The 72,089-nt window shown below is 33.8% G+C and overlaps 1 protein-coding gene and 1 pseudogene across 1 annotated transcript; one reads left to right on the forward strand and one right to left on the reverse strand.

Annotated features, from left to right (window-relative positions):
* Positions 1–6,886: 6,886 nt before the first annotated feature.
* Positions 6,887–57,665, reverse strand: LOC124371534 (annotated as a pseudogene).
* A 5,200-nt stretch (positions 57,666–62,865) lies between these two features.
* On the forward strand, positions 62,866–66,761 carry LOC124371535. The gene is made up of 3 exons (XM_046829887.1): positions 62,866–63,778; positions 63,956–64,131; positions 66,447–66,761. Exons 1-3 carry the CDS (start codon positions 63,058–63,060, stop codon positions 66,759–66,761), a joined length of 1,212 nt encoding a protein of 403 aa, XP_046685843.1. The 5' UTR covers positions 62,866–63,057.
* The last annotated feature ends 5,328 nt before the right edge of the window (positions 66,762–72,089 follow it).

Genomic DNA, 72,089 nt, shown 5'->3' on the forward strand with positions numbered 1-72,089 from the left:
CCAACTTTCTTCAACCACTCACTTGTTTGAATTCAAAAGCATTTTGTAAAGCTTCAGTCACTATAATGATGCTAAATTTATGTACAACTAGCGGGGCCCGGCGCGCTTTGCTGCGCATTTCAATAATTTTTTGCAAAAGTTGCCCGCGGCTGTCGCACGCAATTTCCCGTTGAAAAACAGTACACTATATTCACTTATTCTTTTTCTATCACATTCTAAACATTGCTGAGATAATTGATAGTCGTTCCATCGTGAGCCTCTTGGGCGTATTATGAAGGTATGTACCATTATTCCTGCCTCTATCTAGCTGTTACCCACGGCTTCGCACGCAAATCTTAAGAACCGAAGTCCTTATATTACTTAGTAAATTTTTTTTTTTACTATAATTAAATTTTAGATTAAATTAGTTATATCTCCGATGCCACGATTGAGCTTGCTTTGTTGTCTCGATCGAGAGAATATGTACACACGGAGTTTTGAGAACCATACTTTCTGTCAATAAAAACAACTAAGGTTGATTTTATAACATTCTTTATATTTGTAGCCAACGTAAGATAGTAATTATGATATCTGCATTACTCCTTCTGATCAAGCATGAGCATGGTTTATATTAAATAAATATTGCAGTTAAAGGTGAATTTTTACGTCAAATTTGAATTGTATTATCTGGATAGTAAAGTCTATGTTTAAACAGTGATTGCAAAAACAGTTTAAACAAAAATTTGTCGTTTCTCTTAAGCTTACTCTATGCTTTAAAACTATAAGTGTAATATATGTTTACAAAGAACAGCTGATTAAAAATTTGAAAAGACGTTAACATATGTTTGCTGCAATGCATTTCTTATGGGTATTTCTGTAACCAGTGGGGCGGAATCCTGAATCGGGAAAGGGATGGGCATAGCTTATAAACCTTCTCCGTGGAAAAATACATATACGTACAAATTTTCATCATGATCGGTCCAATAGTTCACGATTCCATAAAGGACAAACATACAAACATTCATTTTTATATATATAGATATTCTAATAATGGGTGACTCGATACAACATGTAAACGAGCCAACAAGAGTTAGTAAACAGGATTTTTTCCGCCATCTTGTTTCTTTCTGCCATTTGCTATTGGCCTCGTAGGTGGTTGGTAGACGAATGCAGACGTATTGTGACCTGTATTCTGTAGTTCAGTTTTTAATGAATGTTGTGTATAGTTTTTTATCAAGAGCATGTTTTAGAGTTAGTGAAGTTGACATACAATATGGTGGTTGTGATTCCTGACAGACGCGCCACAATGCTTTGGTATGATTTTGTTTACTTTAACCTAGTTTGTAATTATGTGTTAGGTTAGTTATTTACCTGAAGAAGAGATCAGATTGCAGATCTCAAAAACGTAGTGTTACTGACTTTTTGTTTCACTGAACGATGGCAAATGTCCGGAAAAATCCTGTTTCCTTCATAATCCTTGCATCGTCAAAAACAAACTTCAAACAAAGAGTTAGTAACCATTCATCTAGACTTACCAACATGTTGTCAGTTGAGAGGCATCAGCTGTTTTGACATGTTTGTTCCTCCCGCCTTACGCAAGCAAACCTTTAAAGTGGCCGTGCTCGCTTATGCATTGACGGATGCAATATTTGAATGTCTGGCATTACAGAACAAATGCTCAAGGTTCTTAGGCATGCGGAACAGGGTTGAAACAGGTAAGCATTGTTCAGAAGAGCTCATGGTTTTGTAAAGGCTTTGGATTTGACACAGTTTAAACCTGGAAGAGGATGCACAATAAGCCGGATGGCTGAGAGGCAACTACCAGGCCCAGGAAACCTGGCTCTCTGTTGAAAAAAAAAAAGGGGAATGAAAACAGCAAACGTTTTGGTACAACGCAGAAATAAAAAATTTTTCAGATTATAAAAATTACATCTGGAAGCAATTAAAAAGAGATATCTATAATTTAAGGCTAAAGAAAATATATTGCAGTGCAAGAAACAGACTAACTTTTAAAATTAAAGAGGCAAAGCAAAAATACTATTTTAAAATTTTTGCTGATAATTGTAGAAACAAAAGAGAAACTTGGAAAATAATCAATCTCTTTTAAAAAAATCAAGTAGTTAGATAATATAAAAAAGAATGTTCAAATTAAAGAGGATAATGAAGTACAAGCCATAGCAGAAGATTTCAAAGAGTTTTAAAATAGCAGTAGAAGATATGTAAATAGATGGTAGGGGAATCGTTTGATTTAACAGAAAACATACAAACCGGGAATTATTTAATAGGAAAAACCAATGAGTATGAAATTATTTTAATGTAATGATATTTTGATTTATAGGTCAGTAAGTAAACTTAATGGTAACTCATCGGCAGGTGCGGATAATTAGGCATAAGAATGTAAAACATGATATATTTTACCTAAAGAATGTGCTGGTTCACTTAGTTAATAGAATTGTAGAATCTGGTAACATACCAAAAAATATTTGTGAGCAATTTCAAACCTATCTTGCTAAACATAACACAATTAATCCAGCTCAATTCGGATTTATAAGTAAGAAACCAACAATTGATTTGCTGGAAACTCTAAACAAATAAACATATGAATAAAGCTTTGCATAAGAAAAGATTGGTTATGGCAGTGGCAACAGATCTGTCAAAGACTTTTGACCTTGTTACTTATAAAACTATGATACAGAAGTTGAAGGATATTGGAATAAGAAATAAATTCGTAAGGTTATTTTCAAATTACTTTGAAGATAGAAAACTAGCAGTAGTCATAGGACAGTACATAAGTAGTAGTTATACTCAAAATTGTGGTCTTATATATTGGTCTAATATCACCAAAATTATTTAACATCTATGTAAATGATCTAGCTAGTATGAAATTTAACAGCTCAATCATGCAATATGCAGATGATAGTATTCTGTATATGACTCATAAAGATTTATCGATATGCAATAGATGTATGCAGGCAAATTTAAATTTAGTTGTTAAATACTTTTTTAATAATAGTATAAAAATTAATCGGGAAAAAAACTAAAACAATCATATTTAGAAACCCAAGGGTTGTAAACAATGTTAATATTCGTAGAGAACTATTATCATATTGTCATAAAATCAAATTTTTAATAGGTAACAGCCATTGTCAATGTGAAAAACTTGTTTTTAATGACAGTCTGAAACATCTTGGTTTAAATTTGGACCAATGAAGTTTAGTAAACATATTGATGCACTCACTAATAAACTGAGATATATTTTATTTATACATCATAAAATACGGTCAGATTTTCCAGTTTCAACAAAAATATTATTTACTTTTATTATGGAATCAATTTGTACTATTTAGCTCATGAATACATAATAAGCCCTTTGTATGTACATTACAATTTAAGATACAGAAACTTTTTGGTTCAACGTAATAAAAGCAACTATGGCAAATTATTACCCCAATTCAGAATACCGAGCCTAATAAATTTGTTACCGAGAGAACTGCAACACTTTCAAAAACAAAAATCAGATAGAAAAATGGTTGAAAAACTATTTTATTTCTCTATAGATAAAGGATGAGTTTATCAGTTTAGTATCACAATTTTTTAAAACAATAGTAAAAAGAAAGAATCATACCATTCAGCAATCCATAAATTCAGAGTAACGCACTCATAAAGCAACTTTATTCAGCGCTCACACAAAATAGTACCTCACTCCACCACCCGCCCTGAGGAACTGAAGCCACTTCTCTTTTCCTGTTCATTTCACAATACAAATATTCAAGAAAAAACAATATACAAGACATGATAATATCTTCCAACTCAGGTTTATGACCCATCACATTAGCTTCCCATTCTTTTCAACATATCATTACAGTTAAACAACCCAGCACTGATAACCCCATAGGCAACTTTCTCTTTCAAAGTACAGGCAGGCAAAGGTTACTTGCAATAGTTTTTGAGAACGAATTTCCACTCTATTAAATATAAAATGTTCAATTACATTTCTAATAATTGTATAGTTTTTTTTTAATATTCAATCAACATCTCCAATTTTTTCTTCATTTTCAAACAAAAAGAATTAATATATTTTTTGTTGCTAGAAGAAATATATTTTATCTCTATAAATTATTTTAACTTGTTTATTATTATAAGAATTATTTATTGCTGAATAAATGTAATTAAAATTAATGTAGATGTATTTATGTAAAACAATATGCATATAAAGTATGTTTAATATAATCAAAAATTTTTTTTCATTAAATTTTCTCCCTTGATTAGCAATGCTAGAGGGTTAGATATAGTTATATACATATACTGCAATGTAAATGTTTTTCTGAAAATAATGAATTTGAAATTAATGCTGACCTTGAGAGCATCTCAGAATGGTCAGTAATTAATGGCTTAAAACTTGTAAACGCAGATAGATGCACTGTTTTACACGCCATAAAACCTAGTGGAGACTCTTAAAAATAGTGGAGTGAGCATCTTACTTGACGGTGGGGGTCTGCCTTTGAGTGACAAGGCTAAGAAGGTTTAGCAGTATGAGGGCGTTTGCATCTGATACCATTCATACTGTACATTGTACTTTTACCAAATAAAGTTTTTGATTGATTGATCTAGGGAATAGGCTGACTAAGTTTGGCTGATACCCAATGAACTGGAAAGGTACCTCCCCGGAGTGACACTGCCTCTAGTGTCACTCAAGACCAATGGTGGGCTCAAATAAACGCTTGTTAAGCATCCTGCTTTTGGTCTTGCTTTTGCGAAACTCCAGGATCTAGGCTACTGCTCTGAAAGTGTACTCTGTGACGGTATTGCTCTAGGCACCTTGTAGTTGTGGTCTCAGTTCAGGCATGGTTTGACCGGGTCCATTTGGAATCGTACCACACATATGCGTTTGTATACACTGGGTACCTCCATCTCATGGTGTGAAGGGACCCATGACTAAGTGATGCATGACGCACGGCTTTTGCATTGCAAAAAAAGCCCTTGGGAATTAGGCACCTCTCTAGCATAAATAGCCTTACCTGGTTATGTGGGGTTCTGACTAGGTGGACCTATTTCCTTGGAACTTGTGGGTCTTTTTATGGAGTCTGAAAGCAACAACAGATCTAGATTTGGAACATCTACAGTAGACAGTTGCATCCAGCAATCTGGCTTTGGATGTCTCTGCCTGCTCATCACACTTAATCACCACCGACAAAGACTCAGCAGTTGTTGGTGCTAAAGTATAATGCGAGTCCATGTACTCAGAATCTGAAGTATGTGAACTGGATTACAACCTCCAGCTCCCTTTCAAATTACACAAGCAAATGGTGAAGTACCTGGCTTTAGGACAGGCTGAAGGGCAAGAAGTCTGTTAATGCAAGGAAAAGATTTAAGAAGCAGAGAAAGTCAGCACCGGGTGAGGTTGCAGGAGCTGAATCTAATCCAATGGGAAGAAAGGACGCCCAACTGTGTTTCAGGAGCAGGCAGGTAGTCAAACTTCTCCCCCACCAGAAGGGAATGTGAGGGACATCTTTGAAGGGATACAAACCTTCCCTTGAGGAAGACTTGATGGGATAAAAGATTGCTTTGTTCCCTTAGAACTATCTTAAACGGCGCTTCTCAGAGGAGGCCTATGAGCTGCGTAGGTGCTCCTTGATGAGGTGTGCTTGTCATGCTGTGTGGCAATAATGAGACTAAAGATTGGATACAGAGTCTGGCTCTGGGGCAGAGGGTTGAGGACACTGAGGGGATGGGTGTGGTCTTTGGGGACTATTGGGATTTCATAAGATATAACAAGGTCTTCCTCAGGCTCGATGCTTTGGTGGCCGAGAGGCACTCTGCGATATTCCTTGGAGCCATTCCCAGCAAAATGGTTAAATTTTCGTGGCGGATTCTGTGTGGATGTCCACACAGAAAGTTCCAGAATAATGGTAATGTTGGTAGATGAACCGTCTGCAGCCACTCTTAATGTGCTGAACTGGAGGGTGTTCAATGGTGTAGAGCAGATACAGGTGAAGATGCAGGGTGTGGCGGCTCATCATTGGGATCCAGGTCCTTCAGGGCAATATGCATCACAGTAGAGCAGCTTCAACTGTGTTCTGTAGATGCTTTTTGGCGGAAGAATTTCACGAAGCTCTGATACAGAAACTCTGGATTTGTGAGGGTAAGGTATCAGGGCTTTAACTTGTTAGCTCCCATGTTCACAACGCTAGAGCATGTACTGTTTGTAAGCAATAAGGTGGACAGCATTCCTGTTCTGGAATTTTGTTCCAGGGATCTTTCCACCGTCAGATCAATTGGGACTGGCACTTTTATCATCATATCTTCCATATGATGATATGGTTCTACATCCTCCAGACAGGCGGCCAGAGAGGGTGGATCATGCCGGGAGGAGTGGCATGGAATTAGTGATTGGATATGATGCTAACTCGCATAGTGGGGCATGAGGCAAATCAACACGAATTGCAGAAGTCACTTCTGGAACATATAATATCCCTTAGTCTTGTGATTGCAAACATGGGTAAATGATCCTCTATATTACACGCGGACGTGAAGGGATGTAATAGACATAACCATGATGACGATTACGATACAAAACACGATAAAAAGCACAGAACAAGTGTGAGAATTTCTGTCTTGAAAAACATTTACCATCTCAGCATTAAAACTATGAATGGATACTCCATGTAATGTATGCCACAAACCTACCCTATGTACTCTCTGTTTTAATAAGTACATAACTTGGCCTAATCCTAACCTTCCTCCCCCAAAAATCCCTTGGCACACAAGTATTCTTACCATTAACCATGTCTCCTTCTTATTATGTATAAAAATGTTACTGATGATGGCACATAATCATTATAAATCTATTCATATCAATCTTTATGTTCAAAGGTATACATAAAATAATGAGGAATAAAATACAGAATTGAATTTAGAAATATTAAGTTTTAATTTGAAACAATAGCTGCACTACAAAATAAATAAGGCATCATATGACACCCTTTCTTCATTCTATGAATCTCAATTCTGCCGCTTAGCAATGACTAGACAGACAGCCATTGAATAGATATTGCTATACATTATTAAGGAACTAAAACCACTCAAAGACTACATCACACACAAATTAATTAATTACTAAACTTACTTATTAGTGAGAAAACAACTAATGATAATAACAACAATCATATCTTACTAAAGGAATTGAATTAATACAATCCTGAAAGGACAAATAATAATCAAAGCTACAATCAAATTGACTAACAAACCTATACTGATCAAATGTTTAGTTACACAAACATTTAATATATATGAATACAAAAAACATAATTTTACTTTATTCCTAATTTCAGACAGTAGAGAACACTGCATCCTGTACTAAGAGTTTTTAAAATACTACATTAAAAATTACTATTTAATTTATAAGTAAATATTTTTTATTAAACTTGATTTGTCTAATAAAATGTCTTGTCAAACTTTTATATATTTGCCCCATTAAAATTGTTTATTGGATGGCGGTACTAAAGGGTTACTAATTTAATTTAAACTATGCCAATAAGTCAAACAAATTATAAGTTAGTAGGACATGATTTTATCAAATAATTTCTCAAGCACTCAATACTGAGCTAGCTAAACAAAATTTGGTAACTTTAACGATTACAAAATCTCAACTTGGTGAGGATTAAGACTAGTAGAATGTTTCATCATTATTGCTAAACATACAATAGAAAGTCTTACAATTAAATGCTCTTTTAATTAACCATGGATTATATTTAATTATTAATAGTTTAGAAAACTACAGTTTCACAACTAATAATATATTTTAAATTAAAGCAACATAAAAATGTGTTGTATATATTATGTGTTGTTTGAGTTTTTATTAAGTTGTAACAGATATAAACACAACCATGTCTCTAAATAAGAGAAAACTAGTTGTGTTTTTGATAAAATATGACAATAGATTACAGTATTGTTTATGTTTGACAATGGAATAATAGTATAATACTTAGCAACAACAGTTTCTACATGCAAATGCAAAAAAAAACCTTTAGTAAACCAAGAAACTCATTAGAATGAAATATATTACAAAAAGTGGATACATTTTTAACGCTATCCCTTGTTAAAGCTGTTTTATTAAAGTAACATTACATTATAATTTGACATATTATATAAAAAAAATATTTCTTAAACTAAAAAGTAGAGATTTATTCACAGAAAATTGAAACAGAACATAATTGAGAATTTGTATAATGTCAATTTATAGTTTTTCATGGTAACAAATTCTAAATGCTGTAAGTCCTACAGAAAAGAAATGATTCTATACAACTAAGGGGAGTGTGAATAGTGAAATATGAATTAAAATAAAATACAAGTAAAATGTAAGCAATTGAATATGAGATAGTTTAGGTTGTAAATATATTTAAAAAATTGTAATACATATTTAAAAACAAAGATAAATGATAAAGTTATATATTGGATGAATTTGAAAATATATAAGTCTTAATTAAGAAAGTATATAAAAATGACTAGAAATGTAATCTAGTCAAACAAAAATAACAACCACCATGAGGGTTAAACATTAGATTCATATTAGCAATGATCCTAAATAATGGATCCAATTAATTTTTAACTCCCGTTTAATGTGGAACAGTGTTAAAAATACTAAAATTATGTGATTAATTTTTAATTTTATTATTTTGATGTGTATTGTTTAATTACATGAAAAGTGTTTAAACTAAATTTAGACTCGCTCTAAGATTGAGGGTACTTCTACTCTTGAAACTTGAAAAATCAAAACTAAGTAGAGGCAATTTTAAAAATTTAAATTAAGAAGTAAAGTGTTAGAATTTTAAAAGTATTTAATCATGTTGAATTTAATAATATATATATTTTTTCTAATGTTACATCATTTAAACCCTCTTGATCTGATGAGTACCTATGTAAAATTATGTATTAGTTAACAATTAAAGTATGTTCAGTATACATAAAAATGTTTAAGTTGATGTTTAATGTCACAGGACAAAGCACATTTTTTTTAATTTGAAAAATATTGAATGACTAAACGTCTTACAATATGCCATGTTTCAAAATTACAAAGGCTAAAAACATATTCCTTTCTTCGCAGATGGTAATTTATTCAGTTATCTGATAATCTAAGAGCACTTGTAAGTTTGGTAATTATACCTTGGTAACTAGATAAGAGTTCTCCGGGGTAGCCGTATGAATTGTATAAAGTGGAAAGAACAGGCTCCTGAAGGAGCTGTACAGGATCAGGTCGTTGATTCACCTATCCACATGAGGGAGGTGAAGGTGGAAAGACAACCATCACAGCTACAGGAGCTGTAGCAGGATCAGGTAGTTCGTCCACATATCCCATATATGGGAGGTGAAGGTGGAAATACAACCATCAGAGCTGAAGGAGCTGTGCAGGATCAGGTTGTTCATTCACCTATCCACATGAGGGAGGTGAAGGCGAAAAGACACTCTCACAGCTACAGGAGCTGTGCAGGATCAAGTAGTTTGTCCACATATCACCTATGCAGGAATTAAGGTGGAAAGACAACCATCAGAGCTGCAGGAGCTGTGCAGGATCAAGTAGTTTGTCCCACATATCACCTATGCAGGAATTAAGGTGGAAAGACAACCATCACAGCTACAGGAGCTGTGCAGGATCAAGTAGTTTGTCCCACATATCACCTATGCAGGAATTAAGGTGGAAAGACAACCATCAGAGCTGCAGGAGCTGTGCAGGATGAGGTAGTTCATCCACCTATCCGGTATACCATCAAGCATCAAGTTCTCTCTCTATTATTATCAATCCATTTTACTCTGTTCATTTACATTTATATAGTGTTAGCAATATATTAAAAGCACTGAGAAAAACCTTTTTGTTATAATAGTTTTTGTTTTTAAGTTGAACTGTAGTATTACATTGAATACGTCACAGTTAGGGAGAAACTAGTGACTTTGTTACACGCATATTTCTTTCCAGTATAAATCGTATTGGTGGATTTAATTTTTTTTTACTTTCATTTTCATTTCAGATTTTAATAAAATAAATAAAACCACTTCAATATACAACATTTTTCAATCATAATTTTTATCATGAATTAATTCATATTTCAAATATTTACACACCCCTATAAAACAATAAAAAAGGAAAAGAAAGTTCTAGTTCAGCTGTATTCTTTAACTTCTAATAATTGAAAACTGACAAATGCTGGCAAATCCTCCACATCAACTTTGAACTATGATCATTGTGATGTACTCAGCTGTGTTTAATACAAACACAATGAATATCAAAGCATTATGTTATGAGCGGTGGTGAACTAGTTGACTTGCTTAGGCCACACTTGGTAGAAACACCCAGTCCTCGAGGAATGATGGTATGAAAGCTCTGTCTGTGGTGAACTGAAACAGGTATTTTCAAGTTGTTCAGCTGATCCTCATACATGGCTAGAGAAGCTGGACTGGAAGCTCCATTACCCTGAAAATGATATATAGATTAACCCTTTTAGCGCCAAGAACCTATAAGTCAACCTTTTAGGCTCAACCTGTTAAGTCATGAAACGCCGAGAGCCTTTATTTAGGCTCAAGCTAGGTTGGTGGTGAAACACCAAGAGCCTATATAGGCTTGGACAAGTTTGGACGTTAAGCACCAAGGGCTTTTATTTAGGCTCTCAACATTTTCATGTAGTACTCAACCATTTACTGACTAATATCAATAAAATTAGTACTGATTAATGCATTTTATGTAAAATGTACTATAGCAAGTAGCACTGCATAGACATTAATATAATATTCAAACAAAATAACAATACATATTAAAATGTTTTATCAAACAACACAGCGTTTCTATGGTTAAAAGTCAGTTTTGTACTTTGTTTACTAATAAATACATAAATTGTTAGTATTATTTTACCAAATTTTCACAAGTATTTCTGAATTAAATATATTATACTATAATACAAAGGTTTTTTAGTAAATATTTGTTCAGGCATTTATTGAGCTCTTAATATAACCACCAAAAAATGGAAAAAATATCCAACTTTTAAAGGTGTACAATTTTAACAGATCAACATTTCATAAATTTAAATTACGTCATTGTTCTGCAATTAATAACAAAAAAAATGAAGTCAAAATCATTAGTTTATCGTAAAATTTAGCGAAATGAAAACAATTTATATCTACGTGTGTCATAATTCGTTTAAAACTGCCCTGGCGCGACTGCGACATACCCTGCGGCTATTATGCGGCGCCCAACAGGACAAACCCAATCAATCAATCAATCAATAATATCTTTATTCAAGACATACATAAAATGTACATGAATGCGTCATTCTTAATAAATAAATATTTAAGGTGATGTTATATTAGTTGTACATACATACAATCCTTTTAATGTCAATTATTTTAAAAATCTTAACATAGTTAAAAATAGGTTTAATATTATTTAAATTAATTTTATTACCAAATTATAATTAATTCCACTAGACTTCAGAAATCAAAATCAAAATACAAGGCTCTGGGAGTAAAACTCTTCAAAGTTATAACATGACAAATCAATTAAAAACTGTTTTAATTTATTTCTGAATCTAACACTATTGTTTTCATTCCTGATGCTACCTGGCAGGTTCCCCATAAACTTGATTCCCATATAAGTTGGGCTTTGCTTAAATTTTTCTTTATTATGTTGTTTTATTACAAAGTTATTTTTGTTCCTAGTATTATAATCATGAACATGTAGTTGTCGTGGTAATTTAGTCTCATTATTTTTTTACATATAATACTGTTCTATATATATAGAGGCTGTATACAGTCATAAACTCGAGCTCTTTAAAATGTAACTTACATGACTCATCTTTTTTGAGTTTTAGAATCACCCTAATTGCCTCCTTTTGTAGACGTAAAATTTTATTCAGGTTTACAGCACTTGTTCCCCCATACACTTCAATCCCCGTATGCGATATGTGAATGAACCATGGCATAGTACACTGATTTCAAGGTTTGTTTATTACAAAAAGGTGCTAGCCTTCTTAGTGCAAAAATTCCTGAACCTAATTTCTTACATATTTTTTGTACATGAATGTTCCAATTAAGTGTACTATCTAAATGTAGCCCTAAAAATTTAGTTTCTTTATCCAGGTTTTTCATATTAATTTTGTTTGATTCAACATTTTTGCAAGTAAACTGTATAAAAGTAGTTTTATTATCATTGAGTAAAAAGATTTCTGTTATTTAAATCAACAGTAAAAATTATAGTGCTCCACAAAATTAAATGTATTGTACATAAATTAGTTTTCATACCACAGTTTAAAGTGCCGCGGGAAAAAGGTTTAGTGCACAGGACTTCCGGGCGTAGTAAACGAAAGCTGAAATGACGTGAGTTTTCCGGTGTCTAGAAATAGAAAGTGACTCATATTTCTCTAAGACCCTTTTGATAACAGATTGGAGCAGGGTCACGCTCACCGAAACCTGGTTTGCGCATGCGCACTACGAATTCAGGTTGGTTAACACCGGCACCAAGTTTCCCTGCCCGCAGGCTTATTCCCGTAGCAAGCTGTCCAGCCATCGGTACTCTGAATTAGTGAAACCCCTGCATTTTGCTGGACGCAACCTTGACCTTTTTTGTGTACTGCAAATTTAGCGTATCGGCGAATTGAAGGAGTTTATACTTGGACTAATTCCAAACAATGTCCTTTACGCTAGAAAACAATAAAAATGGAAAAAGATTTTATTATTATTGACATCTACAAATACAGAGAGCAGAGAACGTATGCCAACGGAGATATTAATTGGCGCTGTTTAGGCCGCTCTTGTAACGCGTCAATGAGAACCGACGCAAGCAAATCCAAAATTATTTCAGTCTTAAACGACAAACATTCAGGAGACCATCCAACTACCATGCGATCGCTGAGTAAAGCAGCAGGAAGCTCCCTCCCCATCCGCAGTTGGTCGCGCCTCTCCCGCGGCCGCCGCGTCCGCTGCCGCCAGCGCATCTCTATGTGCCTCACCTCTTCTATCACAGAGTATTCTCGCAAAGAAAACCTACGATATAGCATGTCAGACTGAAGACATTCATTTAAAAAGCAAAGATGAATTAGTTGCTCAGAGTGAAAGAAACTAACCATTCTCCAATCAAATTTAGTAGATAAAATTCAAGATCTCACCCGTCAGTTAGAGGAAACTAAAAAAACAGAAAAATACGAAACAAAAAAAGGAATGTGCGGAAACTCAAACAAACATCGAGGTAACTCACATAAAATCAACTCAAACAGAAGATGCATGTACTCAACAATCTACATGTAAAAAAATGTGAAATACTACAGGATGAAACAAAAAAGTTGATTTCTACAATACGTACGATGGAAGATGACCAGATCAGAAATTCTGGTTTTCCAATTTATCCTGATAACCTCAGCTTAAGAAATAGTTATTCTGTCCTTGAGGAGGAGGGCTGTGGAGGGGTGGAAGTGACGTGTGGGAGAGATATTGGCACAGTGAATCGAAAAGTTGTCAAACGAAGAAACAAACTAAGAGGCAATAAAAAGAAGACAGACGAGAAGAAACTCAATCATCGGAATTTCCTGACATCCGGAACAACAAGCAATACCCGATTCAACATTAACATCTTCGGTGACAGCCATGCTAAAGGCCTGTCGTCGATTATCCAGAAAAAAATAAAAGACGGTGACTCAGTTTTTGCTTGTGCAAATTCAGGAGCGCGTATGGACTATGTGCTTTAAAAATAGCGCAGATATGACAAAAAAATGTCGAGGGAAATGATCCGATTGTAATCATTGCTGGAAATAATGACATGGGGATCGTTGATGAAAAGAACAACTTATTGAACTCTGATTTGGCAGACAAGATTGAAAAACACGTCACATCACACAAAAATCAATCTTACATTGTGGTTAATTTGTTTCACACCGACACGACTTACCTTATAACTGCCGCATCAATAAGGAAATAAAACAAATTAACAATAAACTGCTAAAACTTGAAAAAGAAGGTGTGTGTGTTGTAGATGTCACCAGATTTTTTCGGCGTCTTTTCACCAGACACGGCCAGCATCTCAACGGGCAAGGCAAGGCAGCTCTTTGTTATAAACTACTGTCGGCGATCGAGAACTTGAGACGAGAACAGTGCGAGTCTTCCAGCAACGCTGCAACGGCGAACCAGCAGTTAACTCAGCTGAATGGAGTTCCACACAATAACTTCGGAAGAGAGATGCCACTACCGGTTGAGCGGCCAGAGCCAGAACCTGTCACACTTCCATTTGACACCTACGCGGACGCGGTGAAAAGCTACAACTTGAGGCGGACGATGACCAGCGAGAGACATCAGCCTGAATCCTCGCCACCAGCGGCGGCCAGGGACGTGGGAAGCGGCGATCCGGACTCTGTGATCGGCGACCGGCGGATGTCCACCGAGAGCGTAAACGAGTTTCCAACCGACCATAGACATTTTTTAGCAGTAAGCCAAGTTTTAGAAAAAAACATTGTACAGTAGGGCGTAGACTTTCGACTTCGGCGCCCCCCTGCCAAAACAAAAACAATGCAACAAAGTGCAACAAATTCAAAATTCAAAATTTTGCACCAAAACTCTCAGGCCGCTACAAATAAAATTGACTGTTTAAATTTGATGGCAGACGAAGTCATGCCCGAAGTGATGGTTATTACTGAGCATCACTTCAATGAATGCAACATACACCAGTTTCGACTGGAAAAAACTATTACCTGAGTAATTACTTTGCACGAAGTAATTTTAAAGGTGGGGGTATTGCTTTGTTTGTCAAAAAGGGAATTCAGTATGAAAGTGGATGTAATGTGAATTGTTCTGAAAAGGACTTTGAAGCGGCATCCATTTCACTTTTAATGCAAAAAAACAAAATTTTTTTGATCGGCCTTTACAGATCCCCTGATGGTAATTTCGATGTTTTCATGGACCAAATGAGTTTTCTTTTGCAAATTCTTTTTCAGAAAAATAGATCGTTCATAATAATTGGGGACTTTAATGTTGATGTACTCAATGTAAGAGACATGAAAACCAGGAAGTTGGGGGATCTCTTGAAAACATTTGATCTGCATTGGTCCGTAAACTCGCCGACTAGGGTGACAGCTACCACTGCCACCCCGCAATTGACAACGTCATCACCAATATGCCATCTGTGGCGGTGTCCCTGATTGTCACAGCCATCTCGGATCATGATGCGCAGCTGGTCACTTTGACGGATTTTGCGCCTGCTACTCTCCCGCCACAGACAGTCGTCTCCCGAGCTACTCGACCTGAGAATATTGCTGCTTTCTGTAAGCTATTAGAAAAAGAATCTTGGGACTGTCTTGATGGTTGTTCTGGAGCTGACGACATGTTTATATCGTTTAATAGGGTATTAAACTATTATCTAGATGTTGCATGTCCCCAGAAAAAAAACTGTTCAAAAACATAAAAATTGTCAAAGTAGTTGGATTACTACCGGAATATTAGTCTCCAGGGCAAATTTAAAAGAATATTACCAAATTTCAAGAAGAACAACAGATGAGCATTTCCAAACATTCTTTAAAAATTATAAAAAAATCTACAAAAAAGTAATAAAGGCAGCTAAGGCATATGATGTAAACAAAAAACTGAGACATTCTAATAATATATCAAAAACCGCTTGGTATATAATTAACAAACAAAGTAAATACAGAAAACCCAGTCTCTCCTTCAGAGCTGATATTTGAAGGAAATGCCATTAGAGACCCCTTCTTGATTGCGGACATGTTAAACAAATTTTTTGTAGATGTGGCGGTGAAGAGTGGCAATGTGCCATTGTCAAGTTCTGACAGCAGCAGGGGTCATGCAGCCCAGCAGCGTCGATGATGTTAACACCTGTTACAGAGGGTGAGGTGGCTGCGGTGATCCGGGACTTAAAGGCCAAGCATTCTAGGGATGTTTATGGGTTGTCGGGGTGGCTTCTTAAACAGTGTTTCCACACAATCTTGAAACCATTGGCCAGAATGATTAATTTTTCTTTCCAAACTGGACAATTTCCAAACGGCCTAAAAAATGCAAAAATCATTCCACTCTTCAAAAAAGGCGATTCAAAATCTCCAAGCAATTACAGGCCCATTGCCATTCTTCCAACAATCAGCAAAATATTTGAGAAGTTATTTCTCATTAGAATGCTTTCCTTTCTGGACGTGCATGATATTCTCTGTAAGGAACAGTTTGGTTTCCGGAAGGGAATATCGACAATTGATGCAGTCACTAAACTGATCGACATTGTTGTGAGGGGCTTGGACAGGCAAATACCTACGCTTAGCGTATTTCTTGACCTGTCTAAGGCGTTTGACTGTGTGGACCACCAGACTCTCATTTCAAAACTACATGACTGTGGGATACGAGGTACACCACTCTCATGGCTTGAGTCGTACCTGAGTTCCCGCCTGCAAAAAGTCCATATAAATGGCGTTTCATCAAACAACGCCCTCGTAAAATATGGGGTCCCACAGGGATCAATTCTCGGCCCAGCTCTTTTTTTTAATTTATGTTAATGACCTCAGGTCATCCATATCAACTGGCCAAATGATTCAGTACGCAGATGACACAACTCTCTGTTTTCAGAGTAAATGCAGGGCCTCATTGGAAGTGGAATGTTTTGTAAGTGCAAATTCTTGTCTGCAGTTCTTATCTAAGGTAAATCTGCAGACAAATGATTCAAAATCCAATTTCATCTATTTCTCAGGGCGAAGAGTGTCCCATGATTGTGGCCCATCAGTTGTGCTAAATGACACAGTCATTGAAGAACTAAACAGCATTAAATTCTTAGGAATCCACATTGACAAAAGTCTAACGTGGGACAATCATGTAGACGCAGTCTGCGCCAAAATGTCCTCGGGCATCTTTGCTCTGAGAAAGTTAGCAGAATTTTGTGCAATTTCTATTCTAAAAATGGCCTATTATGGCCTTGTGTACCCACACATGTCTTATGGCATAACGTTGTGGGGAGGATGCGCAAACACCCACTTCCAAAGGTGCTTTGTCCTGCAGAAGAAAGCAATCCGAATCATCTCTAAAATAGGAATGAGAGAATCCTGCAGGGAGCACTTCAAAAGTCTCGATTTGTTAACGCTCCCATCCCTCTACATGTACGAGACTGTCCTGTACTGTCGTTACAAATGTGAAGTGACGCGGGGCAGAGACATCCATGACTACAACACTAGAGGGAGGGATGCATTAAGACCAGCGCAGCACAGGCTCCGGGCTTTCGAAGCCCTGCCATCTGAGGTCGGGGCCAAACTTATCAACAAGTTGCCTCTTGACCTACAGGCTGAAAATGGGCAACCACTGTTTAAGAGGAAGCTAAGGAACCTATTGGTGCAAGGGGCCTTTTACTCCGTCGGCGAGTTCGTGGACCGGGGAGGTTAGTTGGTACAACCGTTGAGTGGGGGGTGCCAGGCTTTAGGCCTACATGATAAGCCATAATGTTCTCTCTATTTAAGTTTTGTTTTATTTGAGAATTAAAATTTTAAGTGCTTTCTTTAATTTGCTTAGTTTTACATATAACTTTGTAAACACTACAATATTATTTTATTTAAATATCTACATGACTTGACGCGTGCCATGCAATGTTGTAAAAATTGTTATTACGGCAATAAAGAAATTTATTATTATTATTATTTATTATTATTATTATTATTATTAAATAACTTTTTTAACAATGAAACTGATTCGTTACATTTCTTTTTAGTTGTACCTAATTCCATATCGGCAATGCACAAGCTTATATCATCCGCATACAAAACAAATTTTTACTATTATCAATTATATCATACAGATAATTAGGTAAACCCCCCAAGTAGCACAAAAACAGGAAAGGGCCTAATATTGACCCCTGTGGGACAGAGTAGGTCACATTTTTTGTATGAGACCTAACATCATGCTGATTATTTTTATTTAAATACTTAACATTAACAAACTGTTGACGGCCTTCCAAGTACGACTTAATCCAGCTAAGTTCTTTACCAATGATACCATAGCTTTTTAATTTTTCTAGTAATATTTTATGATCAACACTGTCAAATGCTTTGGTCAAATCTAGGAAGGCGCCAACAATGTTGTATCCCTCATCTAAGTTCTCTAAAATGTGTTCAATATAATTTCTTAATGCTGTTAATGTGGATCTATTTTTCCTGTATCCATGTTTGATCACACCAGTAAACTCTGGCGTTATGTGACGCGATCTACCCAATATGCTTGGCTCTAAAAGGGTTAATTATTAAACCTCTCAAAAGACAACAAATTAAAAACACTCGAGAAGAAATATACAGGGTGTAAAAAAAGTCCGCACCAGCTTGATAATTCCTGAACGATTACAGGTAAAGCAATAAAACTTGATAAATCATTACTGCATCTATAAATCTACTTTTTTAAATAACTGCCATTTCTTTTGCGATATCAGGAGGATGGCCTGCAAGGAGTCAAAAGGAAATTTTAAATTTGAGCATGGGTCAAGTAGTACATCAAATTACTGTTAAACTTAATTGAGGTATTTTGTTGGAACATTGTTTTATATGTTTAAAAAAAACATTGTCTACAAGTTCTATTTGAACACTTTTCCTCTACTAATAATTATAATGTTACATAGCAATATTTCTAAATTTTAAGTCTAAAAACTAATATTTAGACTTTAATAATTTATTATGTATATAACATAAGTTGTATACAAAAACTTATAAGAAACTATTTGTAGTAAAACTAATTGGTGACAAAATAAAAATTATTTTGTTACATATTTCACATAGGTTAGCAGGTATGTGCGTTTTTTTAAATACTTGCAAAATTGTAATAAAAGAATGGTGAGGGGGAAAAGCTCAAGGAGGAAAACCAGGGATTTTTTAAAAATACATGTCTAAAAGTCTACCATCTGTAAAAAATTCAGCTTGTAGCGAATAATTTTTGACATTTGGCGATATTTTATCTTCGTTGCATGGACTATTAACAGAGATGGAGACATTGAAAATCTAAATGTATTATGAACCAGTTACCAACTAAAAACGTGTATTAATATGATGCTGCCACTGAAAAACATGTTTTGGCAGAACATTCATTACATCCAATCTTTAGGCAGGATAAAACGTCATAATAATATTTGATTTACTGCTGAGTCACTTACGTGGGTCATATACTTTCCGGTAGGTTTGAGGACTTGCATGGCTTTGTTGAGAATGAGCCGGATGAAATCCCACACTTCTCCCTGAGGTGAAGTTGACACAGGAATATCTGTCAGATCTCCGAAAACGTACGTAGTCCACTGTCTTGCCTTCCGCAATCATTGCGTCCAAAGATTTCACACAGTCGTCCACAACAATCTGGCAACCAATATAGGATATTGAATTAATGACTTGCAGAATTTAGCTTTACAAGTGATTAGGAAGGGTTAGGTCGAAACTTTGGATCACTGGATTCATTAAGTCTTCCTATATTCAGGTCAAATCATAAAATCAATTAAATAAATTTGGAATAAACAAGTAATTATTGATTACACAAGAATCAATTGCCATACATTAAAAATCATATGGTTGTAGGTCAGAAAACAAGATGGTTCAGTAACAACCAATCCTTCCCAGGGATTGATCTTTGACTTGACATTATACATCCTGAAAAAATAACCATTTCTCATTTTTAGCAGTAACACAAATAGCTATAAGACCAGAAATAGAAATAATGTTGCAATAGAGCATTGTAAGCTTAGCTAGCAAAATACAAGACAGTGACCTGCTAACTTCTCAGAAATGTACGACAAATTAAAAATTTTAATTCATAAATATCAAACAAAAACTTGTTACAATTAAACTGCATTACTGGTTGCTTAAAAATCCATTTTATGATCTTTCAGAATTTGTCAGTATTCCAAATATAAATTTCTAGAGTACTTGATTTTGTACTTTATATATTGCCTTAGTTAATCTTCTGTTTTGTAAAACAGTGCATTTTACATTGGAGTGTGTTGTAACCTTTTAATATTATAAAACATTGTATCAGAACGTTGTTTTTACTGTCTTTTTTTATGTATACATGACTTTGTAAATGTTTCCTATAAAATAGCAATAAATTATTATTATTTAAAGTAAACTTCTGCAGTCTCTCGGAACAATTCATTTTATTAATGTTAGTTCTACAAAATTCTGCCAAAATGCGTGAGAGTTTCTTTGGTGTATTGGTGTGAAAAAAGTGCAGTGTGACACATCTAACATCTGGCTGCATTCACAACTCAAGTTTTTGTTTGTTTTGTCAGTCCCGGCTTACTCTCAGAGGTCCAGTTGTTGCTCTTAGCGGAAATACTCTCTCATGACAATCAGTTACTGTTTGTTCGCTAACTGATAATCCACTATTCCTGACGTTATCTACTTTGAAATCGAACTTCACTCGTAGAGTTATATAATTTATTGCTATTTAATTTTACTATGTAACCAAGGTGATCTTGTTATATCTTTTTATCTTGTATCAGTATTTCATAACTGTTTAACTAATACAACATTACTATCATACCTGTATCTTTGTGTAATAATACTTAAATCTTCAGTCCAGCTCTGTCAGCCGAGCCGATAAGAGCTCTGTTATCAGTTCAAGGTTGGTCAGGCTACCTAGTCCAACTGTGCGTGTTTCGCTTGTTTTATCAAGTCTGAAAATTTATTTTTATTAAGTATTATTAAAATGGCAGTCTGTGGCGTCTGTAAAAAATGTGTCAAATGAAGACAGTGATGTGAAGTGCTCAGGACATTGTGGTTTTGTTTTTCATGCGGATTGCATTAAAGGCGAGTATGAGAAGAAAACACGTTCGTCCAAAGAGTTTAAGTGTAAGGACTGCAAGGCGAATTCTTCGCAAGGTAGTACAAAATCATTAACAGTACTACCTTCAAATGTTTTGACTAAGGACTTTCTTCTGTCAGTAATGGAAAGTTTTAAAAAGGAAGTTTTTGCTGAAATGGAAGGTTTAAAGAAAGAGGTATTTGGCGAAATTGTGTCCTTTAGAACTAATGTAAATGAACTAACAACATCTTTACAATTTTTTTCTGATAAGATCGATTCTTCCTGTAAATTGATGGAACAGTTAAACACTCAGTTTGCCCAGCTTAAGAAAGAAAATGAAGAGATAAAAAGTAAAACTGTTGTTCTATCCAGTGAGGTTCGTGAGCTTCGTGAACGACTAAGAAACCTGGAGCAGTACTCTCGAGTTAATAATGTAGAAATTAACGGTCTGCCAACTACAAAAGAAGAATGTGTAAAGGATCTGCTCAAGGACTTGGCCGCAACTATCGGAGTGGAGGTGCAAGACAGCGACATCTCCGCAGCGCACCGTGTCCCATCCTTCAGGAGGGACCGAGACCCTGCCCTCATTGTACAGTTCACCAGCAGGACGAAGAAGGAAGAGTGGATCAGCAAGTACCGTACGAAGAGGCCAGCGCTGACAGCTCAGCAGGTAAATCAGCGGTTCCCGGCTCAGCGCGTCTATATCAACGATCATCTGTCACCCGAAAACAAACAACTCCTCTCCCAACTTAAGAAAAAATGCCGTGAGATCGGCTACACCTTCGCCTGGTGCAGGGACGCCAAGTTCTTCGCCAGGAAAGATGAGGGAGGGCCTGTAAAAAGGATCACCAGTTTCGAAGATATTGAAAAGCTAAAGTGAAGCTAAGTCAGAGTTTGTTGTTATCATGCTAAAGTGGTTTTTTGTTTTCCTCTTATAGTTTTAGTTTTCTTTTTTAATTTAAAATTAAATTATTGTATTTTCCTAGCTAACACAAATATTTTTAATGCCGGAATATTTATTTTCACTGAGTAGTTTTTTTGTTGACGAGGAGGGTCATGACTTAGTTTATGCAAATATTAGAAGTTTGAGGAAAAATTTTAATAAATTTTTGTTGGAATTAAGTCGACTAAAAACAAAAATCAGTATAATAGTTCTTTGTGAGACCTGGATAAGTAGTGATGAAGTGGGGTTATACCAAATTCAAGGGTACAATACATATCATTGTTGTAATAATACATATAGAGCAGGTGGAGTGATTTGCTACGTTGATATTCAATTACGGGTTACCATTTTAGACGTTAAATTTATAACTGCAGACGTGTTAGCATTAAAAATTCAGATGCATAAAACCTTTTTAAATTTATTATGTATGTATAGGCTACATAGTTTTCCAGAAAACAATTTTACGCAGGAATTGCAAACAAAAATAAGTACTTTAGCTAATAATACCATTTTAATCGGAGACGGGAATATAGACCTACTAGGGGATTCTTTAGCAAGCCAAAATTATATTACTATGCTAAATGGTTTGGGATTTTCACAAATCGTAAATTGTCCTACTAGAATAACTTCCCAATCAGGGACTTGCCTTGATCACATTTTTATAAGACATAAAAATTTAGAACTTTTTCGTAGTGCAGTTTTTGATATCGCATTGACTGATCATTGTTTACTTGGTCTAAAAATCATGAACACAAAATATGATGAAGAGAAAATGGATAACAATGTTCCATTTTCAGACAGTAAATTTGTTATTGACTACAACTTAGTAAAAATTAAACTGCAAAAAGTAACGTTTGCGGAAGTTTACAAAGAAAATGATGTAAATATAGGTTTTAATATTTTCCATGATATGTTGTGTAATGTGATAAGTAGTTGTAAAAAATCTGTAAATAGAGTAACCAAGTTACAAAGAGCTAAAGCCATAACTCCATGGATAAATAACACACTTTTTGTCAAAACTAAATAGGAAAAAGCAGCTGTACAAAATTTTTAAACGAATGCCGTATAACAGAACTTTTAAGGAATACTTTTATCGTTTTAGTCAAAATCTTAGGAATGAAGTAGATGAAGTAAAAAAAGCGTACTATGCAAAAAAAATTTTAGATTGTAAAGGCGACTCAGCACTTCAATGGAAAATTATTAATGATTTGACAGGAGTTAGCAAGACCAAAAGTATTGATCGAATTGAGTTAGATAATGGAGAAACCGTAACAGACCCGTGCCTTGTTGCTCATGAAATAAACAAACATTTTATTTCGGTGCAAGTAGGCCTAGACTGTACTCAGACCGAGAGTACTCAGACAGGCCATATTAATTTGAGAAACAGATTAGCATCTTTTTTTATAGAACCAACTACATTATTTGAAGTGTTGGCAATTATAAAAGGCTTAAAAAATAAGAAATCCTCCGGATTTGATAATATCAATACGAGTCTTATCAAAAGTATAGCAGAAATAATATCTCCTGTTTTAGTTTACATTATCAATCAAAGTTTTAGCTGTGGGATTTTCCCAGATAAATTAAAGGCTTGTGTTGTAATTCCAATATTTAAGAAAGGAACTTCAATAAAACTGGACAACCTGCGTCCCATCAGCCTTTTATCGGTTTTCTCTAAAATTTTTGAAAAAATAATGAAATTAAGGCTTGTAAAGTATCTTAATGATTTCAGTTTTTTTAACCCAAATCAATACGGTTTCAGAAAAGGTAAATCGACGGAAGACGCCCTTGTTAATGTAACGGATTTAATTTATAATAGTTTAAATTGTAGTAATAAATCGACCGGTTTATTTATTGATTTTAGGAAAGCTTTTGATTTGGTAAATCATGAAATCTTATTAACCAAAATGGAGGCCGCGGGTGTGAGGGGAGTGGCTCTCAGCTGGTTCCGTTGTTTTCTCACGGGCCGAGAGCAGCGAGTCCGAGTGGGCGAGTGTCTCAGTGAGCCTCTACCCGTCACAGCCGGGGTTCCCCAAGGATCTGTAATTTCTGCTACATTGTTTTTAATTTTTATAAATGACATGCTAGAAATAAATTTTAAGGGAAATCCCAGTGCTTTTGCAGACGACGTGGCTCTTTTCTATTCAAATAAAAATATCGAAACCCTATCTAATGACATGACTGAAGATTTGAGGTCACTTAGAAAATGGTGTTCAATAAATAAAATGTTCATTAATGTTAATAAGACAAAGTATGTCAATTTCGCCTTTAAGGGATTTGACTTGGTAACAGATTTAAAATATCATGATATGGATTGTTTAATGGTAAATTGTTGTTGCGATGACATCACTAAAGTGCCGACTTTCAAATATCTAGGAGTAACATTAGACGAAAAACTAAATTGGGAGTCACATATTAAAGAAATTTTGTCAAAATTAAAATCATCCATTAGGAAATTCTACTTTTTGAAAAATTTTTGCTCCACAGACCTATTAAGATCTTTATATTTTGCTTTAATTGATTCTAGAATGCAATATGGATTAGTTTGTTGGGGAGGGACATATAATTATTTAATAGGCAAATTAAGGGTTGTTCAAAATCACTTTCTACGAATAATACTAGGTAAGAAAAAGAGGGACAGTTCTTTTCCATTGTATGTAGATTTGAAAATACTGCCTATTCAACATCTTTACGTATTTAAGGTTCTAAGGTTATTTTATTTACGGAGTGGGAATACCGGAACGACTGATCTTTTATATGCAACTAGAAGTATAAATAGAAGAAATTTCAGAATGCATAAAGTAAATAAATCATTTTTTAAACATTCTTTTATATATAGTGGACCATCATTTTTTAATAGATTACCTCAACATATTAAAGAAACTAATAATATAAAGTATTTTAGTCTGAAAGTAAAACTTTGGTTGTTTAGTCATCACGATATTGCGTTTTTAAAAACAGATGTTGGCCTAAATGCTTAACTATTTATTTTTATTCTTTTTAATGTAAATAATATTTTAAGAACTTGTTTGTTTTAGTATAATTAGCTGTCCTTTCATATTTTGTAATCTGAGTAATGCATAATTTGTATACTGTAGTTTTAGTTAGTTTTGTATAAGTCTTAACTTATGGAATAGAGTCAGCTAAGTCTGACAGACGCCACAGAGTGCGGCTTAACTGGCAGCAACATGAACACCTGGACTCAAGAAGTAACTTTGTTTTTATATTTTTGTTTTAACTGACCACGTTACTTGTAAAAGTGGTCAGTCATTCCAGAGTTTTTTAAGTTGTGTTAACCATGTGTATTCTATTATTGGAATAAATCATTATTTTCATTATTTTCATTATTTTCATTTTAATTCTCAATAAACTTATTTGAAATTTATTAGAATATGAATACACAACAGTAACACAAAGTGACACGACTTCACGCAAAATATCAAATCCAGTGAAGATATGGAATAAAATACACAGATTGCGTTGTGTCATGCCCTGTGTACTTTATTCCATATGTTAACATTTATTTGATAGTTTCACATTGTGTTGCATCGCTGTATGTGTATTTGGACCCTTTATACTTCAAGTCAAATTTAGTGTGTATTTCGCCTTTCTTTCTTTCTTTAACCTTGCTATCTTTTACTTGTATTTCACGCTTTTTAACTGGCATGAAATAATTATTATGCCAACTATAATAAATGTAACTTTGTGTAGTAATAATTACGTAGTAAAAACTTAAGTTTGATTTATTTCAATTACTGTGACTAACAATATCTTAGCTAGTCAAAGTTATTTTTAACATGTTAAGTCCCATGTGATTCTACTCAGCCCAGAGACTTTAACAAGTACATTACTCATATCCCAGAGTTGCACAGCTTACATTAATTACATTTTTGCCTTTATGCTAGTGCATTTGATTTAGGATTGGTTGTTGAATGGTTGTTTTGAGGGGGGGAAATAGGTATCACTAAATACCCAAGGGCAGATGATAATATCATTCTCCAAGGCCCATGGGCATTCACTGATGATACCCATATTCACAGCCGATTTACACTTGAAACTCACATGTTCTATGTCCTCCAACTGTTACAAACGAGCAGGAAGCAGCAGGTGAACAGTGTGAGCCATAACATATCTCTTGCTTTTTGCCTATACTTATTTTACTGTTGGTATAAATTGTCACAAACTTTAACCCATTGAGGAAGCAATTAACCTAGCCTCTCTAGGACTGAATTTTTGAATTGATTTTGGCAAAAATGCATAGGTCTACTAAAATATTAATATAACGAGTTTGGATACAGATACATTTTCAAAACATTTTAGTCTATTTGGTTGCTCTACAATAGTGTTTGTTGCTTTCGCCAAATAATTTTTTATTTAATTTTATGTTTAGTATATAGGCTATTTAAAAATTGTTTAGTAAGAAAAGCAAAAAGATCAAAAGCAACTATTAATATCCTATTACATACTTTTTTGTTTATCTCAATAATTTTTTATGTAAAACAGCACAATGTGTTTTACATGGATAACTAGTTTTAATTGGATTACTTAATAACAAAGCATAATAACAAAAGAATTAAAATTAAATATTTTTTTTTACTTCTTGATGGTTTTATGACAAGCTCCTGAATTAGTTGGCTCGGAGATGAGATAAAACTGTTTGTTTCATTCAATTTTTATTATTGAAACGATAATTAAAATAAACTATTTACATTACATACAATGGCCATTCATTTACATTTTATAATTCAATTTTGTGACAGTCTTTGAGTATCTTTGATATCCCAATATCACTGTCCAAATATCGGTCTACTTCTGAAGTCTGCAAATTGTCTTGTTCAATGAGGTAGTGGAAGAAATAAAAACTCATTCAAGAACTATAAAAAGGTAAACACTAAATATTTATAAAACAATACATAGAATGTAAGCAGAACATTGAAGTGATGAAAATTGGGCATATCGCAATATGTAAACAATAACAAAACAAGCTATTAGTTGTAGCTCCAGTGTACAAACATAATAAATCGAAACGGAATAATTGCTTATAGGGATGCACAAGGGCACAAAACTGCGATCTAGCAGGAAAAAAACAAATACGTGATCTTTAGTGTCTAAAAAGAGCACGAGTGTCACTCGGGCAAGATTATTCAGTCCCGCTCGGCTGCAATGAGTGACACTCGGGTAAGTTCCCCAAGGGTTAAGAGTCACAGGGTAGCCCACTTGGGTACAACATAAGAACATGCTGCAAGATCATAAATTTTCTTCTTATTTATTCTACAGACATCACCTCTGTGACCATAACCTGGAATGAGAATGGTGGAGCATGATAGTGAACTCAGTCTATCTACTGTATGGATCCAAGAATATTCCCCCATATATGGTCTGAACATATTCTAAATTCATAGGGAACTGGTACATTACTCAAGAGGCCTTTCTCTTAGATCATAAGTACATTTGTTTTGATCTGCAATGCAATCTTGATACCAAAACCCTACGCTAACAGACTGAGCATCCTATAGTAGGAATCTTGACATTATGATAGGAACAATGGGTGGGGTAATAACTAGCATTATGGATATGAATCACACTGCATCTAAATTTGCAGTTGTCAGTTGTTACCATTAGAATTGTCCATTGTATCAAAGGAAGGTTCCGACCTGCACTAGACTGTAAAAAGGCACATATCAGGGGGTTGATTTAATATTGTAAGATGAGCCGTAACTCGGACCCATATTATCAAACTCTCACATATTACAGCTTAGGAATTAAAAACCAAAACAAAAATCTTTCAGACGGAAATATGCACTATTCTAGCTTGTGCAAATATAGGATTGGCTAGGAATTACGTTGATCAACGGATATTGATACTATTTGACAGCCAGACCATCTTAACTCGTCAGAATTAACTGCAAGGCTGGTATGGGCATGCTTCAAGACATTATCTATTCTAGCTAGTCCTAATTCAGTTGGGTTCCTGGACGGACTCGTTTTGAGGGCAATGAACTCATCGACATTAGCAAGAAATGGCTTTGGATATAGGTAATTTCCCTTATTCTCCTTTTCTTCTAAGGAGTGACCTTTCCACCATTCAATTAAGTCTCAAGGACCTATTCTGCACCCAAAGTGTACCAAGGCCAACCAGTTTTCGGTTTCAACAGTTCTAAAAACCACTGAAAAAGACCGATCAGGTCATTCTGGGGAAATTCACCAACCTTGCCCAGAATAACAAAGATGGCGTAACACTTTCTTGCTATTGCAGGACAGACTAAGAGCAGGTGTTCCGCAGTTTCATCCTGCCCATTACACATTCTACAGAGCGGATCCTCCCGGAGAATACCAACTCTGTGAAGATGCTTTCTCATGTGAACATGTCCCGTAACCAGACCCATAATCTGAGAAGACACCAGTCTACTTAAGGAGAGGTCAGACGCCACTCTGGAGAAAGGCAACTGTAGGACCATTCATTTCCTTTATTACTGGACACAGTCAATCCAGGAAACACTTGCACACCTTAGGACTCACTACCGAAGACTATGTAATCAGCCAGAGGAGTTTAAAAACATTATTTTGGATTGTGAGAGGCTTGAGAATAGGAGAAGAATCCTTTATGGAACCTCACAGCCAGATGATGAATTCAATGTCAGCATTGGGCAGAAGCTCTTGGATTTTGTTGAAGGAGTAGGCAGGTCCTACTAGTGGAACTTGGGGTGAGCAAAAACCTTCTGTTGAAGCACTGGTAATTAAGTCCTTTATAACCTCCTCTTTTATCTAACATAATCTTCTTTACTACAAAAACTTGTCAGTATCAAGTGACTTTAAAAGGATTTTTTTTATAATTACAAAGATTACCATAGTTGATAGCCACGGCCTGGATCACCACCAGCAATGACTCCTTGGATCACCAGTGATACCAACGGGACTGAACGACAAACATGTAAAGTACACCCAAAGGGCTCAACGTGGCATTCTAACAGTGCCCAATACAATAACCTAATCTATTTTTATGGTCTCTAAAATTTTTCCAGACAACAAATGACCCACTGTTGAAAACAGAAATTATTAAAAATATCTTAACACGTTCAAATTATTATTAAGATTGCTAACAATGCCCCATGTCTTGCCTGACAAGGCACACTACATTAGACTACAAGTAACAAGTAATGAATGTTTACCTTGTAATTTGGACCTTCCAGTTGATCTAGACAATCTCCACAACAACCTCGTAAGTGCTCTCTACACGCTCTTAACACAACCTCATCCAACTGTGAACAGAATCATCTAGTTGTAACAAACTGTCAGGTGTCACAAATTGAGGTAATAATTGTTATAGCATTTTATTTCTGAAAACCAGTGATTAGCAGGAAAACTGTACCTCAAGCATGGTAACAAACTTAGGTTTCTCCTTGAGCAGCTCATACAGCAAAGCTCCATCTCCTCCCCCGAGAATGACAATCTCCTTGTCCGAGTAGTCCTCTTTCCCTCTCTGCATCAGAGTCTCTGTGTAGATCAGATCTCGCTCTGACAGATCTAGCGAACAGAAACAATGTATTACTCTCGAGTATGGGAAGACAATGATTCTATTGCTGAAAAACTTATACAGGAGAGTTCCAACCACTCATAATATATACCACATTTTGCTCTGGGCAGATATGAACAGCAAAACCAGTACATTATCCAAGAAACTAGAATGTTCTTAATGCAATTTTTATACCAGAGTTATAATTCTATTACTGGAGAAGTTATCCTTTTTCAAGCAGTATTCCTATCTCTATTGATCAGGTCTTACTCCAACACATCAGAACATAATAAGGATTCCTAATTCTGGTAATATGGAAGCAATGTCCAATTTCAAATTCTCAAAGGAAGCAAAATATTAAAGTAATCTTTTATATACTATTATCACTGGTCAACTTTACAAAGATCCAATTTAAGATATACATGTAAATAGCTTTGTAAAGATAGTTTGAGGCCAAACTAAATTTTAACCCTGAAACTGGCAAAAGTCATAATTTTCTACGCATTTTTTCTTGCTGTGAGTATGGAGTTTTGCATTTTACAATTTGGGTGTTATTGTGGTATAAATGGATTTTTAACTTTTAAAAGCTATTATTAGTCATTATTTAATAAGTTATTTTTAAACACTAATAATTCAGAGTAATGATAAAACAAAAGCTGGTGAACTCTATAACCATGTGTTTAATATTCAGTTGAACAAAATCAATTTATTTGAAAGTGGAATGCGAATACAAAATTAAAAACAAACCATGTGGCACACAAACAATCACACATAGATAGCACAGAGAAAGTGAGTCAATAACGTGTGGTTACCAACATACATCACGACAACACCGATCTTACACAAGTAGCACAATTAGCAAGGGGCAAAACCGATCTTACAAGTGGCTGCATCAACGTGAGATCTAATTACCGATCTTACACAACTTACTATTACTGTTATTAAAAGCTGGTATTTATCGTGGAATTATACGATGAATTGAGTTGGTGGAGCACACATTTTAGGTATGTGTCTGTCCAAGATGGCAAATTTGGTTTCACTACAACACTCTGGATATATGGGATATGACTTCTCTATTCCATTACGTTCTCACTAAGATAGTGTAAAGAAGAGAAAGACATTATCACCCAAAGAGTTAATAACAACTATTTCCAATATTGCTGTGTATAAAAATTCAGTGCATCCATAAAAGGACTAATAATAATAAGATATATTTAACATGCAGTATTTTGTACTATTAAATAAACTTGAATAAATATGATACTTAAATATTTTTTTACAATTACTTAAACTCTTTAAATAGCAGAGAAATAACAAAGAACCCAGGATTGATCCCTGAAGAACTCCGTACTCTATCTTTTGGAGTGAGATATTTTCGAATGTAATTGTTTCTGAAGTTCATAACACATCAAATAATTACTTACTCTGTAGTTCATCCAGAACTAGAAGGTTGCCTAGACTCTTGGAGTGTACAATCTGCACTTTCTGGTATGGTGACTGCTCCTCAAAAAGTACAGCATCAATATCATATTCCAGGATCCTTTCATCTGTTTTAAACACAACAAATTAAACATATATGCATATAAATTGTTATAATTGTAACAATTTGCCTTTCAGCAAAATCTTAGTGCTTTGATTTCTTATTATAACAGTAATTAATATGACGAGAAATGATGAATCCTCCAAACAGTTAAAATTGAAGACGTGTATGTTTGGTTTTACTTAATGAAAATCAAGTTTACATCCAACTCAAGGTCAGAATAAACTGTAACATTTTATTAATTAATCACTTGGTTTAAAGGATTATTAGCAAAATACTTCACTACATTGAACAAAATTTAAAACATGACCACACTTAATGTTTTTAATTTTTACTTAACAATGAAAAATAAAACATAAAATAATTCATTATAATAAGGTAATATAAAGACGCAACTGATAAAAGTAAAGCTTATAATCTTGATAATAAAATAGTAAAATTTAATAAATACACTCATCATTATTTAATATCAGTGTAAAATTATTTTCAATATGCAGGGGTATTCAAAAAGAATGGGGCAAAAATAAGGATAGCCCTAATGAATTTATACACGAAGAGTCACAAAATCATAATAACTGCATAAAACAATTTGTAAACACATTCGATGTGGCCTACTGTACGGAAAGTAGCATATCCCTCACCAAACCTGGTGGGGGACTGTCTGGACAGCTACACTACCAATATTTCAGCACTCAGTTATTTCAGCTTTCAGCTCTAACTGCAATCTAGCTGCAGATCTCTGAAACTTGTACAATATGATGTATACTTTATGTTACCTCCGCTTGGCCTGCAAAAGCGTGCCTATTGTCTGGAGAGTATCAGTGAAATACATACTCATATGGACCCATACAATGTCCGTTTTAAATGAATGCGTTTTATTTTATACACTACAATTATTCAAATAATATTAGCCACTGTCTGGAAAGTCCCATAGATTACTTACTAGTAAAAACGTGATAAAATTCAATACAATGACAATGATTTTATAGCATAATGAACCAAAATAGCTCCAACCGCACGAAAACAATGAATTTGAATTTTGCCGCATATCAAGAACATAACTGCGCCTTTTGCCTCAGCGAACGTGTTAAATTAACAGGCTTTAATGTCCATAACAAAATTTGAATATGCAGTACAAATTCTCTAAATGAGTGCTATTAGTTACTCTGCAAGTAACAGGTGATAACTCCGCCACCACGCTCTGCAACATTCTTGTGTTATGAATTGTACTGCTTCTATAATGAGCTGTTTTAAACCTTCAGGACAGGAAAAAAACGCAATGAGACAAGTTATGTGATCATGGTAGCCAGTGCAACAGAAACTTTCATTTCCAGAGTGACCAGTCCAACCAACGGTCAGCAGAGTAATGGAGGTCATATTGAGCATTTATAATGCAAATTCAAATTTATGTAATGTACATAAAACTTCTTAATAAAAATTATTGTATGTAATTTTTATGATTTTATGAATCCATTTGAAAATAAATTAAATTTATTTTTGCACCATTCTTTTTATTGACACTGTACTGGTAGGAAAATGAATTAAATAAGGATTAATTGAAATCAAGTAAATAAATGCTCAGTCTATGTAATAGCATAGTATTTAGTTGTAAATTATAATGAATTCGACACATTCAACTGGAAACAAATAAAAAATGAACTTGCCTGAAGAAAGAAAATATCTATCAGCCTTGCCTCCACGTTTCAGGGCAGGGTATTTGTGACTTTTCATGCTACCAGTGAGCTTTGTCAAAGTAGATTCCAGTTGCCGGACAGTCTGTCAAACCCAAGCATACAATAACACAAATTGGTCAGGTGGCGATCCATGCAAAATAAACAGTGAAGTCAACATAACAGATGTGTGAAATATAATCTGAACGGCAGGAAAACAAGTAAACTTAATCTGCATGAAAACCAAATAAAATAGTGCCTACTTACTGATTGTAACACAATGGGCAACAACACTACCAACTGTAATAAGGCATACACAATAAATAAGCCAAACTAAATTGGAATGAATTGTGAGCAGATGGGTGCTATTCTTCTTTCTATTCCCAATATTGCAAAATACTTCACAAATCATATTAAATGACAAAGAAGAATTTAAACAATTTTCAAAAACATTTCCCATACTCTAAGCTCATAAATTATTTGATAACCAGCATCACATATTGTTTCTCCAAAAGTACTATTCAGCCTTAACATGTTACAAAGCAGAGAAATTAATAATTTTTAAATATTTATTCTATACACTTATTTGGACAGTTAAGTATTTAAAATTTAACCTGCATTTAAAGTAAAATGTTTTAAATATAATTTTGTAAGTTTATGGATTTACTTGGTCAATATAAAACTACTATACTTTACTGAACTATTATTTTATAGTTTTGTTGTATTAAAAATTGTAAAAGATTTTTACGGTAACATTTTAACACTGAGCCACCGGTTCCGATCTCTAATTTTTAAAGACATCAGTAAGACGTTTCAGTACACTGCCCATAAAACAAACAGTCGATTATCAACATTTTACTTCGAAAAATGTCAACAATATTAATAAAAAAGCTCTGCAGGAATGGTATTTTTAGACCTATTAATTTCCTTTTTAATTAAATCATAACAGACAGCCAACCAGCGATTTTATTTTTCGTTATAGGTACCCATTGGATGATCCACTTTGAAAAGACAGAACCATTGTCTAATGATACCGTCAATCTTAATGGTCTATCCATAAAAAGCTTACAGTCCGTGGTAGCTTTCTAAAGCTTTTTACTTTTTAGGCTTTTTAGTAATACAGCTATATCACTACTAGCCTATTGAAAAATGTATGGCTGCCAGAAAAGCTGGTTCACATGTCACGTCATTAGCCATCACAAGATTTATTCAATATATAATATTATATGATGTTTGTTGTTATCATTATCAATATGTTGTTATTAAAACTATTATATAGATATTGTTGTGTTATGAATGTTGTTTATTAACATAGAAATTACATAACAGGATTACAATTACCTTTAAATTATTGTTGACGCTATTTTACAGTGTCATTCTGTCTGTCAATAAAGAATTTATCAATTCTGAATTTTAGTAAATTGCTTTCTTAACTAAATAAATTTGTTTTAATAGAAATTATTTAGAAGATTGTATATTAAAAAGTAGAACAAAACTGGCTAGGTTACAGACTATCAATGGAGGAAAAAACGAATATTCCCCAACAGGATCAATATTCAAATTTGCATTGATTTACTCCTTCCTTTGCCCATCGTCAAAACTATCAATAACTATATAGTAATTTTGTATGGCAAATACAAACAAATACAAATTTGGATATATTGTGTTATTACACAGCCATTTAGAAAAATAGTACCACTGAATAAATTAGCTGAATGACCCTCTCAAATGTTCTACTGGATGTGCATTAAGACTAAGCCATGCCACAAAATATATTTCTGGAAAGCTATCCACAATAATCTTCCTGTTAACAGGTTGTCTATCTAATAATAAGAATATTTTTTTTATATTTACAATTTATCTTAAGATATGGTTTAATTATGTTAAGTAACTATAGCATGATTCCAAATATTATGAATATTCTAAAAAAAAGCATCTTATTAATTATACTAGAACAGAAACTCAAACCATAATAAATACACATATGAATTAAAAACTTACATCTTTGAAATCCCGTATTGTTTTAAATAAAATCTTATAACCCACTTAATATTTACAATATTACACAAAAAAAGATAAACAAAGTTGATCAAAACAGATCACAACGTAACAGAAACTTTGAACATAATACAGCAATTTTTGTCTGACTGAACTATGGTCTGCCAACATTAAAAAATAAGACATTGGTTTAGCACAAGTACTAGTTTACTCAGATTTAAGATTCTTTTAAAATTGACAATATTAAATTTGAACTTTTGGTAATCTATGCCACCATCTATACCTTTTACAGAATATGGATTCCTTCGTAAAGATTCCTTCACAAGAGATGGATTAATTTATTGGTATAAATTTGCCAAAAACGCTTTTAATATAAAATATTAATAAGTCTTTATCTCAACTCAAAGCGTTTTAATTTTCAAGAACAAAATTAATTTCCCACGTTCAATGTACAGAATTTTAAGATTATACTGTTGATAGAATCTATCTCAATCGTTAATTTTGTTATTTTACAAGATACATACTAGAAACACATTCCTACAGAATGACAAAGTGACAAGCAATTTTTTTAGTTGTCTGATCCATATTTCCAGTTTTAAATATTTAAATGTTAAAGGCCACTTCATTAACAATGTTTCTTATTCATAATCTTGTTTTAATAAACAAATTCATGTTATTTTAATATATTTTTTGAACTTTAAATTAATTTCTTATGATCTTATATCTAACTTAATTAACTAAATAGTTCAATTAAAACCATAATTTTTAAGATGCCTATAATTCATTAAGCATGCTAAACATTGAGGTTTCATTAAATTGAATTCACTCTATTTGTCCTATTTTTACCTGCTGGTAATTTAATTCCTTTAGCAACTTCTACATCATCTATTTAGGTATAATGTAAAAGTTCATGATTTATGATATAAACTCCACAGATCTTCAAGAAACATATCAAATATTGATTTCTAGAAACTATGTATACTGAGATACAAATAATTCAGATTGGCAGGTTCAATAGAAACCTAAAAATTGTGTTTTTTTTATTTACTTAAGTGAAATGTTTGAAGAAGTTTGCCTTGCTATCGAAAGGCCTTAAACAAAAAAAGTTTAAAATATTGGTTCTTGTTTATTTTCTAGATAGTGAAGTGGTTATTTGATTATTGACCCCTATTATACACCATCATGAAGTTTATTATTTTAACTTAAAGATTGTCTGGTTAAATTTCTTTTAACGAAAATTTTTTATTGTAAGTCAATTTTTTATTCATGAGAATGAAAGAGTAATGTATATATATATTGCATTTGTTAGACACTCATCAAGATTTGTATCTTTAAAGTTATGGTTTAGTTCACCAGACTTGAAGTAGTAACATAAGATTCCTTTACATATTATCTTCACTATTCCTATTCAATCTTGGACTGTGATGAATGACAAAATTCCTTATTCCTTATTGAAATGTTGTATATTTTATAAAATAAAATGCTGAAATAACTGTGTTTATGTTTGTTATCATTAATATACCCAGGCATACAGTGAGTGAAAACAGTTTAAATTATCTTTTACAGCAACGTTAAACTATTCATTTAACATTTGTATCTATAGTGGAACCTCGATATATTGATCCTCCAGGGGAAATACAAAACTTTGATATATAGAGAATTTCGATATAATGAGGTTCGATATATCAATACAGACTTTGACATATCGAAGCCTTTAATGTCTAAATCAAATTGAGGGCAATTTACCACTCCGGCAACAAAAAAACCAAGGAGTGTTAATGATTGGAGTTTCAAGTCTCGACATAAAAATGTGGTAATGTACTTCATTTTTTGCACCGATAAACTGAAATTTTTATACACATATATATATGTCAATGACAAAACTTCGATTTATCAAGGAATTCGATATATAATGAGGTTCGATATATCAAGGTTCCACTGTATAATCGTAATGTTTAACTACAGTGGTCCACCACTCTAGAGTTGAATGCAAATCACAACCTGCTTGTAACATTCTCCAAGTAAGTACATCTATTGATTCTATACTTTATCCAATGAACCATACATTTTGAGAAATGTTTTAAAACCGCTATCTAACAATAAAAATCATATCCCGCAAAAAATAAGTTAAAATGAGAATTGCATGAAGAAACTAGTCTACTGCAGTTTTAAAATATCGATAATACATGAAAATGAAGAGTGAGATGAAGGTCCCATGCAAGCCGTTTAATCCATGCCAGAACGAAGATAACGTCGAGGCATACCTGAAGAGTTGAGGTAAACGTCAAATCGAGCCCCTCGCCTCACAGGGGGGAACAACTTGCTGCGAGGGGATGTTAGAGCAAATCTCATCTGAGACTCCAAACCACGAGACTTCTGTACCCACATACGATTATAGGAAGTAAGTACAGCCTTATTCAGTACCTTTGTGTGTTTTATTGAAAAGCATACATGGTGGAAATTACTAAAACTCTTTAACACTTTCACTTTAAATAAATGTGGAATTAAATTGGTGTTGTAAATGTTATTTTATGAAGTCATTTTAATCATACAAAATCAGGATTGTTGTATTTTACAAGACATCTCATCAAGTTATCAAATTTTGGTTAACTTCTTACTCAGTAAAAGGACAAACAAGAGATAAATGTAATCCGTATAATAGAACAGTTGAAAAGATACTTAAGCCATGAAGCCATCTGAAGAAAATCTATTATTTGTTAGTATAGTACACTGTTCTAAATCAGTTAAGGGTAGAAAAAATTAATTTGTATGAAAGTCAATTTTACAAAGGTTATTTCATTGTATTAATATCTAATATAATAGATTTGTAATCAACTGAAAATGTGTACAAATTTGCCATTTTTTTTCCTTTTATCTGTAGACATAAAAATTATTTCCATTTTTATTTCTGAACCCCTTAAGACTATTACATTGTTGTGTTCACAACTAAATGCCTTACAATTTGGCTGTTACAGACTTTTATGTATTATGTAATATATATTTTTAAATGTCAAATAATCAATATATGATGTACAAATTTTAGTTTTATTTTTACTTCAAATTATGTAGCTTTATTCTCAGATTTTTAACATGAAAAATTATATATACAGGGTGATTCGGTTAGTGTTACCGGCACTTTCTGAGCTGATTGTACTATAAAAAATAAAGAAAAAAGTTCATATAAACATGGGTCCGGAAATGCTTCCTTACTGGGTTATGGCCAATTGAAGATTTCACCAAAAAATTGTGTGCAGGAGGTCAAATGATGATTTGCCGCGTGTTTATGAAGAGATATTTATAGGCGAATGCAACTTTTTCTAACGGATTTTTAGATGAGAAATTGAATAAAGTTCATCTCATAGCTGTATCTCATTTAGTTTTTTTGTTATACTACAAAAAACAGAAATAAAATAATTTTGAAAACACTTTTTTAAGGTTTAACGGACAATTATTTTGTTAAATAGGCATTGAAGACCCACATTTTCACAAAGAAACTTGCAGAAAATTTAATTCTGAATAAAATTATGTGCCACACGGCTATTAACAGCGAAGTATTAGTTTCTGGAATTTAATTTTACAACAAACATTCTAAGAAAAATTAAATTCCAGAAACTAATACTTCGCTGTTAATAGCCGTGTGGCACATAATTTTATTCAGAATTAAATTTTCTGCAAGTTTCTTTGTAAAAATGTGGGTCTTCAATGCCTATTTAACAAAATAATTGTCCGTTAAACCTTAAAAAAGTGTTTTCAAAATTATTTTATTTCTGTTTTTTGTAGTATAACAAAAAAAACTAAATGAGATACAGCTATGAGATGAACTTTATTCAATTTCTCATCTAAAAATCCGTTAGAAAAAGTTGCATTCGCCTATAAATATCTCTTCATAAACACGCGGCAAATCATCATTTGACCTCCTGCACACAATTTTTGGTGAAATCTTCAATTGGCCATAACCCAGTAAGGAAGCATTTCCGGACCCATGTTTATATGAACTTTTTTCTTTATTTTTTATAGTACAATCAGCTCAGAAAGTGCCGGTAACACTAACCGAATCACCCTGTATAACACTTTATACATGTGCTACTTAGAAGACTTTTTTTGAAATTTACAAAGAGATCCTGTAAAACCTCCAAAAATCGGTAAACATTTTAAAATTTCTAACACTTCTAGGATTAAATTTTACTGAAAAATTAATCATGTGGAGGGGGGGATTCATTAGTCTCAGAAAAATTCTAACTCCATGGCTGGGTAAAATGGAAATAATAGAACATTTAGTTTAAAACTACAGTCGACTCTCGATAACTCGAACCTCAATAAGTCAAATTCTTTGATAACTCGAATTTTTTTCCGTTCCCTTGAGAAAACCTGTCTAAGTCGAAAAAAAAAAAAACCATGCGTAACTCGAATTAATTTTGCACCCGAATTTTACCTCAATAACTCGAAGTGATAGAAAAATTACCTCTATAACTCGAAGTTCAGTAGATAAGTCGAAGTCTTTAAATATATTACCTCTACAACTCGAAATTTTCAGATCAACCCTCGCTAACTCGAAGCTGAACTAGAACTAACCCATGAACTAGAACCAAGACTTCCTAACGCTGAAGTTGACTGGACCGTGATAAATAACGAGCTCCCGAATTTAGACTTTGATGATTTTGCAAATGTCGACGAGGGTGTTTCAGTCTACGGATCATTATCGGACCAAAATATCAGCGCAACTGTAACAAGTGAAGACGTCCTCTCTGATGATGACAATGACGACGGCATGGAGCAGCCACCGGACATCACAACCAAGGAAGCCAAGACCGCAGTGAACACTTTACGTAGCTACTTAGAACAATCAAGTGATATACCAGACAACGTGTTCTCTGCTGTTGTTGTTATTGAGAACATTATAGACTTAAATTTTGAAAAAAGCCTTAGGCAGACGAAGATTACGGATTATTTTCAAATTTGAATTGTAAGTACGTATGAATTGTAGGCATACATTGCAGTGTGACAGTAAGTACAAATGCTGTATGTAGTTACAGTACATACATTAGTTTTGTAAAGGATGTAGGGAATAAAAAACATAGTTTATCTGTACCTCTATAACTCGAATTTTATTTTGTTTACCTCTGTAAGTCGAATTTAGTGAAATATTACCTCTATAACTCGAACTATTCTTAAGTCGAACTATACATAACTCGAAGAAAACAGCCGTTCCCTTGAAATTCGAGTTATCGAGAGTCGACTGTAATGACATTACAGTTAAAACTAGTTAAATAATTCCGAAGTATAAAACAAGACAACTCCTACTCATATATCATATATATATGAATCTTATGACATATTATCTTCTCATGTGCTGAAAAGGGGTAGAGTGATGACAACCTACAAAAGCTTCAAAAATGAAATAATAAAAGGCTGTGGGCCACAATAATGCACGCAGGTGGTGTAATGAGATGACTTGTACGAGGAATCATTCATTCCAAATTCATCTCAACAGTAGGAAAATATAGTCCACCATATTGCTTCAAAATAAGTACAGAAATACATTCCTGGAAAAGCACACAAGTACAGCATCTAAATATTCAAGTTGTGTGATAAATATGGGTACATATATTCAGTAAAAATATACATAGGGAAAGGTACTGTTAGAAATACCAAAGACAACTTTGTTGGCACCAAAGTGGTAAAGGAGCTTATGATAAACAGTTCATATCACAGGTCATACCTATATGATGAAAATTATTACACCTCTGTTGAACTTGCCAATCTGATGTTGTCAAATCAAACACACATCGTTGGTACTTTGAGAAGCGCAAATGTTTACCAAAAAACCTCTTGAAAAAAAAAATTTAAGGATGAAATGGTGTGTTTAAAAAACAATGAAAGCAGAGTTGTCACTAAGTGGAAAGATGAGATAGAAGTACACCTGCTCTTCGTACTTTGAAAAACGCAAATGTTTACCAAAAAACCTCTTGAAAAAAAGACAGTGTTACTTTGTGTATTACCCTATAACATGACCCAGTTTATATGTAATATCTATGACCTGTTGGTAAAGTGGCCTGATAAATTCCATTGCTAATGTCCGATCTTTCAATCTCAGTTTATTCAACTGAAAAACACTTTAACATAAAAGACAAAGTCTTCTTTTTAAATGTCCTACTCTTTCAAGTTTAAATCGTTTTATCGAGTTTTGTCAGAGTGCAGCACAAGTGGGAAGCAAAAGAAAATGGCTACCAGCTGCTGTCGGATAACTTCACCCGACTAGCTATGTCGACCATGGGTGTTGTGTGAGTTGGCCTAACATGGCAGCTAAGGTGTTAATAGAATCACAAGTTTCAGAGTTATGAATATCCAATGTTGCAGTTGGTTGAAAAACACCAAAAACCGGTACCTTTTTCGGTGTTACAAACATAAAAACTGGAAGTTATTGTTTGTAAATTATTTGCTTTATTTGTCTACACGCAGAAATGAACAAGATAAATTTTCATGTAACTCCCGTTATTGTAGCTCAACTAGTTAGTTTGTGGTTAACTTCCAAACCCTAGTATCTATACATTTTGTTCCGAGAGAAGATCCTGACTTTCTCTATCTAGGGAGACAAACCATGACATGTTTTACTGTAACAACAAAAGTGTATTATTGAAATATAAATAGAAAACTAAATTTAGTCCAATAGTAGAAAATTCATAAAATAATGTTTATAAATTTACGACATACAGAACTCGGTACATCTATTCACAAAACTTATGCTTCTGTCAATATAACCTTTACAATTACAAAGTTCAACGTCTTCAGGCTATATTGTCGTCACAAAAGCAGCAGGGTAAAGAAACCTCTCAAAAATTCAACAGTAGAGGCTCCACCAATTTCGTGTTATGTGCTTGTGTGGCACAAAGTTCTACAACAACTCTGTTGTTGTTTGACTCCATGATTCCAAAAAGGATCCAGTGTTGTTGCCTCTTTATATATATATATATATATATATATATATATATATATATATATATTATATAAAAGTCTTCTTTAAAAAATTTGACTAAATATATAATTAGTATAAATGACTTTTAATTTAAAATTGCATAAACTGATACATACATAGATTATGTTATTGATAAAAAATTGTCCCCAAAATTATTTATGCGTTAATTCAAAATTAAAAACCTGACATTAGTATATATTTACAATTTAATTTAGCTTAAGAAAATGTAAAAACCCTTTTCACATAAATCTATATAATATATGGTAATTATAATACCATATAATAAAACATCCTTGATTACCTAAAAAAGGAAACGCAATAATACTAATTATATTGAATTAATAAACATTAACTGAGACTACCTGCTTTGATCTATTTTGTTCTACAAGTAAAATATTGGGTTTAAAAGTTTTGCTATTAATGTCAAACCAAACAATTCTTTTCATTTATAAAAAACTAAATATAAATGAAGATGTTATAGTGAATACATAAATATTACACGTCGGTTTAAATTAGTAAATCACATTATATGAGACAAATATCATTAGTAAATATATGTCTGTATTTGGTTACCCTGTACAACTAAGGGGTAGCTTGTACAATACTATCACAAATTTGAGGACGGGAAGGCAATGAAAAAGATTCAAAAGGTTCACCAAATGAATTATACAAAACTTATATCAATTACTAATAGCTTATAGCCTATCTAATATGATTCAATTAATTTGAAACAGATAAGATAAGAAAGCTTTCCATCGCTTCTTCTGATTGCTAAGAACTAAATTACTTGTCTTGATATGCAATTGGAGAAAGCAAATGTTTATCAAAATTTTGGTACAATTTAGAACTGAATAAGTTGAGAGGGCAGGTTTTAAAGTTTAGTTATGTTGTTTCTCACTAATACAGCTGATTATGTAATTTTGTATAAAACTATATAATACAACTTAATATTAAATTTTAACCTTGCTTGATACAATTAGATTGTCTGTGTAAATTTAAAAAAATTCTTTCAGTTACTAATAATAGTAAAACAACACCATAGTCAAAAGTCATAGAATGTTTTAATAAATTGGAACACAGAATTTTTGTTGATAGGGTACAATATGCAATACGCCAACCAGTGAAAAATGGTCGCTAATTTAGACCTGTTAGAGATAGCCTGTGTCAAGTTGATTCTGAATTGGTCTTTGCGCTCTACCAACATGGCCAATATCACACACACAGAATCAAGGAATAATAGCAAGCGAGATATATATAACAAATCAGCAAGTGAAGGTGGCTGCTGATTTAGTCTATTTACAGATTCACTGTATGTTGAGTTACTGCTGATTTTAGCTCCGCACTCTACCAATAAGACCAGCATCACACAATAACATACAGTGTACAACAAAATAATGAGTAAAGTTGATTTGATAATAGTTACACAAAATAACATTAATGAAGAGATTCAGAATTATAGTTACTCACTTTCACATGGGTGTAAAGATGAATGGCATAATTAACATAATATTCCTAACAATATATATATATATATATATATATATATATATATATATATGTATATATATATATATATATATATATATATATGTATATATATATATATATATATATTATTTGTAGTAAATTACTTTACAATTAAAACAAAGTGTTTTTTAAAACATTGGCACTATATTTCGGTGAAAACCGTCTTCAGTTGCAAAAATTGTATAAAATATAAAAATATAAAAGAAAACAGTACAAACGAAAGTAAATAAACAGTGAATAAGTAATAATAATAAATACAGATGACATGAACTAAACAATTGTTCCATATGTTGATTTCAAATTTAGACGTATATATGTATATATATATATATATATATATATATATATATATATATATATGTATATATGTATATATATAGGCTAAATACCTTGGAGTAATCATAGATGATAAACTGTCATGGAACTCTCATGTCGACCAACTTTGCATAAAATTAAGCTCTTCAATATATGTCTTGAGAAGACTTAAGCAGGTGACCCATGCCAACACGGCTAAAATAGCATACTATGCTCTGTTTGAGAGCCATCTGCGATATGGTCTGGCTGTTTGGGGAAGCTCCTCCAAAGGAAATCTTAAAAGAGTTTTGGTACTCCAGAAGAAGGCTATACGTATTCTCTGCAATCTTGGACCACAGGATTCCTGCAGGAACTCATTTAGAAATCTTAACATCCTTACGGTAGTCGGACTGTTTATCGTGGAGGCAGTTACCTATGCAAGTAATTAAAAGCTGGCAAGAGGAGCTGACACCCACAACTTTGCAACAAGAAGAGCCAACAATTATGCTTTGCCTGTCCATCGGCTAAACATCTATGAGAAACAACCATCCTACATAGGTGAAAAATACTGGAACATTCTCCCAGATGAAGTCAAGGCACACACTAACCATTAACTAAGGAAGAGCGTCTACAAGTGGCTGCTGAAACGCCCCTTCTACAGTCTGGAGGAGTTTGAATCTGGCAGCAATGAACTTGATTAGTTTAAATTGACCTAATTTTGTTGAATTCTTTAATTATTGTTCTTTTTAATGTATAATTTCACTTAATGACAAACAAAAATGATTAGGTTAAGATTGACTCATTACTGTTCTCAATGAATATGTAATAAAGATTTATGATTATGATGATTATATACATACAAACGCATACATACATTAACAACATCCCAATAAAACAGACAATAATTCATACCGGTTTAGAGCAACCGTCATATTAGATCTTAAAAAGTATGTAATAGAAAAAGTTGCTAAACCTTTACTGAGAAATTGTGTAACAGGAAAAGAAGTTACCATTATTGTACAATTACTACACAATTGTAAACTTCTGCTTGGTTTTGTCATTAAGAATACTTCCCTGATGAGTTGAAATTTTGTGTGAATATCTTGTAATAACAATACCCTTTCTGTGTCAAGGTAAACAAAGCTTACTGTTTATCTTCTATAACTTTAAACTATTGCAATATAGTATATTAGTATTAGTATAGTATAGTATAGGTAGTATATTTACAATAATAATGATAAGTTAAATAATAATAAATTCCTTAGAGGTACAACATTAAAAACATATTGTGTATTGTTTCCTCACAGAACAAATCACAAATAAATATCAATGAAGTTTTAGCTATGTTCTATAAATTAACTGAAATTCTAGCAGTTTCATGCTAGGCTCATTTGTCCAACTTCTGGAGATCCTTACACCTTATTCCTCACTCTAGAAGCCTCCACTCTTTGTAATCAATCAGCTGATTGTGACAAAGTCCCTTGTCTTTCCGTGGCCTATTGAAACCTCCGGTCATATTCCAAACTATCTAGGAAACCATGGCCACTAGCTATAATTTTCTTCCATTTGCCTGTGATCCACAGAATGTTCATATCATTTTTGAATAAAATCCCAGCATCCATAGTACCTCCAAAATAATTTAAAGGATAACAATTTGATGAAAAACAGAAAAAACACAAGACAACCCAATGGTAAAAAAATGCAGTATCTTAACACCTCCTGACATCGTTGATGAGTCCGTGTCAAAATACATTGGTTCGTGTAGACACTTTTATATTGGACAATACACCACCAATCCATTCCTAGTACCACATCTGAGGTTACGGTAGGATTTAGCAACATAAAGGAGTTTTAAACTATGTTCATATACTATTACTATTCATGTGGGTTTCTCAGTCCTCATATTTTGAATCTCATAATTGGTATCTATAACGATAGGTAGGACAACTTAATCCTAGCATTGCCCCTTTAATAAACATATTTGGAACTTAATTTGTGACACTGGAATAGAAATACCATAGACAATGCATGTTTACAGTCAATATCAATGAAATATTATGTAAATTGAATATAAAAAATGTTTTCAAAACAAAAGTAATAAAAAATACATTTTCTCAGTAATTTTTTTCATTGACATGACCATTACAGACCTATAATACAGTCATAAATAGCAATGCTTAAAACAAGAAAGAGAAAAGGTAGAGAGAATTTACAAAGAGGGCAATGAAATAGAATTTGTTGAATTATATGTAATGTGTGGTTTTCCTTGTTTTCGTGATGATTTCTCCAATTGAAAAATGTTACTAGTGTAAAATAGACAATTCTGGAGCCAGATCTTCAGATGTTTGTGAAAATGTATTTTTGCCAACCCACAGCTTCCTGGTACATTATTCCAAATAATATTTGTTGTAGCTGAGCTTATTCCAGTTGATGTAAACTAAGGTGGTGTAAAAGGTGGCAGCAGTTAAGATAAAAGTTGTAATTGTGAAACTGGGCACCATTCCTTGTTGTTTCTGTAGCCTTAATGTGTCCAGGATTTACAGGTAGCTTACAGTTGCGATTTTCAAATCTCTAAAAGCTCCCCTACACGTTTCTCTAGAATGAAAAATGTTAAAGAGTTCTAATTGCTCTTTACTATAAGATCAGAACTCTTAAATTCCATATTGGAGGAGTGATTTCCATCGCCAACTAGTGGTATTGCCATGTCTTCCTACATATTACAAACAAACTGAGCTTATTGACCACACTGAACTTACTGCAGAGGGAGTCAATGATTTCCTTAAAGACAGATAGTCTTCCAGTTGTCTCACCATGCTTCTCAAGGAGAAATTGCTACGATTTTTTACTTCATGAACAACCAGGAAGTGTCTATGGCAATATTGAAGGCATAGTACTCAAGGCTACCTATGAGATTATTTTTAGTTGTTCAGATTGTTTCCTGCTCAGCACAGCACTGTGTCATTAGCATACTTAATAGCATCACTGTAATTTCAACAGATCTAGGAAAGTTATTTGTGGAAATGATAAAGAGGTTTCAACACTGATCCTTGCGACACTCCTCACATGACTTTTTTACTGGGACTTGTGTATGTTTTGTTTGACCTTGATTTGTTTGTCTCATTTCAACCTGTCCTTAACCTGTTTTATAGCCATTAAATGATTGTTTAACTATATTTTTCAGCAAAATTCCCATTCTTTTCAGTTTTCTAGGAAATGTTTGTGAGGAAGACGTCAAAAGCATTATTACTACAATCAAGTAGTATTGTACTTCCTCTAACTGGTTGATAAGATATTAACACTGTGACTGTGAATGTTTCTATCAAAAACCTGTGTTCATCTTAATAATATTATAAATGCGAGAGTGCCTTTGTTTGTTTTGCTTTCACGCATCAACTGTTCAACCAATTGTACTGAAATTTTACATGGACATACTTAGGGTCCCTGGGATGAATATAGGCCTATTCTTATTTCTAAACTCCTTCCGGGCTATGCCCCACTGGTCTTTACAGAGCAGTTAAAAAATCCCATCTTGGTCTATATAGTAACGAAATATTAATTGAAAGAGCCTGTTAAATGTAATCAACTTTATGTTTAATCATTGAATTATGACAACACAATCATACGATTCATTAATTTAACCCCTACTCTCAGTTTGTGTACATATATAGTGAAAACATATCAAAAGTTACATTTCTTATTTCAAAATCGTGGCAACAAGGCAAACCAATTAATTTGTTCTGGATTTTATTTAATTAACTTAATTGGGAATGTATACACGTAAGGTATTGAATTTGGTTTCTTTGAACATTGTGGGAAGGCCTATTTATAGTGGCTGTAGGAATTAATAAGGGAGGGTCTGGCCATTAGCATGATCCAACAAACATTCACTCTGTAACGATTCTAGGAAACAAGCAAGCGCAGTGAGTCTGTGATTACAGCAAGTGGAATCACAAAGCAATACACGAAACATTAAACACAATTTAACACACAACAGAAAATTGTCGAGGGGACATTGCATCCATTTCTTACTGATGAGGTATACGTTCTGCTTAGGTACAATACTGATATAATTCCTAGACTAGACCGAGGAAATAGTATGATAAAAGCAAACAAGGATTAGGAAGCCAAAACATGTACTTTACTGTATTATGTATGATCTTTATATATGAATGACAACTAACTCATAATGTAAGTATTATTGATGTTGATTTTCGTTTTAAATGTTCAATAAAAATATCTATTACTTATAATTTAGAAAACTGTACTGTTTTGAATCAAAACTTATTAAAAAATCATGTGTAGGTCTATATAATATATTGTTTATTGGGGCAAAATAGCAAACTATAATGTTGCGTTGGAAATATAATAAATTTGAGTTGGAAGTGCAAAACCTCAAAAAAGATAAAAAGAATAACATAAAAGGGAGGTAAACTGAAGCTAAACTAAAATTTCAATTGAATGAACCCTTTAGCTTTGTCAATTTTTCTTACCATAGCTACGTTATGTGTTGAAAACTCGGTTGCTCCACTGTGCTTAGAGATCGTGTCTATCACATCGTAGTACACTCAATTGTATACCTATTAAGACAATGAGACTACCATTTCATATATCTATAGGTGTCTCTGATGTCTAAAACAATATAAATGTCTCGTTTTGAGCGTTTTCGTTGCTGACTTTTTTTGGATCTCTTCAGACGAACATGACTCCAGATTCCAGGAGTCAAATCTAAGACAGTGTCAGATACCAGACACTGCTATAAAATAGTTTCTTTTGGAATTCATACTCTAGCTACACTTCAGCCACCAATACTAAAAAAGAATAATTAGCCTAACAAGGAAACCTAAACAAACCGTAACAGTAGAAAAACCCTCAGCCATGAATTTCAACACAAACTATGACCGAGATCAAGAGCAAAAGGGTAAGATCAAAGCAACCTCCCCTGACATGATCACCATCCTGTTTTGTTTTGTTTCAAATGCTGTACCACGTTCTCTCTCTCCCTCCCCCTCTCTCCTTTCCCTCTCTCCTCGCCCTCTCTCATCTCCATCCCTCCTCTTCCTTCCACCCTTCCCTCCACCTTAAATAAATAAAAACTCAAGCTCTTGTTACTATGACATTCCAGAACAAACACAGGTTTAAGTGCATGTTTTCTGGACAGGAAAATGTTTATAGTCCCATAACAAATCCTTGGAAGTTAAGATCAAGAATATTACAATTTTCAAATAAAACTCGTACAGGAACCACTTGAATTGGGAACCAACGATTAAAAAATAGAGTTGAGACCGGTCTGGAGAGTTTAAGTTTACTTTTGTGTGATCACGCTTTTCAAATTCTAGTGTTGTATGACGGCTTACAACAGCTTTGTTATTTATCAATATAATTTACCGATTTTATTCCATCCCAATCCATATCTCTTTTAAAATAGCGTAAAAGAACCCATATATTAATACAATCGTGAGAATGAGAAGGCTTACCTCAAATGGGAGTAAGGACTCGTCTCCATCCTCCCGGTAGTATTCTACATTGATAGATACAAGACCTTGAGGAAAACCTCGGACTGTTATAAAGCTATCTCTTGCAGCTGTATAGGTACACAAGAAACCTCCCCCTCCAAAGCTCATTGAGTTAGTCTCTTTCAAGTCTGGAATAAACTTTGATAATACCTCCTGTATTGTTAACAGTAATGCCGTTTTCTCTATTATTTTCAAAGCATCAACTGACAAATCCAATAGAATGGTATTGATGGCCATTGTATCTGAAAAATAATAAACTTATGTTAAACCTATTTCTAATCCAGTTCATTATAGGAATTATATATAAATAATAACTAATGCATCCTGATTTAACGACTAGAATTTTTCTGTTGTAAAAACAATCTATAACAAATTTTTTGGACCTTGTGATCTTTCAGATTTTGGTGAATTTTTTTATATGAAAGTTGTACCTACCAAGACTAGTTAATCTAGTATCTTTCTCCTACGTAAACTAAAGTACTGTGTTAATTTTGAAGCATTGTTAATGACCTACTTTGGACTATTTCATATACACCTTTGGGTACTTTGGGATTATACCGACCACACCCAGACATGAATCGTTATTTCACATTTCGTTTCTACTGATTACTAGATTAGCGTAGAACAATATTTCGTCAATATAAAACAGGAATTGTCTTATCGCAAACACCTCCCCATCCTCAGACAGAGGTCAAAGTCGAGCGTTCTAGTAGATAACGTGATTGCAGAGTCTCGCCGCCCGTTCAGCTGGTGCATCGCTTTGTTGTACTTCCGTGTTTTACCTCTACATTTCTCCAAACACAAAAATTCAACAAAAACAAACATTTACCAAACTAAACTTTTTATTAAAAAAACACTCAAAACTTGTTTTTATTCTTGATCACATTCCGCCACCCAAAATGCGAGTGCCTCCGGCCATCAGCGCGGGCTTCGACAGCACCTTCGGTGCTGCCCCGCGCTGATGTCGACGAAAGAAAAACATCCCTCGAGATAGTAACCTATCAGTAAAATATCAAATTCTAGAGGGGCTAATCAGAAATATAAATTGAATTGTAATGGAAAGGCAATGATGTACCGTGCAAATCACGTGATGCCGCGCGGCCTGCCGTAATCAGGATTCTCGAGAAAGATAAGATAACAGCGACAACAATACCGATCACAATACCTGGAAATGCTTGTAAGTTTGTAATTTTGTAATTGAAGAGTTGTTTTTTCGTTTCTATCATGTTTGTTTCTATAAATTTCTATTTTTGTGTTCTTCATACTGGTGTGGTCGGTATAATCCCAAAGTACCCACCTTTGTTATGGTACCCGTCTATGGGGCAACTCTGGTGCCTCCAAAAAAGTTTTCTTGTGGCAAAAAAAGGCAATCAGGTTAATGGCGGATCTTTTTAATCAAGAGTCCTGCAGATAGTCTTTTTGTAATTTTAAAATAATGACTCGCTTGTATTTATATATATCAGAATGTAGTGTTTGTTAGAGAAAATATCAACACATTTATCTCTCATGAGTTAGTACATGATTACAACACTAGGTTTCGATATAATCTTGTAGTTCCTCAAGTAAGACTAACTCGGACTTATAATAGTTACAATTCCCAACAAACTAGATTATTAAATAAACTACCATTAGCTATAAGAGAACTACCGATTAATAAGTTTAAAATTAAGGATTTCAACTTAGCTTAAGACAAAAGTTTTTTATTCTGTTGACGTGTACATGAAGTGCAACATGTTTGATCTGTTACAAAATACATCTGGTTAATGTAACTAAATAAGTAGTAAGTAAATTAGTTCTTATGTGAAATGTTTTTTCATGACGAAGCCTATTGTAACTGAAAATGTTATTTAATGACCAATAAAGATCTTGAATCTTGAATCTTAAATTGCAAAATTTTACATTTTTCTGCTTTTAGATTTTTGAGTTACAGGCTTTTAAAAATTCACAAAAAAGCGTTGAATTTTCCCTAAAACAAAACAACAACGGAAAAACAACGGTTTTTCTTTTTTTGAAAAACCAACAATACATCCCCTTCAAGTTTTTTGAAAAAAAAATTATGTTATTTAGATTATAACTAACTACATATATGCCAAATTTCAGAATGGGACATAAAAAGGTTCAAATTTAAACAATTATTTTGTTACTGGAGTACACACTGGTTTCGTAAGAACCGTTTTTGGGAGAATTTAATAAAATACCAAATAAAAAAACATAGACATGTGATATATAAAATTATAGAGCATTTCAAAAGGAAAATAATACCATAATATTGAGCTCTTTAGCTTTAATAGTTTTTTAGCTATGGTGAAAATACTGATACATGACTAAAAACTGCCTTTTGTGGGTGTTTTTAAAAGCCACTCAAAAACCTGAAGGCAGAAAAATGTAAAATTTTACATTTTAACAACTTACATTCAAAAATATCACCAAAATCTGAGAGATCACAAGGTCAAAAATTATTTTTTTAATAGGTTTGATTTGAAATGAGACTTATCTTAATGAGATAATTGTAAATTGTAAGCTATCAATACTACAGGATAGCATTTCTTTAATGGCGTAGTAAAGCTTTAGGGCAAATTACCATAAGTGGACCCGGTGTTTATATCACTTATTACAATCATCAATACTTTAAATATCGAATAACAGAACTATCAACCAATATCAACGTATATAAAATATTAAATTAGTCACAAGTTTCAAATTAATAGAAATAGTATAAACAATTATGTATTGTCATAAATAATTAAAAAACCCAACACAATTAATCAAACTAAACATTAAGTCAGGTGACTTGAAAAATGTAATTTAAATAATAAAGAAAACGTAACAAACATCTTGAAACTGAGAAAGTCACAGTAAATTATCTGTTAGTGTTATTTTGCATAGTTTTCTAAATATGACTACCTATCTTATTTGATTTAAAAGAAGTTACTAACACAACAAATTGTGTTTAGAATATGAAAATGTGTGTACGGTTGGTGCAGATGATTTTAGTTATAGTTTAAATTAATTACTATTGATTGAATATATCGATGGGTATAGTAATTAAATACCGTTTGATGATCTCAATATAAAAAATCCGCTTATCGTACTCCACTCAAGCTTTTATGTTATAGCCATCTTGGCATAGGTAACATTTTTTTAAGTAGTACAAGTATTATCCCTGGCAATAAGGCAGTTTATTAAAGTTTCAATGGGTACTTACAATAAAAACTCATTTATAAACACAAAGTTTTTACAACTTGTGGTTCATAGTCACAACTTACACAGTGCAAAGCAAGATAGTGAACAGAAAAACTATAAATGTTTCTCCTTCTCTATTAGCAATTACCAATTTCTTACATCACACTCACTAACAGAATCAAAATACTGGTACACTTTAATAAGCGGCCTACACTCGTCATACGATTGTTTAGATCAAACGCTACAATATATTATAAACTTCGATATTATATAGTTGTAATTCGATATCATTGTTAATTATAAGCAACAAGAATTATAATTCATTAGCCACAAGAATAGTACGACTGGTACAACTTTTAATAAACTATATGTAGCATTAACATAAAACTGTTTTTAACATATTACATAATCTTGACAATATACAGTATTTACTTTTGCCGAGATAAGCAACAATTATAATTCATTACCCAAAAAAATAATACGACTTTTAAATTTAACAATAACACAAATCATAACACTTTTTAAAACATATCAGATCATCTTTACAATACAGTATTTTCTTGTCGGGATAAGCAACAAGAATTATAATTCATCAACCAAAAGAAATACGACTTTTAAATTTAACAGTAATATAAAACATAACAAAACATATTAGATCAACTTTACAATACATATTTATTTTCCTGGATAGCAGTGAGAAACCACTTTTATAAAATGAATGAAAGGATTCTCCCCAGACAGACGTACTTCCCTGCAGTACAAAAATTCACAGAAATGGTCCACTAGACAGTCTGCAGGTATTCCACTTCTTAAACTTCTTTTTACTTTCTTGCCACAGAACTTTCAATAGTTTGGTTATTTGCACTGGTCAATGGATCAATGAAGTTTTCAGAATGGTTTACAGTAAAATGTACAAATCCATGATTAGTTAAATGAAAGTAAGACTTCCATAAGTCTATGACTATTATGGTTTCTGGTTTCACATGTTTTAATATCAAAGGTATCAGAGTTTCCACATCTCTCTTTTTGTCAGGTCAGATCTAAAGTCTGTATCGATGCCCTCTTTTATTCCCTTCAGATACAGTTTCTATTAATCCTAAAACCCAAATTCCTTCAACTAATCTCCCACGGTTATACTTTCTTTTGTCTATTTCACATTCATAAACTTCTACTACAACCCCAGGGCCACCTAACTTTTTCTCCCTGTCAAACTTATCATCTAGCCAAATAAAACATACTTCTCTACAGAAAGAAAGCCAGTCACAAATAGTTTTGCTCGACACATTTTACTTTTCATCACTGCATTTTAACATCAAAAAGTCAGTTTGTCTGGTTCATAGAGAAATAGTATATGAGAGTAACTATATTTCTCATGCCAAACTTAGAACCTTCAAAGAAAGTGTTGGTTAAAAGCGTTTTTCGTGACAGAATGAGCATTTTCACCTCTTTTTTGGCATCTAAACACCATTATGTTTGCACCTCTGACACGAGTCTTCATTTCACTATTCAGCCATTCTTTTGTTACGTATGTGACACTTAGACACATTTATGGGTGAAATATAAATAAAGTAAAATTATATAAATACATTTATCACAGTTCAGTGTATTAGAAGGTGATTTAATTAAAAAGTATACAAAATTGGGCACAAAAATTTTTATTATTTTTCCAAGCAATACATGTTTTTATGGCTGTTACGTTTGTGACATGAAAGGCACTCATCCTTAGAGTGTTAGGTACATAATGGTAAAATTCTGTTAATTTTTTCCTTCAATAAAATTTAAAATAAAATTAATTGCATTCCTAATTAATATTTACGTACAACTCTTAATTAATCAATGTACCAACATGTTTTGAATACTTGTTAAAAATTGTGATTTGTTGTTACGTATGTGACAGGTTGTTTGTTACGTATGTGAAAAGTATAACTAGAGTACCAAAGAACACTATTTATGATAAAAATAACAACTTATTCTATGTAAAAGTGATATCCTTACAACTGAACTGAACCAACAAAATAGGTAACTGTTATCAATTCACACATAGAAAACGTTACAATAAAAACTTAGGTACTAAATTCACATATACTGTATATTAAGGTTCCTTATAACTATTTCTACAATATTAATTTTTAAATAAGTTGGGTACACTTTTGTTCTAAGTAAAACTAACAGAACATAGGTCCACACTTCTTTTACGTGTACAGTTTTTGGAAACTGATAAAGTACACAAACTCAACGGTTTTAATTTTAGGTTGTTCCAAACACCCGAATAATGTCTTTAGTAGCCACGAGCCTTTCATCATTTTCATCAATTTTAAACAGTGTAGTATCCTCCCCATACTTTCTCAAGAAAGTGACTACAATATCTTCATTTACTTTGCTCTGGCAAACTGCTACGTAGCGAAATTCTTTCATTTTATTACTTAATAATTTCACTAATACAAAGTCACCAGGATTTGGGGTGTTGGACATTTCTATCAGTGTTTGATAATGGGCTCTTCATCTGTCTCCATCTGTGCATTTTCCAGTACTCTCATACTTATTATCATCAGATTCATCACTGTAAGCATCTTCATAGTGTAGCCGTCGTCGGGTTGACAGTTTTGTAGAATCATATTCTTCATTCTTAATGTCAACTTTAAGCATGAGTGATTTTGATGTCCTGCTAATCAGTATCTTGTGATCACTATATGCTTGAAAGTGGTGCATTGCTTGAATACCAGTTATTTTGATGAATTTTACCCCATCTTTCCTCAAGATGTTTTCTATTATGATTTATTTCTTCCTTTGAAAAACAATAGCCGAATTTCTTTGCATTTTTTCCAATGTCACTCTGTAGAAATCTTCTGGGGTATTAACAAAAAGCTTTCCGACCCTTTACTGCTCTCCATACAATCCTCTTTAACCATCCCTCCGATACCATCTACAGCCCCCTTCCCATGGCTGGAAGCAAAAGAATTCCAGTTCATTGCAATACCAAAGTCTTCCTCTGCAAAACAAATATTTGACATAGTGTACCGGCTTTTAAATTGGCCGGCACAGTTATTAGAAAATATATGTAAATGTTTTACTTCTGGAGCTATTTGATTAATTTCTTTTACAAGAACTTTTATAAATGTCCAAACAGAGTTAATTTACAATGCTTCAAATCATCACTAACACAAGCAAAACTATAAACTTTATCATTATGCCAACCTTTTACTTTTTGTACATAAATCAGTCTGGGGAGGCTTTAAAATAAACAAATAAATAGATTAACTTGGTAGATAGGCTCTGGTTAACTAACTTCCTAAGTTAATTATTCTTCAAATTGACAGTTTTTGTATCATAACTTAATGTGTCACATACGTAACATTTTGATGTGTCACATACGTAACACAGTTTACTTGCCAAAGAATAATATTTAAAATAAAATAAAAAAATATCATATTAACAATCATTAACTTGACCTTACTTTTACAAAATGTTATCCATGTCAAAATTCTAGATGAGATGCAGTTTAAAACTTGTTCATGTTTCTTGTTACGTATGTGACACTGTGACATACGTCAGAATTATTTGGAAAAATAAGGACTTGTTTTACTTACCAAGTTTATTTAAATTCAGCTCAAGTTTATGTAAAATGTCCAAGCTTGCTCTCTCTAGCCTCAAAATCTGAGAAACACTTATACACTAGGTAAAATCAGCCGTTTTTAAAAAACTAGATTATTGTTATTAGTAGGACTGTCTCATCAACAGACAACTTTAACCTAGAATAAAAATAAAGGTACTTTGGGATTATACCGACCACACTAGTATGAAGAACACAAAAATAGAAATTTCTAGAAACAAACATGATAGAACGAAAAAAACAACTCTTCAATTACAAAAATTACAAACTTACAAGCATTTCCAGGTATTGTGATCGTTATTGTTGTCGCTGTTATCTTATCTTTCTCGAGAATCCTGATTACGGCAGGCCCGCGCGGCATCACGTGATTTGCACTGGTACATAATTGCCTTTCCATTACAATTCAATTTATATTTCTGATTAGCCCCTCTAGAATTTGATATTTTAGTGATAGGTTACTATCTCGAGGGATGTTTTTCTTTCCGTCGACATCAGCGCGGGGCAGCACCAAAGGTGCTGCCAAAGCCCGCGCTGATGGCGGAGGCACTCGCATTTTGGGTGGCGGAATGTGATCAAGAATAAAAACAAGTTTTTAGTGTTTTTTTAATAAAGAGTTTAGTTTGGTAAATGTTTGTTTTTTTGTTGAATTTTTGTGTTTGGAGAAAATGTAGAGGTAAAACACGGAAGTACAACAAAGCGATGCACCAGCTGAACGGGCGGCGAGACTCTGCAATCACGTTATCTACTAGACGCTCGACTTTGACCTCTGTCTGAGGATGGGGAGGGGTTTGCGATAAGACAATTCCTGTTTTATATTGACGAAATATTGTTTCTACGCTAATCTAGTAATCAGTAGAAACGAAATGTGAAATAACGATTCATGTCTGGGTGTGGTCGGTATAATCCCAAAGTACCAAAATAAATATACATCTTCTATTAAACTATTTTCTTTGAATTTGGTAAATTAAAGTATTTTACAACATAAATAAGTCTTAAAAACTAACTTTAAATTTATTTCATTTTTTAACACTGAGGTGTCTGTTATAAAAGAATGGCTGTTTTGCAGATTTCACAAGATGGGTTTCCAGGAGCCAAACCCACATCTTGCAGCCACTTAAGTTAAAACAAATATCGTCACTTTGTAATGATATCTCACACAATTTCCTCATATTAATCGCCATTTTCACGTTGTTCAAATTCTCGGAAAGGTACTGATTGTTGTTTATTGTTTTCATTAAACGTTATTAATTAATAATTTAAAAACATAGGCTGTGTTAAATTTAATTTATTGGAATATCGAATTATTCTAACTAAAGAATCGAAGCATTTGATCAAAACAATCGAATGACGAATGTAGGCCGCTTATTAAAGTCTAGCCAAAATACTACATGTAATGGCTGGCTAATTTTTTTTTCCGATCCAATGGGATGCATAAATCAAATCATTATGTTGGCAAAATGCAAGTTATATTATAAGAGGGTGAGTTTGATACAAAAAATTGACAACTAACAAGACTAATATTGTTGTTTACCTAAAAATAGTTAAATTGTTAGTTGACATGGGCAAGGATTAAAAAAATGGTCCTTTTAATCGGAATTGATGTTTGATAACTTTAATAAATTAAACACTTTTATATTTAATATAGATAAGAGGTATCAGATTATTGATTAATTTATTAAAGGTAAAAGGCTACACCTAGTCTATATCCAAATATTTTGTGGCCAGATGCAAGGGTTTAATGTTTAACTTAGATGAAAAAATATAAAATTACTTTATGAAATTAAGAAAAAAATAAAATTAAAAGACAATCAAAGTTAAACTAATTCCAAATACTTTTACTGTACTAGTCTTCTGAATGTTATTAATATCCTTTTAAGTATCAGTAGTATATCTCATTCCTAAAGACAAAGAATAAAATTATTATTGAAAACAATTTCATAATTAAATTTTAAATTTGTGAATAGTTTGTGTATGAAGTTTAAGAAGTACTTACTGTGAATTAAGGATCAGGTTGTCCTGACTGTGCAGGAAATAGGAAAAAGAACTGATTATAAGGTTAACTTTCTGTCGGTTAACTACCCCGGTGTACTCAGTCTCCAATCTCCCTCTTAACAACAGTCTTTTGGTAAGGAAGGAGTAGCCAGTAGCCTAACAATAATCATATAATCATAATCTGTTTTTTATCCGTTCTCCAGGAACGACAACATGTAACCAACCAGAAGCCAAAGTCCCCTTAAACTGCCAAGAAGATACTATATTTAAAAATTGTAATTCGTTTCTTAAAACTTTGACAAATAAAGTTTTTATTTTTTCATGTTATGGTTACGCATACACCATAACTGGCATACAGGACTGGCATTTATGCTATAGTAACATTTAAAAGTTTAAAGTAACAAATTTCTGGGGGCGGCGGAACATTATGGAGACATTCATAATTTATATAAAAAAGTATTTTAAGTAAAGTTTAAAAATGTATTACAGCAACATTTTTATAATATAACGGAATATAGTGCTAAAAGGCAAACTCAATTAGTGTATTTTCTAGAATTGAAGTAAGCTCTTGTTGCGGTTCAATAATTAGGTATCATTCTTCAGGATACTGTTCATTATAATAAATGACATTTCTTCGTGATTTTAATAAAGATGAATAGACTTAACACTAGCGACAGCAGGTCCCTTACACATTGAATTTGACATTCTCATACACTTATACACAATTAAAGACACTTCTATCGTTAAACAGGTCGCTTATTTTATATTACACGGAATTTACAAAGCATGCAATACAAAACTTCAGATATATTTCACATATTTCTGTTTTCAGTAACGTATTGAAAGTGGTAATGCCGCTGTAGAGGTGACAATTAGTAGAAGCTGGTCTAAGTATACACGGTGATTGGTACTTATAGCAAATATTATTACTTATAGCAAATGGTATTAGGAAATAATTGGTTAACGTTTTTTGTATTCAAACTCCTCAGACCGCGTTGCGGCGAGACAGCCGGTGCGCGAGGACGTTTGTGGTGACAGCTCCGTTTGCTCCACTCTTACTGTTACGCTTACCTGATTAGAATTAATTACGTTTTCTTTCGATTTATTATTTACAGTCGCCATTTAAAGATTTTAACGCAATTTTATTTGTTCATTTTTGTTTTGCACATATTAATAATATCCCATATATCTACTAAAATGTTTTGTTTCAAGTGTAATGATGAAATTGCTACAACTGAAGACTTTTTGAAGTGTTTCCAGTGTTCAGGTGACTTTCATGTTAAGTGTTTATTTAATGTTACTAAAGCTGATTTCGAGTACATTGAATCCACTGCCACTAATAGGAAATGTGCTACATGTGAGGCGAACAAGAGTTTAAGAAGCGATGAAACACCGCTAACACCCACCGTAGTTAAATCCACGCCTAAGTTCAGTGAATCAAAAAACGATTCAGAATCTAACACTAGACCAAACAAGAAGCTGTGTGGAAAATGCAAGAAAGGTTTCGCTCACAATGCATTTAAAATTCAGTGTGTTAAATGCGAAAACATGTTTCATTTGAAGTGCACAGAACCTGTCTTGGCAAAAGACGATTACGTCAAGGCGAAGCGGACTTGGATCTGTCGCGTGTGTGTGCGTGGTGGCCGCGCCGGGCTGAGCCTCGCTATCGATACAACTGATAAGGGCAAGGACACAGTCTTCGTATCGCAAGCCACCTCTGTTGTTGACATTATGAATGAGTTGCGGGCCTTTAGGCAAGAGATAAAAGAGGCAAACTGTGATTTTCGTCGGCAATTGGAGACGTATTCGGAATGAATTGTGGACAACGGTAAAAAGATCGAAGAGGTAAATAAAAAAGTAAATGCCGTTGTGAAAGATATGGAATTGTTACTCCAAGAAAACACTAACTTAAAAAAGAATATAATAGAATTATCCGATCGAGTAAACAACTTGGAACAAACTCTGAGAGACAAGGTTGTAGAAATACACGGAGTACCTGCAAAAAAGGCGAAAATTTGATCAGTGTAGTTGAAAAAATTTCAACAGTAATTAATTTCAATTTTGATCCGACAATGATTGACAACTTCTACCGATATAAAATTGCGACTGGCGAAGCTGGAAGATCTGGAGGTATAGTTGTGAAGTTCACGCGGAAGATGGACATGTTGGAGTTTCTGGCTAAAAGAAGACAGAAGAGGAACTTGAACTCACGGGACTTGGGTTTCATGGACGGCGAGGTAACACCAGTCTACGTGAATGAAAGCCTAACGCCAGCTAGGAGGAAACTTCTAAATGCGGCGCGCGTCATCAAGAGAGAAAAACAGTTCACCTTCCTGTGGGTTAAGAATGGCCGGATCTTCATGAGAAAAACTGAAGGAGAGCGCTTTGTCATCATCGACAGTGAGAAGGACCTCGGTAAGTTTGAATGACATTCGTTTAGTTACAGTGCTGGAATCATTTTTGTGTTGCGTTGTTTTAAGTTTAGTTTTCTTGTATGTATGATGCTAGAGTGCATATGTTTGTTGTCAATTGGGAATGATTTTTGGTTTGTTTTGAGTAATTTTTTCTAGTTATCATGGTCGATAACATGATTACCAGTAAGTTAAGAGTTGATGGAATACCTGATCTAAGAGATAAATTTGATCAGTCTAGGGGGTTTTTGAGAGTAGCGCATATAAATGTTGAAAATTTGAGGGTGCATAAGGAATCATTTTTTAATTTATTTGAAGACAGCCTTTTTGATATCATCGTTGCTTCAGAAACGTTTTTAAAACCAGAAATACCATCTCCACCATATGATATTAATGGTTACAATATGGTAAGGCATGACAGGAAAGAAAAGGAAGGTGGCGGTCTGGCCATTTACTTAAAAAATGTGTTGTTAAATTGCAAATTAATAAAAACGTCTAATCCTGTCTATTGTAAAAAGCCAGAATTTATTATTATAGAAATATCCATGGGTTGGAAACTTTTGTTATGTGCTGTATATAAACCTCCGAAATTGGGCTTTATTAATGAATGTTTTGAATGTTTGGCAAACTTATTACCTGTATATAATAATTTGTTAGTTGTAGGATATTTTAATGTAAATTTAAATACAGATAGAATATTTCCTGAAAAAACTGTATTGTTAAATTTGTTGAACAATTTAAATTTATCTGTTTTACCATTGGATTCAACATACCACCTACCTGATTCAGACACTTTGTTGGATTTATTAATTGTTAATGACTGCAATAGAGTTAAAACATTTGGTCAGGTACCTGTATCTGGAATCTCGTATCATGACTTGGTATTTATTGCACTAAATTTAAAAGTTAAACTGTATAAAAATAATGATGTTATAGTTATAAGAGATTTTAAAAACATTAATGTAAACGAATTAAAGCATGAATGTTCACAGCTGAATTTTGATCAAGTTTATCTTAGAGAATCTGTTAACACAAAAGTTGAATTATTATGTAGTATGTTAGACAAACTGTATATTAAATATGTGCCTGAAAGAAAAATATCAAAGAAAAGAAATTCTTGCCCGTGGATAAATGATGAATTGAAAAATCTTATGAAAGACAGAGATATTGTATATAAAAGGTATTTAAGAACTAAAGAACCTATGGTTTGGAATAATTATAGACTATTACAAAACAGAATTAAGCGTATGTTGAGAGACGCCAGAAACAGGCATTTTGGATCTTTGTTGGATCCTAATAAAACTAGTAAGGATTTATGGAAGGTGGTAAAGAGTCAGGGTGCAGGTAAAGCACCTAAGTGTTTGTCTGATCCTGTTATAAATCTCAATGAATTAAATAAGTATTTTTGTGGTATAGATAATCAGATCAATGTTGGATTAATAAATTATTATAAGCAATTAAGATTAAATTTGGATGTATATAATGTTTTCTCATTTCACAATGTAAATAATGATGTGATACACAGGGAATTAATTACAATTTCATCAAATGCTGTTGGATATGATGGAATTCAACTAAAATTTATTAAATTAATTTTTCATGAAATAAAAGATGTCTTATGTCATATTTTTAATACATCTTTATCGAACTGTATATACCCTGAGCAATGGAAAAAAGCAATGATTTTGCCTTTACCAAAAGTAGCCAATCCATTAGAATGTAAGCATTATAGAGCCATAAATATACTGTGTGTTCTAGGTAAGATTCTAGATAAGCTTGTATATAGACAAATTTGTACATTCATAGAGAATAATAATATATTATGTAAATTTCAGTCTGGATATAGAACTAATTATAGCACTCATACAGCACTGATAAGTATAACAGACGATATCAGGGCTGCTATGGACAAGGGACAAGTGACAATCTTAATGTTATTAGACTTTATCCGAGCCTTTGATTGCGTCGATCACGGACTACTATTATCAATATTAGAGTCCTATAATTTTAGTCAAAGAGTCATTCAATGGTTTGATTCATACTTGAGTGATCGTTATCAATGTTTAAAAACAACAAACGGTTCCTTATCTGAATGGGATATTAACCCAGTAGGTGTGCCTCAAGGTTCGACTCTCTCTGCATTATTGTTCTCACTTTATATAAATAGTGTGATATCTGTGGTATATTATATAGTGCAGGACTATATCTATTCTTACAGTGTATGTAGTATGTTGGCAATAGATATCGTATGAATAAATCCTATTGGCCAAGGGGTGACGCTCCCCCTCCTTGTTCTACCACCACCTCTAAATACCTCAGTCATGAACCGTAACTTCGATACTCCGGTCCAGTGTGTTATTCCCACGGCCGTTATTATATACTAAAAGTAGTTTCATTCACCCAGTTCCCGTTGAGTAGTACAAGATAGTACAAAGTGGCGACGAGACAATCGGAGTGTTTAGTGGTCAGTTCGGCAGTTATTGTTACAATTGCGATCTGCACCGTGTAAGCGTCGGTCGGGTTAGCGACCGCATGCATCTCAATGGCGTCAGTAAACAAAGTGAGTGTTTCAGCCTAGGAGGAAGGGAAGTGAATGTACGAATTCGATATTAGTTCGTTATTCAGTGACATTGCACCAAGAAAAATTACGGGAATTATTGGTAGCGTGGGTGAGTTCGACTCCAATGAAGAAACGTGGAACTCGTACATAGAGAGGTTTGAACCATTTTAAAGTTGTAATGATATCGATCATTCTAAGAAAGTGTGTACCTTGCTGACAGTGGTAGGAGTAAAAACGTTCAAGCTATTACGGGATTTGTGTACACCCGATAAGCCTTCTACAAAATCGTACGATGATTTAGTGAAGCTAATTAAGGACCATTTATATCCGACTCCATCTTTTATATGTGAAAGATATAAGTTCAGTTTACGTAACCAACATGACGGTGAAAGTATAGCCCAGTACATTGCTCAATTAAAAAACTTATCTAAATACTGTGAGTTCGGTGCTAGTCTAAATGACTATTTGAGAGATCGTCTTATTTGTGGAATCCGTTCAGAATCTACTAAACAAAGACTTTTGTCAGAAGCTAATTTGACCTTCGACAAGGCTGTTCAACTGACATCGCAGATTGAGATGGCAGAGAAAAGCGCGGCAACGTTGGCGTCAGGCAGCCATGACACGCCAGCCGTCTCCGTTCGCAGCGTCCATCGGCTAGCAACGTCATCGGCTAGGCGTCACTACAACGGACGTGAGTCAGCGCCGAGCGGGAGAGACAACGCTTCGCGCCACCACACCAACGCTTCGCGTCACCACGCCACGCCGAGTACCACACACGCACATCAGTCCAGCAGCACTAGTGTAGTGAAGTGTAACTGTTGTGGCGCCGTAGGTCACTTCAGTAAGCAGTGTAAATATTACGGTTGTGTTTGCCATAAATGCGGCAAAACAAATCATTTAAAGAAGGTATGCCGATCTCAGGCTAGGGGTAAGTCAGGCAACAATTACTCTCATTACAGCAATAAGGGTAATTTCAATAAGGGTAAACATCATTTTGTCGAAAGTGTACTAGACAATAATGACGATGAAACAGATGTAGTAGAGTGTATTGGTAATTTGTTTGAATTAGCCAAAGTCTCTAGTAGGGTTGATCCCTTAAAAACTAAAGTAACTGTTGAAAATAAAGTAGTATCTTTTGAAATTGATACAGGTGCTTCTGTAAGCGTAATCAGTGAATCCTTTTATCACGAGAATCTAAAGTTCCTTAACTTGTTACCTACTGATGTAAAGCTTAGTTCTTACACTAATGTACCCATACTTCCAATAGGTAGGTTAGAAGTAAATGTTAAGTATGAAAGTCAAAATTAAGTCCTGAGTTTATTTGTAATTAAAAATGGTGCACATCCACTCATGGGAAGAGATTGGATCAAGGAGTTAGGGGTTGTAATTTCTTTCAAGAATAAAGAAGAGTTATTTGTAGCTAAAAATGACGATGATGTAAAATATAATAACTTAGTAAAGAAGTTAGTTTCAGAGTATCCAGAAGTGTTCTCTAAAGAGTTAGGTCAGTGTAATCGTGATCCTATCAGACTGGTGCTGAAGGAAAATAATAAACCCAAATATACTAGTCCTAGACCATTGCCTTTCACATTAAAAGCTAAGGTAGAGCAAGAGTTAGAGCGCCTAGTAAACGCTGATGTTTTGATGCCTGTAAGTAGTTCAGAGTATGGATCTACTATAGTTCCAGTACCAAAGAAAGATGGCAGCATTAGAATTTGTGGCGACTTTCGTTATTTAAATTCTCAGCTAGAGATAGATCGTTATCCAATACCTAGAGTAGAGGATCTTTTCGCAGAAATGCAAAAGGGTGAATTGTTCAGCAAAATCGATTTGAGTCAAGCATATATGCAATTGAGACTAGATGAGTTTTCACAGAAATTATGTACAATTTCAACTCACAAGGGGTTGTTTGCCTATAAAAGACTTCCTTATGGAATAGCTAGTGCAGTAGGAATTTTTGAAAAAGTAATAGAGCAAACTTTACAAGGTGTGAAGTGTTTTTTGGACGATATCATCATTTCCGGTCCAAATGATGAGACTCATTTTAGTAGACTAAGAGAAGTTTGTGAACGACTTCGAAGGGTCGGTTTTACAGTAAAACAAGACAAGTGTAAATTCTTTGCTTCTAGAATAGAGTTCCTCGGATTTACAATTGACAAAACCGGACTACACACCTCGGAAGCCAAAATAAAAGCTATTGTAGAGGCTCCAGAACCTAAGAATGTAACAGAAGTAAAATCCTTTGTAGGATCAGTCAACTACTATGGCAAGTTTGTACCAAATATATCAACAGTTCTACGACCATTGTACAATCTGTTAAGGAAAGATGTAGAATTTTCCTTTGATAAAGAATGTGTAAAATCCTTTAAGCAAATCAAAGAGCTATTGTGTACAGCTCCAGTGTTAGCACACTATGATCCGCAAGCTCCAGTAATACTAACGACCGATGCTAGTGCATACGGTATAGGTGCTGTATTAAGTATTGTAGATAGCAATGGACAGGAAAGACCGGTAAGCTATGCTTCACGTACGTTAAATCAAGCAGAACGTAACTACTCTCAGATTGACAAAGAGGCATTGTCATGCGTCTTTGGTGTCAAACGTTTTCACCAGTATTTGTATGGACGACACTTTACGTTAAGAAGTGATCATAAACCATTAGTCAGTATTTTTGGACCTAAAAAGGGTTTGCCAGTGTTCGCAGCAAGTAGACTTCAACGTTACTCTTTGTACCTCAGTGGTTATAACTTTGACATAAAATATGTTAAATCAGATGACAACAGCGCAGATGTTCTGAGTAGATTACCATTGACAGTGTCAAAATCAGAAGACAGTTCTGAATTGCTAGGGTTAGGGACCTATTTACATTTTGTAAAAGAGAGTTCTTTGCCAGTATCATGTGAACAAGTAAAACTTGAAACCCAGAAAGACCCGATACTAAGAAAAGTGTTAGGCTATGCTATGTATGGATGGCCAAGCCATATTCCTAAAGACAATATAGAATTGTACCCGTTATTTGTAAGGAGAGAGGAAATAGCTGTTGAGCAGAGTATCTTGATGTGGGGTTACAAAGTAATAATTCCAAATAGTTTACGTAATTATGTTTTAAACGAGCTCCATGCTTCTCATCTCGGTATAACAAAAATGAAAGCAGTAGCTAGAGCTTATCTGTGGTATCCAAATCTGGATAAAGATATTGAAAATCTTGCTAACAGTTGTTCATCCTGTCTTCTTGAAAGACCGAATCCAAGTAAAAGTGAGTTACACCATTGGCACTATCCTAGTAAACCACTCGAGAGAATACACGCAGATCATTTCTATTATAAGAATAAATTGTATTTAATTGTCATAGATGCGTACACAAAATGGTTGGAAGTTTTTGAGACAAGTTCAACTTCCGCTAGTCAGACTATTAGTCATTTTCGTGAGTTGTTTTCAAGGTTCGGAATACCAGTCACTTTGCATAGTGACAACGGTCCACCGTACAGTTCAATTGAGTTTAACAATTTCCTCAAACACAATGGTATCAAACATACAACTAGTGCCCCGTTTTACCCCAGAAGTAACGGCCAAGCAGAAAACTCAGTGGCTTATGCCAAGTCTAAACTGAAATGTGCTTCAGAGAAAATGTAAATATTCAAGTAGCTTTAAGTAGGATATTATTTGACTATAGAAATTCAATTCATATGACTACAAATGAATCACCAGCAATGTTAATGTTTGGTAGACCACTTAGAACCCGATTAGACATTTTAAGACCTAATTTATCTAAGGTTGTTGAAGAAAAACAAGGTAAACAAAAGTTCTATGCTAGAGGTAGTAAAACACGTATTTTACCAATTAACCAAACTGTGTTAGTAAGAGATTACAGTAGATCTCAAGAGAGATGGGTAGAGGGATGTGTAGTAAAACAACTAGGTGCAACAATGTATTTAGTGAGGTTAGCGTCTGGTATTGTTTACAAGCGTCATGTTGACCAGCTGATAGCAGTCGACACTGCTCCAGTGACAGATCAAACAGCTGAGGTAATAACAGCCGAGAGCGAGCAGACAGCGCGCTCTGACTGTGCAGACGACAATCCAGTAGGCAGTAACCGCACAGCTGATGCGCCGCGGCATTCTATTTCTGTCCGCCCCAGTACAGCTATGTCACCCAACGCTTCTCATACTCACACTACCTACACCAGTCCTATTACTCAGCGTTCACCACTTGCTCGTTCCACTCCTGTTCGCAGGTATCCTCAACGAGAGCGAAAGCCAATTACAAGGCTAGATTTGTAATAGTAGTTTAGAAGTGTATTACGGATAATGAATTTATAATGTGTTTTATTCCAATATTTTATTAATATAATTATTCCAATAGTTGATATAACAATATTCTTCTAATTTTGTATTAAAAAAAGGGTATTACAGGTTATGTGCTTAAGAATTTATGTTCAATTTATGTAATTGTTTTTTAATGTAACAAAATTGTGTGTCTAATTAAGAAGGGAGGGATGTGATATCTGTGGTATATTATATAGTGCAGGACTATATCTATTCTTACAGTGTATGTAGTATGTTGGCAATAGATATCGTATGAATAAATCCTATTGGCCAAGGGATGACGCTCCCCCCTCCTTGTTCTACCACCACCTCTAAATACCTCAGTCATGAACCGTAACCTCGATACTCCGGTCCAGTGTGTTATTCCCACGGCCGTTATTATATACTAAAAGTAGTTTCATTCACCCAGTTCCCGTTGAGTAGTACAAGATAATACAAATAGGATTACCGATAATATTGTATTTTGTGACACAATGCTCTATGCAGACGATTTACAGCTGTACATTAAGTGTGATATTGGGAATATAAACAATGCAATACATTCCTTGAATGCAGACCTCTCAAATATTTTCGACTGGTGTAAAGACCATGGATAGCCTAAACATTTCAAAATGTAAACCCATTATTTTTGGAACACCACGTGTACTAAACAAACTAGATTATAATGCTGTTTTACCTGTCATAATAAATGGTGTAGTAGTAGAATATGTAAATAAAATAACAAATCTTGGCCTTAGAATGAACTCCTCCTTCACTTGGTCTGACCAGGTTAATTACATACACAAGAAAATATATAAATGTTTGTATCAATTTAGAAATCTCTGTTTTAAACCTCCGTTTCATATTAGAAAGATGCTGGTAACATCCTTGGTATTTCCCCTGTTGGACTATGTAATTGCTGCGTACTGTGATATAAATGTAGAAATGACAAATAAATTACAAAGAGCTCAGAACGCTTGCATTAGATATATTTTTAACCTTAGATTAGATGATCATGTTACTAGATATTATAGGGAACTGGGCTGGCTAAAAATGAGAGAGCGCAAGGAATGTAGCATATTGTCAATGATGTACATACAGTAGTGTTATATAGTAAAAAACCTACATACCTGTATGAGAGATACACACGAATGTACGATGTGCATCTAAGAAGAACCAGATTTAGTAATGTAATGATTCAGTTCCCAATTCATCGTACTGTTATTTATACAAAATCTTTCCATGTAGGGTAGGTTGGGGTAACAGGACCCAGGGGGTAACTGGACCATAACCATCTCTTTGTTATAATATACGAGTATTTTGGTTTTTAGCTGTTGGAAGCACTGCGAACATCTGTTTACTGTCTTAAACAACAATCATAACCTCTCCTGTACTATTTTTAAAGGATAGAAGAAGATTGAAAAAAGTTTAACCTGTTTTTTTCTTAAAACAACACGGCGTCATGATTATTTCAGTGATTTTTTGAATGACTAAGGTAAGTGTTTTTACTATGTTTATTGCTGTAGAACTACTAAACCATATGTAAACGACATACTTTCATTTTAATTTAGCACATGTGTTCAGTAAGGTTTGAGGTTAGGATAGGTGGCCCATTTACCCCAGGAACTGGCTGTTTCATGGTGGTAACTGGACCACATGTAGGGGGTAACTGGACCATGTAGTGGGCCCAGATGCCCCACAGGACACAGTTGCCCCAGTGTATCTGTAGTTTCAATTGCAGATTTAAATTAAATTTCTTCTAAATATGCATATATGCATACTTTCTTAAAAATGCTTCTTAGATGATAAATTAGTAATTTACACTATTATCGTCCCTTTATTGATGCTTTTTACATATTTGTAAGCTAATTGGAAATTTATCTCAGTCTTCCTTATACTGTGATTATTTATAATTTTCTATTTTTATCTAACGATGGTATTTTTTTCCAGAATACAGTATGGTGAGAACATATATAAGAAAGACTCAAAAGGGAGCAGGAAACCGCGTACTCCCACGGAGGATCTCAATAAGGCTCTCGAAGACATAAAAAATGGGATCAAGACAACGCGGGGTGCAGCTATGTTTTATAAAATCCCGCGTTCTACATTGAAAACACCGCATTAGAGGGACACGTGGAACTGGTATGACTTCGAAGAGAAGGTAAGGGTGGTGGTGGAGTACAATCATATTTAAGTCCTCAAGAAGAAAAGGAAATAGCAGACTGTTTAAAAATAATGGATAAAAAAACGGATTTGGTTTGTCTAAAGAAGAAGTATTAGACATGGTTCAGTTATACATAAGACAGAACAACATTGAAAGTAGGTTTAAAGACCAACGCCCTGGCACTGACTGGTTTTTTATCATTTAAGGCAAGGCATGGACTGTCCATTAGGAAACCACAGAGTATTGAGCATGTAAGATGCGATCAAACAAACCCTTGGGTAATATATAACTTTTTTGATGTTTTAGAACAAGTTGTTGAGAATCTTAAACTAGAGGGGAAACCAGCACAAATATTTAATTGTGACGAGACGTCTTTTTGTCATGACCCGAGTAGAACAAAGGTGGTTGGAGCAATAGGTACAAAAAGTAAACGCAAAACTAGTTCAAGTGGGCGAGAAAATACATCAGTATTAATGTGTTGTTCTGCCGATGGCAAAAACGATCCCTCTTCTTTGCGTTTTCAAAGGCAAATATGTAATGGAAAATTGGATTTCTGACAATTTGCCGACCCAAACGGCAATATCCACCACATCACGAGGTTGGATGGAAACCACCCTATTTTTTAACTGGTTTTCGTGATGTTTTCCTACCCAACATAACTGAAGAAAGACCAATATTATTGATATATGATGGCCACCACCACTCATGTGTCTACAGACTTGATTAGGCTAGCCCAAAAAAAACAATGTAACCATAATGAAGTTACCTCCTCACACTACCCATGTACTACAGCCTTTAGATGTAGGCGTTTTTAAAAAGTCTAAAAAGTAACTGGGACAAGGTTCTGACTAAGTGGCAGAGAGAAAATCCTCAAAAGAAGATCCCGAAACAGATTTTTGTTGAACTCATTACTAATCTTTCACATGAAATGCCTGAACAAAACATAGTAAGTGGGTTTCAAGCCACAGGAATCTATGATGAAAGTAAAGGAGGGTCCTAACAGGTTGATGATTTCCTGAGACATTATTTAAAAAAGATGACTTGGTTAGATATAAGAAAAATCTTCCAACTTCAAGCCAATTTATACAAGTAAAAGCCTCATCAGGTTCAGAGATCAGTGCTTCCCCAAGCCATTCTGTAGAAGCAGAAGCCCTCCTCTGTTTTAATCACAGAACAGCCGAAGACTAGTACCTCCTCAGCCAAAACGCAACCAGACACATGCCTTACTTCTACCACTGAAGTTATGCATTCAGCTGCAGCACCAACAGATGCTTGTCCTCTTTCAGACACAATGCTGCTGGAGACCAGCGCCACCTCAGTAGCAATGGAACCCGATACTTGCCCTGCTTCTGTTGAAGTAGAGCTGAAAGCTAGTAAAACTTGTGGAATCAGCTGTAATGCAACAAACCACCTTGTCTGGTACAAGCATAAACCAGCCAGAAGCTAGCTCAGCCATGGTGCAAAGCAGAAGTAGGTTGTATTCGCACAACATCCGGGCGTAAATCCTTTGAAGAGTTGCTGTTGGATATGGGTAAAAAAAAGAGAAAAGACCAGAAAATACTGAGAAAAAGCGTAAAAGAATTGTAAAAAATTGTGAAATCATAACAACGAATGAGTATTTAATAAAGAAAGAAATAGAAGAGAAAGAGAAAGAAGATAAAGAGAAAGATAAAAAAGAAAAAGTGAAAAGGAAAAACTCTTGGAATAACAAATAAAGTTAAAATACCCAAAGTGGCAACCAAACGGAAAAAAAAATTGGATATCTTTATAAATAAGAAAAAAAGAAATTTAGATTTTGAGACAGACAGCAGTGATGATATGGATTTAATAGATATAGTAGAAGAAAACGAAAAGAATGTTGAAGACGAAGTCCAATTTTCAAATGCTTTGCACCAGTGATCAGCCCTTAGACCATTTCTCTCATTTGAAGGAAAATCAAAAAGAACATTGGAGAATATGTCATTTTTAAGTATGAAGGCGAGTTTTTCCCTGGAAAAATTGTAAGCCTTTCGGAAGAACATGTAGAAATAACGGCAATGAAAAAATCCCTGAAAGTCCTGGAAATGGCCAGATAAGGCGGACATCGAGGAAATATGACTGGAATGATGTAATAGGTGCAATAGAAGAACCAAAACTCATTTCAAAACGAGGATTTTATAATATCAAAGAATTGAAAAATTTGTGGGATGCCTACTAGTAATCTATTTAACTATATGGATGTGTCCTGGCAAACAACTCATACTTTGTATTTGCATAGTTTAGTTTTTATGCGTTTTGTAAGGGCAAACATTATTATTTTAAGTCAATTAATACTGTATTTTTTAGGTAAAAGAGTTCTAAGATTTAAGTTTTTAATTTGTGTAATTTGTTACAATAAATTAAAAAGTGTTTTTATATATGGCTCTTGTTTATTTTAATGTGGAACCTAATCCCGATCACAACGTGGGTGCCTTGCATTGTTTCTATTTTGAAATTTCAATCAATTTTAAACATATGTCAGTGATATTTTATACAAAAATAAAGATATTGGATCAGGCCCAGATACCACACAGCAAATTATACAAGCACAAATGATATTTATAGTCAAGTGGTCCAGTTGCCCCAGACTCAAGGGGTAACTGGGCCCACCAAACGTAAAAAAGGAAATAAATGTTTATATTTTATGTCAGTTATAATAATCGAAATGAGATTTCATGTGTGCAAACAGTATAAGTTGGAGCTTCATTTCCATCACCTATACTCTAGTTCTTTATTTTTATTTTGACTAATATTTAGGTAAAATGTTTCAAATGTGTACTAGTCCAATGTAAAAATCGTGGTCCAGTTACCCCACCTTACCTTACAATCAATTAGGCTGATGAACATGTTAGACAATTCAATTAAGAAAGCAATCAATTACAATTTAAGAAACAGTTGAAAAAGTTACTACTAGAAAGATATGATATTGTAAACACATAACTGTAATGGCAGATAGTATGTACATATTTTTATTAGTTAATAATCGTTTAGAAAGTGAAAGCAGTTTTATTTCCTAAAGAGCAATGCATTTTCTTTTATGTAGATAACGTATTAAGCCACAACTGTATGTATAATAATTTGTGAAAAGTTTTGGGCCTGTCCTGGTGGTAGAGTGGACCTGA

This window comes from Homalodisca vitripennis, unplaced genomic scaffold, assembly GCF_021130785.1.
Source record: "Homalodisca vitripennis isolate AUS2020 unplaced genomic scaffold, UT_GWSS_2.1 ScUCBcl_1568;HRSCAF=5355, whole genome shotgun sequence".
NCBI classification, from domain to species: Eukaryota; Metazoa; Arthropoda; class Insecta; order Hemiptera; family Cicadellidae; genus Homalodisca; species Homalodisca vitripennis.

Bases quoted from the DNA above. Each gene is read 5' to 3' on its own strand.
- LOC124371535 (XM_046829887.1), top strand. From the start codon at position 63,058: ATGGCAGAGAAAAGCGCGGCAACGTTGGCGTCAGGCAGCCATGACACG. The intron at 63,779-63,955 runs GTCAAAATTAAG...AGTTAGTTTCAG, and splicing joins AGTAAATGTTAAGTATGAAA to AGTATCCAGAAGTGTTCTCT. The intron at 64,132-66,446 runs GTAAGTAGTTCA...ATTGTTTACAAG, and splicing joins ACGCTGATGTTTTGATGCCT to CGTCATGTTGACCAGCTGAT.